Genomic DNA, 72089 nt, shown 5'->3' on the forward strand with positions numbered 1-72089 from the left:
CACACAGCTTTCTCAGATTACGCTCTCGTTGTGCGAATGGAACGGCTAAGAAACACAGCGAGTGGTTCGGAAGTTTCAGCGTGGCGAACGCTTTCGTTGCAATATTGTAGAAAACTCTATCGTCGGTGAAATGCGGCGTCCACGGTGATTCGATTCGTTGACGACGTAGTTACGCGATTCGACTTTCGCCCCAACGTGTAACACTTCCCCGCCAGCGTAGGACCGCTTCCAAATGGACTAACGGTGTTTTTCCGCCGCCTACTGCTTCGAGTGCACTAGCTGGCATCGACTGATGGCTGCGCACACCCTGCCATTTCTCTCCTCAAATGACGACACTACTAAAGAGTGCATGTCGAGTACTAGTGTTTATTATGTGCAATGTTTTGAAACCGTCTTTGCGCAGGATTCACCATATGCTGCGTCCAGGTGTATGTTAATTACTACGGCTATCACAAAGGCTTAAGCATGTTCATGGACGTTAGTCGTCGGGATGGAGATGTGCCACCAGGCGTCAACGTGGCTTTGTCCACATTAAGTGGTGCCAAAGCTGCCAAACACCAACACATATTGTGCAAGCTCTCATATATCAAAGTATAATAAGCATTGAACTACCTCTGCGAGGACACGTTTCCCTTTCCCTTTCGTGTTATACCGATTCCTGTGGCGGAGGGATCAACCACGTTTTTTTTTTGTTTCAGCAGGGTGCTGCAAGTGTGTAGCTGCTAGCCTTTCTGCGTATGACATTCCACTTTATTGCTATTGCATTCATTGCTTCGCCCTCGCGGAAAAACCGTGACTCTTTTATATCTCCAAGACTGTTTGACACGCTGCTTACATCACTGCTGATGAGCTGAAATGGACGAGATAATTGGGCGTGTTAAGTCACTGCGCATGCAAAGTGTGCAAAAGTGTCTAAATATATGCCATTAATATCCTCAAGACTATCAGCGTTTGAGAATCTGCCATGGTGAAATATGTGCATCACATATCTTCATGCGGCTCACGTCAGCCCCTAAGCAAGAATAAACATCTAGGCAGTAGCACTCAGCGTAAACGCTGTAGGAAGTGTGCAGCAGGGATTGGCGTGCCCTTCGGCGACGCTGGTGTTCACGGGCAGGCGCGCGCTGGCGTCGCAAACGTGCAACCTGTACGGCGTCCATGGGGGGAAAGATAAACTTCATTTGTGAGGCAGCGGCACCCTCTCCCCTCCTCCTTTCCCTCCTCCCCGCCCTCACGTTCCTCTCTCACCCTCTTGCTTACACAGCTCTGCAGTGATTTACCCTCACTCCCCTTTCCCGCCCCTTTGCTATACTATACATGGTGTTGGGTGCGTGATGCTAAGACATGACATGAGATGACAGCAGATGACACATGGCATGAGACATTAGACGACAGCCCGGGCGCCACATGTGCTCCACACTAAACACGTTTGCAGAAACACTTATGCAGACCAATCAGGATGCCATCCCTTTTCTTTATTGTTGGAGCAGGTCATTCGTCGCCTTAAGTTCACTGGCTCATTCTGCAGGCTATGCGTATTGGCTGTGTAACAACCTTCGCACGTCGGAAGCGCAATCTCTCATAGATAACACGATACTCTGTGGCCATTAGTCCTCCGACAAAAGCGCCTAAACTCGCCACACAAAACTGAAAGGGCAACGAGAAGAACTGCAGCATGATGCTGAATCAATATACAAGACGGTGTCGCTGCTATTTTAATTATGAACTTTTGGGGTAGATTTTGCAACACTGAAGTGCGACTTTTTTTTTTCGGGAAACGCCCACCGCCTCCACCTCGTCTAGATAATATCAGAGCTCTTTTTTTTTCGAAGTCGTAATTCACCGCATCGTTATGGGAAACTGCTCGAAAGTACTTACCTGGAATTGTCACCTTTTGTCACCTCGTAGAAGGAGACAGCTATGGTGAGACAATGCACAATGGTCATCCTCATCAGCATGTCGGTAACCTTACAAACTCTCGTAACTCCGTGCTCTGTTTCAGAAAGCCCTATAAAAAGCTGTGAAAAGTCTGGTAAGTATCTGCTTATTGGCACAAAAGAACTCTGCAAAGAAAGCTACAAAAAGTGAGAATAGTTGGCAACTTCAACAATGCATTATTTGATGGTCTGTGAATTTTATGGTACGAAATAAATAAATAAGCAACGTTCAGCTTCATGCAAGTTCTATTACTAGCTCTTAAGCCTATTTGGTGCACTACAGGAATCCATTTAGAACGCACATTTTCGTTACAAGTTCTATGCAGTTGAGTAGTGTTAATCTTTTTTTTCCTCCAAAAATGGGATCATGCGGCGAGGTTCTGCATCATTGCATCATGATGACTATTATGCGCATCACTTCGAAGTATATTTTCTTCGTGCACTAGACAGAGAATTGCGGCTAATGACCAAGGACATCATGCAGGAAGAGATAAATCACATACTAGAGATAAACACGCTTCTTCCTGAACATTTACCTTCGTTTGCATATTATGCTAGTTGAAACTAACATTGTTTTAACATTGTTTCGAATTCTGAATCTGAGCCTAAAACCTAGTGTGTCTTTCTCTAACGGGTATGTTGGAGCTCCAGCAGTCAGAAGCGCTCCTAATTACCGGCTATTGCAAGCAGTTGCTAAACGCCCATAGAGAATATTCTGAGACGGCTGTTACCTTCACGCGTTTCTTCGGCTGTGCTTCAATCCTTGAAAAATTAAGCAAGTTCGATTTATTCAAAAATTGTACTTTATTTTGCTGCACCCCCTTCATGTTTGTTTATCTACAGCTTGGGGCTTCGTATGACTATTTAAATGATTCCGCCATGAACAGCCGCAAAATAAATGTATCTGGGGTACACTAACAAAATATGCACTAACTCAGAAATACAACAAGCAATATGCTACACGCGTTTGAAGTTGAGCTTTTTCTTTCTTTTTCTTTTAATTTAGTTATGATTACGCAAGCTCAGGCGAAGTGAAGCTGTCTAAAAATTTTTTTTCAGAGAATCTAAAGCGGTCACTCACAAACCGGCACGCCTGGGTACATGTATGCGAAGATATAACATTTTGCATAAGTACACAAAGTTATGTGTACTCGTGAAACTCTTACGGTAGCACAATTACCTTAGAAAACCTGTTGGTGAAAAATTATTGATTCAGCGCCTAAGGCCAACTGACAAAAGCACTGATGTCTTGAGAGTCTCGGCACTACGTACGTGTTCTAAGGGTTTTTCTTTCTTTTTGAAAAGCGCCGCTTCCTAAAGAAGTTTGCAGTTGCAAAGTGAATGCCTTTTCTACCAACCTCAAAATCTTGCACAACAGTAGCAATTCTCTTTATTAAAACACATTTTTATCACCACCATAGTGACTAAGTCAGATCCTTACCTTTCTGGAAGGCTTCTTTCAATTCAAGTATATTCGTATGCTCGTTCAGAAGGGCTCGTACGTTACTTGAGTTCACCTTTGTGCGTATCGCCCAATGACGCGTTCTGTGTTCTCACCTCCTTAGATACAGTCAGCAGTGTTGCCTGGCAACTGATCTTGCTTGTCAAACATTTCATCTGCGTTTTGTTTATTCTTCCATATTATCGAGGTGCGACTCAATGTCCTCAGCAGGCAACATACGACGCTGAAAAATTGTAACTCGATTCTATTGGGTTGGATTCGTAAGGAGTACACCGGAAAATAATGCTGGATTGTGTTTGAGACAAATACTTTTGACACACGTGGAATACATCAACTCACAGTAGCTTTTGTGTCATGATGAAGACTTCTGCTTTCGTTCTTAGCCGATCAAATTTCACGCACAAGCGGCTATGATAGCTCGTTCGCGTGCGCGGCTGTTTCACTAAAGCGAAGACGAAGGCCGTGCGGAGAGTAGCTGGAGGAAATTATAAACAGCTCGAAATGAGAGTACGACTTCTCAGCAGATGTCATTTTAAGTCATTTGATTGCGCGTATGTTTCCTAATCAGCGATCCCATCAAAGTTTTGTTGGCTTATTTTTGCACTCCTACAAAACACACACACACACAGACAATTACCACAGTTACTTTCTAAAGGGAATCACTCTAGTGATGAATATATTTATCAAGGTTAACGTGCACCTTCTTCGAAAGAGAACTTTCGAAACTTACGCTTGAGAAACTGAAAGTTCACGTGCGACCCGGCGCTATTGAACAAGCCTGTTGCTTTGACTCCTTCAAGCGAAATTTAAAAAGAAGACTCCCTTTAGGAAATTGATAGTGAAAGTGAAGCCCCTGTTACATACCGAAGAACTAAAGGGTTCGGCCTTCCGCATATCCGAAGGCTGCTTGTGAGCCACCGGGGGTGTCCGTGGTCGGCACGGGTTGACATGAGCTCCGTGTAGACTTTAGTAGCTGCGCCAACACAAAACTATGCATACGATTATCGATTTATTTGTACGACCACGCTTCTCAGAAAGATGTCTTTCTACGCTTTTGTAGCTGTAGACAGTTTCTCATTAAAAAAGATATAAAACTAGCAGTGAAACTACGAACGCGGCCCCATGCATTAAGCTGTCACCTACCACTCTCGAAGGCGAACTCCAAGTTTTAGAGGCGAAGCACCTCAGGACCTAGCTTTGTCGTCGACTGTCACTGTCCGCTGTCACGATATATAGAAAACGGTTGCTATAGTCGAAACATATGTGTGTATGTTATGATTACGATTACGATTATAAAGCCTCAGATAAACGTCATATGCAGCACTCAAAACACACCTGAACTATCTTAATAAAAATGAAATCGAATAATAATTAAAAGAGCTATGTTCCCGAAATCAACAAATCTGGCTATCACAATTCTGAAGGATGTGCACAGTGGGATGTGGAAGGTGTCGTCCCTGACAGTTTGTCTTCAACGAGAAACCCGGAGGAAATGCTTTCGGAAGAGCTTGAGTCGGAGACAACTTCAGCAGTTCGCGGCATTTCCTCCTCAAAGGCGAAGCATATGTGTGTATGTTGCGATCACGATTACAAAACAAAGTACAAACACAAACCCTTTATACTAGTCGGCGACTTAAACGTAGACATTATGGACAGCGGCTGGATTATGTAGTATATGATGTATCGTTATGCTCTAAGATGCATTTCATATGACTGGAAACAAGCAACAGCCACCCGAGGAACATGCATAGACCTTGTCTTTTCCAACTTTAGATTAGATCCACTCGAAGAACCATTGGCTCTCTATTTCACAGACCACGAGGCACTAATAATGAAGGGAAAGCGGAATCCACAACTCAGGACGTTATACGAATTATAGCAAGAGGATTAAAACGGAAGAGCATTAAAGAGGAACCAAATAAATACATTTCTATATAGCGGGTGTTAAAAGTTAAGTTTTATGGTTTTGTTAAAGTTCAGCACTGGGAAGAACGTGAAAACCACCTTTGCAGATGAGTCATGTAACCAGGGGGACACAAAGTGAAGCAATATTTATCGCTGTCAGACGCCAATTTAACTATGATTGAGTATTAACTTTTTAATGAGCGCAGTAAGTGGGCATGTTTGCATTGAAAAGTTGGAGGCAGTCGCGTTTCTACAGAGTTGAACTTGGAAGAATTCTTCTAGCATGCCTGTGCCCCGAGATATCTCGCTGCAAAGTTTAATTGCGGTTTGCATGATTACGCATGCAAGATGCCGAGGATCGGCGCAGTGTTCCTCCCTGATGTGACGAGCAGTCATTGCTTGCTATCGCCAGCCGGTAGCAAAAAGGGTAAACGTTATCATCTTTGCCTATGCCTTCGACCCGTGGTCAGATTAAACGCCGCACGCAACTGCCGCTGCCCCTCAGGGAGGAGCTTTGCACCAGTGCTCACTGCCTTGCATGCGTAATCATGCAAACCGCAATTAAATTTCGCAGCGGGATATCTCAGGGCACAGACGTGCTAAAAGAATTCTTAAAAGAAGTGGAATTAAAACAAGTGGAACTGTGTAAAAACGCGACTGCCTCCAACTTTTCAATGCAAACATGCCCGCTTGCTGCACTCATTATTGAATCTTAGTTGAATGGTCGGCATACAGCGATAATTACTGTCTCATTTTGTGTCCCCCTGAATGAAAAACTTATCGGCAAAGGTGGTTTCCACGTTCTTCTCTGTGCTGAATTTTAACAAAATCAGAAAGCTTAACTTTGAACACCCGGTACATACGCCTTATGTCGCTCAGTTTACAATCGCAGTGGCAACGTGCGGGTGCCGTAAGGTGACATACCGGTACGATACCCAATGCTTCGCCACTCGTGCTGATTCCCATTAGTGGAGATGCGGTGACATTTTTAAGTGCGGAGAACTTTAGGGGCCCGGCCTGTTGTATGCTGTCATCGTATGCTGTCGTAACTTGACGTAACGCAGGCAAGACCACGAAAGCATAGCGATTTGTAGCATTAGTAGCTGTTGTTGTTGTTGTTGTTCCTCAGACACTTGGCGCAACCCACTTAGGGGGATAAGCCATGAATCGGACGGTGCCTTTATCAAAGATTGGATTCGCTTCTTGAAGGAAACGGTTTTAAAAATTAACATTTTATGCGTTACACATCACCAGTACAACTTCATAAAGCTTAAAGGGAAAAACGAAACGAAAGAAAAACGGCCAAAAATACCTATATATACAACTGTGATTAGAGAAAGAAACGCTCTAAAAATAAACTGAGCTATGTTACACTTAACATTCAAATCTTTTAGTCTCTCGTAGGAAATTGCATACAGCGTCGAAAACACTCCTGTGGCTAAAACCGAGTACGGTAGCACCAAATGAAAGAACCACCGGAAGTGACAAATTTAATCCCATCTTTCGAAGGGGATCTTCTAGTAGTCTTTTCCTTTGGATTTTAAACCTGCGGCACGTCAAAAAGAAGTGATCCAGAGATTCACTCTCCATGCAGTGAAGGCATAAAGGTGACTGAGCCAGACCAGACCTATGAAGGTAAAAGTTCAGTGGGGGGACTCGACATCGTAACCCTGTAACTGAGATTTCTTCCTTTCTAGAGGAACACCATCTGCTCTTCCAAGAAAACTTCAGTTGCGGGAAGTCTGATGAAATCAAAGGAGATTTGTCGAAGTGATTGGACCTTGTAAGCTTTTCAAATCTCGCTGCAGTGACATATGCCGACGTCGGCAAAATAGACATAACAGGGCCATCGAGGGATGATACTGCAAGTGAATCCGCATATTCATTGAGTATCAAACCTTTGTGGCCAGGTACCCACACTAAACGGATAAGCCGTAAGTGTCTTGGAATTAGCGAATAGAATGTCTCTAAGGTACTTAACAAATTTGGTGCTCTTAAGGAAGAACAGACAGAGAGGCAGTCAGTTAGAATAACCGCTTCCGACAGGCACTGAGGCAATTTACGCAATGCTAAGACTATAGCAAGCAATTCAGCCTGGAAAATAGGTGTATAGTCAGGTAACCGAATTGAGAAAGACCAATCTAGAGAGAATGATGCGATTCCCACCCCTGCCTTTTCTTCGCAAACGGAAGCATCAGTCGCTATCACAATGTTTGTTTCCAGATTGGCCAAATGATCTTCCAAAATGCCGTTTAGATATCGATATGGTAACTGTTTAGCATTCTGTGGATATATGTCGTCAAATTCAATCCTAATCATTTCTACAGTGCTGAGTATAAGTACTTCATAGAGGTGAACTTTTAATGGGTCCAAAAGTATTTGTGTAAAAATAACTTGGGGGCAGCGTAATCTAGACCATTGGCGGTTAAAGAATGAGGCCGACTGATTAATGAAAACATACTGTGACCTCCTCTGTGGAGACGCATAAATTTTTAAAAATGTTCGTACTGTTAGAATATGAAACCTTTTGATAAGAGAGGGCAGTCGTGATTCTTCGTATAAAATATTGTTTGCGACAAATTTAGGAAGGCCAAGGCATAATCGTAATGATTCACGTTCTAAAAGAACCAGTGGTCGAACTTTGTAGGCTGGAGCACCAGAAAACAAAACGCAGCCGAATTCTAATATCCGTCGAATGTACATACAATAAATCATAAGAAGCACATCTCTGCGTAAACCTGCGCGTTTGTTGCTGAGCCTGCGTAGCATACCTGCTGCGCGTGCTCCCTTAACAGCCATGTTTTCTATATGGGGACTCCAGTTAAGTTTTTCGGTGTAGGTTACCCCTAAATACCTAACTGCCTCTACCTGGGGTATGATGTCTTGTTGGTAAAGTAAAGAAATTTGCACTGGAGCACTTTGTGTGAACACTACTATGGCACTTTTATTGATATTAAGTGATAAGTTAATGGCCTCCAGCCATGTTTCCAGTCTGTTCATATATGTCTGCAGAATTTGGTATAGTGTGTGAATGTCTGCTGATGTAGCAAAAAATGCGATGTCATCGCCATACACGTACACCTGTACATCCTGTTGTATGGGAATGGTACATAGCAGAATATTAAACAATAACGGTAACAATACAGACCCTTGTGGGAGACCTCTCGTTTTTTTATATTTTGAAGAAGCCACACCGGATTGCGAGCAATAAAATTCTCTATCACTTATGAATGCATAGATCCACGCTACAAAGTATTGTGGCAGACCTAAGTTCTGGAGTGAATGTATAAGTTTCACATGCTCCACACTGTCGTAAGCTTTTGTTATATCTAATGTTACTAAAGCCCAATATTGTTTCTCATATCGAGCAAGTTGTATTCTACTTTCTAGGTCGACGTGCGCACACCAAATGGAGCAGCCACGCCTGAATCCAATTTGGCATGGGCTCAATATCATGTTGTCATTCAACCAATTGTCTATCCGAATGTGTAAGATTCTTTCGATGAGTTTTACTAGATTCGATGTGAGAGATATAGGCCTGATATTATCTAAGGTAAATCCAGTGCCTTGCTTTTTCAATAATGGAATTATTTTCGCAACTCTCCAATCCGGTGGAATCCATGAATTTCTGATTGAGTGATTAACAATTTCGAGTAGTCCAATGGGGTGAATTTTATGTAATTTTTTTATAACCGACGTGGTCATGCCATCTGGACCTGGCGCGGAATTAGGCAGCGTTCTTATTACGTTAGCTAGTTCTGCAACTGTGACCTCTTCAAAATCCTCTCCCCGATCAGGAGACTGGGAGGGGTATAATAAAACAGTCGTAAAGCGATTTTCTAATCCCTTAGCTATATCTTCGAGAAAATTATTCAGTTCACTTGGCGTTGATATAACAGATTCCATGTTTTTCAGTTCAGGAAGAACTTTCTTGGTTCTCAGGAAGCGAAATAATGTTTTTCTATCGGCAGTCTTTGAAAGAAACTCTAACCGTTCACTCTCATATCTGTCCTTCGCATTGGCTACTGTTCTCTTAAAAACAGCGGCCGCATATTTATAATCACTCCAGTTACGAGGGCACTGGTTGAAAAGTAATTTTTTCCATGCAGCTTTTCTCAACCTATAATCACGCGAACAATCCGCATTCCACCAAGGGTTAGTGGATCCACTTTTCGTGACCTGAATGGTAAATTTAGAATGATTTAACGAGTCTTTTAAGATGTCGCTTAATCTGATGGCATCTAGTTCCCTATCATCAGTTCGGTTAGATAAAGCCGCGCGTATTATTTTTTCAAATGTTCTGAAATTTACATGCGTAACCGATGGCCTTGTTACAGAAGTTACCGGGCATACAACCTCAAACAGTACAGGCATATGATCGCTACTTGTGCCTGAATTTATAGCAGACCACGTTGAGATGAACATAGTAAAACTAGAAAAAGTCAGATCAATCGCAGAATAAGACTGATTACACATAAAAGTGGGTGTTTTGGTGTTAATACACGCAAAGTTATTCTTAGCAGCCCAATCCCATAGACACTTCCCGTTCAAGTCAGTTCTGAAACCCCATGAAATATGATGAGAGTTGAAATCCCCCACTAATACTATATCTTTTCGGCAATATGAAATTACGGCATCTAGCACGGCAGAATTCTGTACACCCGCTGGAAAATATGCATATATAATGAAAATGGAAGGTATCCCGGGAGAGTGATGCCTAAAGCTAAAATTTCACTTTCTGAAGTCATAGACTGATATGTAACTTTAGCTCTATGAGCGATCTTAGCAGAAATAAATATTGCCAAACCGCCACCCCGAGTGGGGCGGTCTAAGCATACTGAGCACGCGCTCGCGCCAAAGAGAAGTCTTCTTCGTCTTATTCTTCGAACGCCTTGATGATCCAAAGTGCGGAGCACTTTAGGGGCTCGGGCTGTCGTATGCTGTCGTCGCTTGGCGCAACGCAGGCAAAACCACGTATAAAAATAGAGAAAAAGAGGAAGCAATTGAGAAATAGAAAGAGAGAGAAAGAAAGGGAAAAAATAGGAAGAAAATTACAAAGAGCAAGAAATAAAAAGAAATAGATAAAGAGAGAGGAAGAAGTAAATTGAAAAATTGAGAGAAAGAGGGAGAAAACATCGGGAAAAGAGAAAAGGAAAGAGGGAGAGGAAGAAAGAAAGAGAAAATCGAAAAGAAACAAAGACGCCTGCCCAGCTCCGCACTTCCTTCAGGCTTGGCCCCTCTAGTACGAAAGTGCCTTAACTTTTTTTTCCTGTTGCTGATCTTGTTGTGGCTGCAATTGTTCATTTATTTGTTATTTGTATGTGAAAAAATATGGCAGGGCAGGCTACATTAGAGCCGGTTACTCCATCATCATCATAGTAGTATTGAAGAAACACATAGACAAGAAAAATAAGGAAGAATAAAAGGATCAAGAATTAAAAAAAATAATCAGAAACACTATGTACATATATAATACGTGGCGTATAAATCATGACAAGAGTATGACCATAGCAATTACATCGACACTCTCGGCGGGTATTTGCCGTCGCCGTTGCCGTCGGCGTCATTTACCGGATATATATATATATATATATATATATATATATATATATATATATATATATATATAGATAATATCATCCTGATGAAGATCGGTCGCCGATCCAAACGTCGACAAATAAACAGTTTTTTAGAAGCGTATGCCTTTTCCTATATATATATGTCGCTTTTTGGCTTTATATATATATATATATATATATATATATATATATATATATATATATATATATATATATATATATATATATATATAGGCCAAAAAGCGAAATAAATAAGATAACACTTTTCGAAGCGCGCCACCGGGATTCGAACCTGCGACCCCTCGCTCCGCAGCACGTTAGACTGCTAAGCCACGCGCCATCTTTTTTTTATTATTGCATGTTCATAGACATGTACAGTCGCGGCCACTGTTAGAGGGAACACGGAGCGGGTGACCGCGCTCCGCGGAGCGCCACGACGGGCGCCGTGCGAACTATTGCGACGCAAGCGCAATCAGCGCCTCAGGGGGAGTTAGCTGTGCGTCGTCTGCTACGGTGCCTCCCGGGAGAGTATTTCGGCCGCGCGTTAAAAAAGTCACGTGGTACACAGAGCTGCTCCGCGCGCGGCGGTCGCGGTTGCCTAGGCGACGAAGACGCGGCCGCGGCGGCACCACTCCGACCGTCGTTGGGTTAGGCATGGATGGGTTAGGTCACTAAGTTGGGTTCTGCGGCAGTGCCATGTTTCCTTTTGTATTACAACGTATTCAGTGGGCATTGCGATGACGCAGTAACTGCATGAGCTGCACGTCACAGCGCACAAATGCAACATTCAAGGGTAAAATTTAGCACAGCTTCACTTGCTTGGCGTCGAGAAGACTGATGAAACTGCGGAGCTGGTGCCTTTTCCTTGGCTTTGGGGTGCCTTTTTTACTAAGTACTATTTTAGCTGTCGATACAGCCATGATAATTTGACGCCGCTAAACGGTCCGTGAGCTCCTGCTTTGGCCACTCGCAAGCCAGGATCGGATTCCCTTCGTTGCTGGGCGACCGACGTCTCTCTTCCCGATGAGTTTTGTCGTGCAGTTGGCGCGACACGTCTCTCTCACTCGAAACTCGGGGTCGGGCCGTCATCGTTGGGCCCATGCAAATTCCCATCATATTTCCCGCCGCGCCGCTTCTTCTGCCGAAGACAGAACCTTGTTCGTACTCGCCATACTCGTCGCCGAACGTCGTATGGCTGACGACGTTCGGCGACGAGAAGCTTAGATGATGGTCTCCTCCCTTTCGGAGACAATCGAGGCAGCAGGGTGCAATGTCCGAACCAATGACGAAGGCGAATTTTAGTACCTGGTTGCATCTCCCCCGGAGGCAATCGCGACAGCCATCCTACGTGGCACGGAACTGTATAACGAATCCACAAGGGTGGCATCCAGCTTAAGGCGTTCCCATTCAGCGTGGACTGCTCTCCAAAGGCTGTCCCTTGACATCCCAAGGAGGGGCTCGGATGCGAGTGCCGCTTTCATCATCATCATCATCATCAGCCTGTCTACGCCCACTGCAGGGCAAAGGCCTCTCCCATGTTCCGCCAATCAACTCGGTCCTGTGCCGCTTTCATTTGGCCCCAAATATTTTCAATAATATTGAAGTCTGGTGACTGGGGCGGCCACTCTAAAATGGCGATGTTGAGCTGGCGTAGTAGGTCTTCAACTTTCTTCGAAGTGTGCATAGGCGAACGGTCGTGTTGGAATACAGGACCAGCCCCGGAGAAGTGCACCTTTGCAAGTTCGCGATGGGCCACTGTGGTCAAAATTGCGCAGTACTTGTTCGCTGTGAACTTGCCGTCGATTCTCACAAGAGGTCCGAGACCGTCTTTTGTGATCATGCCCCAGACACTTACAGTTGACCTTCCGCTTTTCGAGACTCTTTGTAAGAACTTTGGCTGGTACCTTCATCAAGAAAAAAGATAAAAGAACATTTGGGTGTCTAGACTACCGATTGTGAACGCATAAAATAAGGAAACGTACAGATAGCTGAAGCCGTTACGAAGTTGTTCAAGCTATGTTTAAACGTGCAGTGTTTGAAATGCCTTTACGATTAACCGCAGTCTCATAAGTCGTCATTGCGTTCTTCTAAACGATTTCGGTGCACGTTAATGATTCCTAGGTGGTCAAAATTAATCCGGAGCCCCTCCGCCCCCCCTTACGACGCGTCGCATCGCCTGTGTAGCGTCGGCCGTTAAACCTCATAATCAATAATCGTCATGAAAACGAAAGCATCCGGGAGTCTCGAGATGTATGCATGCAAACGGAATGACACAACCATTTAAACGTATTCACAGTACAAAATTGGGAGCCCATGCTGGAAGCACATTTCTTTCTTACAAAAAGCACGTTTGCAAAAACACATTCTCGTGTAGCTTGCCGGGTGTTGTCAGGGCGCCAAATACGGGCTTGCTGATCGCACGATATAGTGAACGTGCACTCGTCTGTGAAGACGACTTGCTTCCACTCCTCAGTTGAACGTTGCGCATGCTGTAGAGGAAACTGCAGCCGTTTTTCTATGTTCTGAGCGCGAAGAAGAGGCTTTTGGGCTGCAATCCTGCTCTTCAGACCCGCTTCCCGGAGGCGTCGCTTGACCGTTGTCACGGATGCTCTCAAGTCGAGGGTATTTTTGATTTCCAGAGCAGAGAGACCTGGCTTCACGGCTGCCGCCGCAACGATCCAAGCATCCTCTTGTTCAGTCGTAACTCGAGACCTCGGCTTCCGCGGAGCATCCTTGATCCGGCGGCAAGATTTAAATGCTCTTACGATCCTGTTGGCTGTCTTGAGCGTTCTTCCCGTCGCTTCGGCGATTTTTCGCTTCGACCTACCCTTGAAATAGAGCTCGACGATTTCCCAGCGCTCATTTTCAGGAACTCTGGCCATGCCGGAAGGTATTGCTTTGACGAAATGCCGCACTAAGAATACATGCAGCCCCTTTTAAACTCATAACGAGCAAAGTTTTATCAAAAGTGGGCGTAACTTTGTCGCCTAAATGCGCTGTTTGACATGTGAAGCATCCAAGGCACACGCTGTTAATCTTATGCCACTTGCTCTATCTCTTTTTGTAACCAAGTGAAATTTGAGCGACCAACTTCATTTTGCGACGAAAACGAACGTCTGAAATTTGAAGCCGAATACTGGGTGTAGCATGAACGGCGCGCCCAGATAACCCAGTTCAAATACACTCTATCGAGCTCCATAACTACAGTATTTTGAACCAGAGCGCGTGCGGCGAAGTGGGAGGCACCGTAGCAGACGACGCGCAGCCAACTCCGCCTCTGGCGCTGATTGCGCTTGCGCCGCAATACTTCGCGCGGCGCCCGCTTGGTGGCCCGAAGAGAGCGGCCACGCTAGAGTTACTCTATATCACGGTGTAAGAAAAATAATTTAGGTGTGGACACTCCGCCCGACGGCGCGTCCACATAATGTTCGCCTCTTTCCTCCTCTCGGCCCCCATGTCGCAGCGCATCCCACGCAACCGCGGCCGGCGCATGTACTATAGAAGACGAGCTGCTTGCGTAGCGTCCGTAACGGCGTTGCGCACGTGAGAAGTCAGCGAGCAGAAAGACTGCTCACGCGCTGTAAGCAAGACACCGCGCTTTTACGTACGCAACGCTGTTAGGGACGCTATGTGCGTCGGGTGCGCCGTTTACACCGTGGCCGTATGAAAACTCGGCGTTCAGTTGCACTATCCTCCTCCGCGTGCACGGTTAAAAAAAATGCAATGAGGTGAAAAGAAAATGAAGAAAAACGCGCGTTCGCCTCTATGCAATAGGTTTCTTAAGCCCCCATGTCGCAGCGCCCCCCACGAAACTGCGGCCAGCGCATGTATTAAAGGCGAACATTATCTGGACGCGCTCTCCTTCGCGGCGGGCGGAGAGTGTCCACACCTAAATTATTTTTCTTACACCGTGCTCTATATATATGCTACCTTTAGATAGCAGAGTTGCGCATCTGTCTTCCAAACGCCGCTAGCAACTATGCATTGCGGAGAAGCTGACGCTCGGACCAATTTCTATATTTTTAGGTGCCGCCGCTCAGCGAACTGAATTTACACTAGTCATCGATAGTCAATGTTTATTGCCGGTATTCGATACACCAGACCTGTTAATCGGCGACACGGTAGGCATGTCGCCTGCAAAAACGAAGTGCGACTTCACCGCATAGCTGCGGTTGCTAGCCAGACCTATGCGCAACTCTGCTACCTAAAGGTAGCATATGCAGTAACTCTAGGCCACGCGTGCCGCGTTCCCTCTAACAGTGACCGCGACTGTGCATCAAACAAGCACGTGAGAGTAACGACAAGTTCTGTCAGTCCTACTGGACAGACACAAGCTTCAAGTTCCTTGAGCATTGTAGAGTTCTACCTTCGAAAACCACTCAGGTACAAACACCTGCGCTTTCTGCAGTTGCACGAACTTGGCCATGTACTCTCGAAAATACATTCGTGCGGGCCGTGCATCTGGATCGCAATGAAATCCGGCCATTCGAGCCCGCCATAAACAATGAAGGCCATTTAGCATAATCAAGTCAAAAGGCAATCCCGCTTCAGCATCTACTGGCAGAAATGTCATACCATGTGGATCTAACGGTAGATCCTTCTTTATCGTCCTTTGACGATACATCCCAGAAGTACATCCCAAAAATATATTCATTCCCAGCAATATAAGAAAACTTCCGGGATTTTTTTGCAGATAATGCAATCTGGCCCCCAAATAAGAAAAGGCCACAGTCTTCTTGAAATGCATTTACAGACAATGTATCGGTGTGAAGCTTAAAAAGGACTTTGCGGCAGGAGCATTCTCTTCACCCGCATAAGCACATCTTGCCCTTGGCATCCACTGTAGATGGCTCGGTACAGAGGTAGCGGTAGCACAGCATGACATACACCTTTGCACAGCTTTTCACGCGTCACTGAAAACAGGTACTTATTAGAAAACCTAGCAGATAGATAAAAAATTTGGCAGATCCCACGCCATGTGGGAATCGGTTTCATGCAAAGCATTCAGCGAGTAGTTGTCTATGCTGCATTTTTTGGCTTTGAGCCAAGCGTTACGAGGTGGATCTACGTGTTTTTATACGCGTAGTAGCTGTGCGCACATCCTGACCCTACCAGGGACGTCGACTACACTGGCGTTTAAAAGGCAACCTATTTTCTGTGATGCTGTGTGATGTGTGATGGCTTTCAAGATAGCGCGCGCGCCAGCGATCGCGACCGCGCCCTTAGATTCAAAGTTCAAAGTTGCTCCTCGCGCGACACTCGCCCCCCCCCCCCCTCCCCCTCGCGTCTTCGCGTCTTTTTTTTTAATACTCGTCAAAGATGGGTCGGCCATTTCCTGTCTGCTTCAACGGCAGGCCTCTCGAGTGGGCTGATGTTATCGGATGCACCCTTCAAGCGACTTAAACGGGATGGCTCGTTTGATCTCTGCTTCGGCCGCATTCATCGCCCACGCTCGCGCGCTTTTAGCCGCGGTAGAACATACGATGCGCGGGGGGGGGGGGGGGGGGCGTTATCGATTTGGACTTTATACCGCAAGGACATGACGGTGACGGCAACAGCAACGGCAAGAACTAGTCGAGGCTGTCGATATAATTGTTATCGCAATAAAACAACGCTGGCTTTTAAACGGCGTGCGGAACGAAAATTCACGTCCCTTCTAAACCTATGCTAATGATGATGATGACTTTTGCCTTATGGCCATCTTAGGCGAATGCGCAAGGAATCAGACCAAGCAAGCGTTGCACGTAACGGACTTATTTATTAGTCACAGTTACGCCACGCATATAGCAAATAAAGCTGTATGACGATGACGATATGTAGACTTTCAGAGAAGCAGGCTTTCGGTGATCGCTGTTTTTATTGCGATAGCAATTATATGGACACTCTCGGCTGGTTTTGACGTCACTGTCGCCGTCATGCCCATGATATGTATATGTATGTATAGATATAAAAATACACAAAGAAAAATGAAACAGAAGAACAAATTCCGCAGCACCCGACCGGGGATTCGAACCATCGACCCCTCGCTCCTCACCCTGCTGCATTAGACAACTCAACCATGTCCCATACAGGCGCCGGCGAAATAACAGCGAACTATTTCTATACACCATTTATCGCTGGTGGTAAACAAACCTCGGAGGAGCTTGAGCGTTTTGTCTATCGCGCAACGCTCCTAATTTTCTTCCAACTTGAAAACTGCCCTTGAGACGCGCACGACAAAGTGGCCGTTTTCTGTAATCACTTGTGATGTGGAAGAAGAAAAAAAACAAAGAACACCGGGAATACCTTGCATCGGACGCCCCCGTGTGGCCAGACACGCTGGGGGTCACTCCACACACCGCCGTTTAAACGAAAAAGAAATATCTAAGAGCATCTGATTCTCCATTGTCGACACATGCAGCGCGTTGCTCAAGCACAAGACGTAACAACTGTGACAGGCGCTGCAAGTATCTATTATTTATTTATTTATTTATTTTATTTATTTATTTATTTATTTATTCAAATCACCTCACAGGCTCCTACATCGGAGTATTGTGTGAGGGGGGGTTACATTACGAGCTTCTCGTTCTTCGTGTGATATTCCAATTTCTTACTGTCGCATTCATTGCATCGTCCTTGCGGCGAAACTGTGACTTTTTTGTCTGATCCACTTCTTTAGCTTCCTATCGCATCAGGGGTCCTCAATCACTTTTTCAAGTAATCATCGAATCACCTCTCTTTCGGAGTTTATTGCCTCCCGAATCAATCCCCACAAGAAATTTTCTAATATGTGAAGAAAGAGCAGAGTTATAGAAATATGCCGCACGCTCTAAATGCTCTGTCTCTTCTTTCCTCTCGACGAGCGCGCTGGAAGCTACACAGGGGGGGGGGGGGGGGTTACACAGGGCGAAAGGAGCTACGTCAGCGCACGGCATGACCTGGACCGTGCCTCAGAAAACGCGATCCTGGGTCCGCAGTGTGGAATGAATGAATGAATGAATGAATGAATGAATGAATGAATGAATGAATGAATGAATGAATGAATGAATGAATACAGTTGTCTCATCAGGTAAGCTGATTCAATGCTTTATTTCAACGCATAATCGGTCTGTCAACTGTAGCTGTACCCCGACAGGCCAGTTGGTTTTCAATGTTCTGATGGCTTATTCAGCAGGCTCTTCTTTCTGTGCTCTACCAGCGCTCCCGCAAAACATTGCTCTGGTTTGATCGGGGCCTAAAATCAACGCCGCTGAAAAAAAAGCACGGTAATGGTCATGTACGGTCTGACATGAACATTTAGACGTGAGAAATTATAGCTTGTTAGTAAAAGCTTCGCAATGGCGGAGCACCGGAGTTGTCTCACGAAAAAATACATTTTGACACCCATTGCATAACATCGTAAGTCCAAAAGCCCACTACACATTTTCAAATGCACACGCATCTAGGTACCGACTCAACGAGAAATTGTGTCGATCCCGCTGTTAGGTGAGAAGTAGTGCTATAAATAAATGTATGTATAATGTTAAACAAAATCATTTGACAGGGCTGTGTTTCGAAGCTACGACACACCCTCAGCAGGCAAGTGTCTCTTCCACGGGGCTAAACAGCGACGCTCAACTGGTGAGAATACATCAGAACCATGCAAATCCTCCGAATTGATTACTACACGCATTGCAGCGCTGAACAAAGTTGTCAAAGCGTCGCAGGGCCCCTTTAAGTCAGTCATTAACACGACACCTTTTATAATTCTAGCGAGCTATAGTTATATGAAAATTAGGGCAGCTTCGCTCTAAGGGTGCCAAGCCTGAAGAAAGTGCGGAGCTGGGCGGCCTTCTTTGTTTCTCTTTATCTTCCTCTTTCTTTCTTCCCCGCTTTTTTTTCCTCTTATCTCTATCATTTTTTTCTGTCTGTCTTGTCTATCGTTATTTCTATTTCTTTCGTTATTTCTTTTTTTCGCTCTTTATTTCTTTCTCTTTCTCGTTCTATCTATCTTTCTCTATTTTATTTCGGATATGAAATATTTCCTCAATTCCAGTCAAAGAGGCCATCCTAGCTGCAGAGATTTACTTGCCTGTTAATGCATGATAATATTCCTTATCCAGATGGTTGGTGAATAAACTAGGTTTGAATAATGTACTTATTACGCAGATCGCGCAAGAAATGTATATATATTCGCCGCTTGTTGCGGATTTAGTGGCAACATTGCGCCTGCTTCGGCTATTGCACCAGACCTCCAAGAACTTGTTCCGACTATTCTCCCAATAGAAAGACAAATCTAAAGCAAAATCACAGTTGCCTCATGCTAAGCTGTCCGTTATCTTTGTCATAAGCTAATTAGTAATGAGACACGCTGAGACGCTTTCAGCAAAATTCATCGTGGCGTTAAGCTATCCACGAACGAAAATATGTTCGGATCGAATACACAGAGACACGTATGTACGTCACATATCGCGACACTGTCGTTCATAAATTTTCACGGCTCTGCCGAAGAGTAGCCCACATCGCTGAGCCGCAAGTATCCGCGCACCCTTCCCCAGCAGTCCTCGTTGAGGTCACTGAGCTGCACTCTCTCGTCTTCTCGCCACTGGCACGAGACTCGCCGGCTGACGACCCCGGCGAGCCTCATGAATTCGTGCATGTCTTGCAGTGACTTCAGCGCATCTCTGATCATGACGATGGCGTCGCTTTCGTGCACCGAAGAAAGCTCGGCGACTTGTTCCGGCAGGGCTGGATGAAGGGGCATCCATTCCAGCGCTTCAGCGCACGCCCTGTCAAGGTCAGTTTCGTCAGATAAGGCGACGTTGCTTTACTTTTCGCAACGAGATACTGTGTGTATACTTAAGATACGAGCTATATTAGCTTCGCTGTAATGAGTAATGTAATCCAGGGAGCTTCACAGTATACATTTCCGGTTTTGAACAATAATATATTGTAGAATGATATCGCAGACCCAGTAGATTACATTTCGCGGTTCGCCCAGATATTTACTGCATAAAGCGGCTTCACACAGGTGGCGTACAGAAGAATATGCGGGCGGTATGGTAAACTTGATACGCGTACACGAATGAAATCTGCTACTGAATAGAGTGAGCACGGCCTCATTTCATTAAACCTACAAAGGTCGTTTCCAAGAAGACACGTAAACGGCATAGCGTTTTTTTTTTATGTTTCGCGCACAGTTCTTTGCGCTAGATTGCCTTCAGAACGATCACCTCGAAAAGGTCGTATACGATGCGGTATAGTGAGGTTGTGCAGAGGCTTAGTAAATTCAAACTTGTTGGCAAGCATGGGCAATCGCCGACCACTGGAACCGAAAATAAAATAGCTATCAGGAGACTTCGTTAGCGCGCGGGCATGAACGCTCCGAGTGCTCCTGTAAGACCGTTTACTTGTTAACTGTGAACTTAAAACGACGCAGACGTTTCAAGTCGATAGATGTAGGGAGTATTACACGAAGGTACGGACTGGGACTGGTTGTCGCATTACGATCTTTATCACATGTAACAAACTCAAGGTCGATCTGACAGTAAACTTTGTTTAGGCAGATTCGTGCGTTATCGTTTAGAAAATTGTAGTAATAATGAACTCCGTCGCGCCTACTCACCGGTCGCACCGATGTCCACTCACGAACAGGGCAGCGTGCCTGAGGCGTCCAGAATTGCGCCGCATCGCATCCCAAACAACGAACCAATCCCTTGCCACCTCCTCATCATCCAGGGACACGTCGACGACCACACTGAGTAGCGTGAGGTTTTCTCTGACGTCTTCAGCTAAAACCTTGAAGAAGGCGCTCGCGTCACGCGATCTTTCGGGCACAAGGTATACGCGCTGCATGTTTTTGTTCGACTTGACAGCGTGCGCGAGCCTCCCAGTGTCTTGGACTTCAATATTGGGCAACTTGACGTGCAACTCCTTGACGCTTCCATTCTGAGACAGCGATGTAACGATGTCTGCCCAACAGCTACTCCTCGGGACGTAGAGAGGATCGCAAAACAAGAATAGCTGCAGCTTCTTCAGGGTGGTCGAGTGTCTGATGTAGTCGGCAATCCGCGTAGACAGTGCTGCGTCTATAGTGTGCATCGAGATTTCAAGCTGGACCGACGTAATGTGACTTGCGGAAGGCAGCTTGTGCATTATACGTGAGAATTCGCTCCTCGTGTCGCTTCGCAGAGATGCGAATATTTCAGAAAATCCTTTGTAGTCCAGCATATCGGCGCTGTTTGGCGGAAAGTTTGTTTCGAAAAATACTTGCTGTTCTGCGACCGCTTCTCTCAGCACGCTGCAGACTCTAGGCAGAAGGTGGTAGTAAGTGACGTTCCATTCGATAGTGAGCTTTAGACTTGCTTTCGTCGGCAGCGCCTGGAATAGAGACTCCCACTGTTCCAACTTGAAGGCACAGAACGGCAGCCTGACTGCGTTCAAGGTTTGGTTACGTTTGAGCGCTTCCAGCCAGTCATCGTTGGTGGTGTGGTCGTGCGCTTCCCTGTCCTGTCTCGTCGAAATCATGTTGAAGCTGCTTATCGTTTTGTTTCTGGCGAAAATAAGCGGTATGAGCTCGGAACTCTGTCTACCGACGACGAAGTTTGTCAGGTTTACCTTTGTGATTGTGTGGTTTTCTAGCAAACCATTCAAAATCCACATCAGAGAATCTTGCATTTTGTTACAAGCCAACACGGTCAGAGTCTCGAGCGTTGTGTTCTTCCTCAAGTAATTCGCAAACCCAGCTCGATGGGAGAGCGACGCTTCACCTATGAACGACTCGTCGAGCGATAGCTCCTTGAGGGTGCTGTTCAGTGCGAGCGCTTCCAGTAACCCTTCCGCGCCATGGTTTTTGATGCACACCATAGGTATTCGTAACGCCTCCAGGCACGTGGTTGTTCGGAGGAGCTCCGACAAGATGTCCAGAAAAGCCACGGGACACTTCCAGGCCGTGGGACACTCGAGTTCTTCTAATGCGGGCAAGGAAGAAATGAGCCTGCATATGTCCTCTTGCGTCCTACCACTCGAGAATCGGGGATTGCGGAACCTTAGCACTTTCACAAAAGAGTTTCCTCGAAGCTTGTCGACGAGCAGAGCGAACTTCTTTGGTTCCATTGCTATTACACTGATGTCAAGAGTCGCCACGCACCGGTGGGTGTTTAGCAGTCCACAGGCCAGCGCCGTGCCTTCTCGCGTTATTCGCTCAGCTGGCGCCCAAGGCTTCTCGAAGCTGACCAGGGAGAGCTGCCCGCGTGTGCCCGATGATTCTCGTAGCTCGAGTCGAGACTGGCAGAGAAACTCATTCCAGACTGACAGCTTGCGGGCGATGCGACACGTACGGTCCTCGGCTGCCGTGCATGGCTCGCACGGCCGATGCTGGAACCGGTGAAGCAACCGCGGGCTCCTCGTACACTTTCCAGTTCCGTGTTGCCAAGATGCTTGGGAGGCTGACCATCCTCGGAAGCAAGCACATCGTACGCAGTGCTCCGATGCCCCGCCATACTGTCTACACAAAACGAAACATTTAAAATAGTCATCAATCGATCGGTTATAATAGATGCATAACAGAACATAACATTTAAATTATAACAGAAGATGTCTCAAGGTCAAACGCCTATAAATTATATCCTATAAAATGCATGACAGGTACACTAAACAACATCATACCCCTGTCAAACAAACATCAGTGAACACCTCTAAACTTCCAAATATAATTAAGCGAGTTCGACGGCGATGGAGTTGTGGCTATATCATAAGGAACTCTTGCAAACTTTGGAAAAAAACCACAAGGAGCCCGTTAGGAGTGGCTGCGCCTACGTCCGCATGCAAGGTGGCCGCACGTCCGCATGCAATGTCTAATCACGCTGAAAACATTCTAAATATTGCCACACGCGCACATTTCTTTCTATGTTTTGCGTTACCGCCTCCTTACATGTGTTACTACTGCCTTGCGCAAGCCGCGCCAGAATGTCTGGGAACGTTCCAGATTTTGGTAAATCGTTTCGTTAAGATTGCTCACATGGCGCGAAGACTCTAGAGTATTCCAGAGCTTGCGCGACCACCAGTAATAAGACTGGTAAGTTCGATGCGTGATGTATAAAAGACGGCGCGTCCCAGCCATGAGCGGTTGTTATCGACGGCCGACGCTTTGTTCGCCGCTATCAGGGTACAGTGTGTATTGCTGTCCTTTGACTTTTCGTTTTCCGGCCACAAGTTCGGCCAAATAAAAGGTTTCATCTTGGACACGCTGACTGCTACCTTCATCGACGTCACGACCACGTGACATCTGGTGGAGGTGCTTCCCGGTCCACGTACCGAACGACCCCTCTAGCCGTGAGCCAAGCCCACACCTTCAAGGCGGCATCGACGCCAACGCCTAGCAGCGAGCAGGCCACCAGCAACAAGTTCTACCGCCAGAGTACGGGCTTCTACCTGAAAAAACCCGGCAAACCAAAACCCTGACCTTGACCACAGCGACGATAACAACCACTGTGCCGCCAGCACCGATTCTGCTCCGGCAACCGAGGGAGCCGCCAACGTTCCGCGGTTCATCATTCGAGGACCCAGAAACCTGGATTGAAACATACGACCGCGTCGCCGCCTCTAACAATTGGAGCACCGAAGACAAGCTGCGTCACGCCTACTTCTACCTGGAAGATGCGGCAAGAACCTGGTTTGAGAATCGGGAGTCCTCGCTTCAAACTTGGGGCGTTCTCCGCAGCGCTTTCCTGCACATGTTCACAAGCGTCGTCCGCAAGGAAAGGGCCGCTTCTTTGCTGGAGACCCGGGTGCAGCCACCAAACGAAAACGTCACCATCTTCACGGAAGAGATGACTCGACTTTTCCGCCAAGCCGACGCTGCGATGCCCGAAGACAAGAAAGTTTGCCTGCTTATGCGGGGTGGTAAACAAGAACTGTTCGCGGGACTTGTCCGCCAGCCGCCCACGGCGGTCGCTGAATTCCTCACCGAAGCCACCACTATCGAGAAGACACTTGATATGCGGACGAAACAATACAACCGCTCTCCACTGTCTGCAGCCTATTCCTAAGTGCACTCGCTGGCCACCGACGACTTGCGCGAAACCATCAGAGCGATTGTACGGGAGGAGCTGCGGAAACTGTTACTTTCGCCACAGCATCAAGTGGATTCAATAGTCGACATTGTCCTCGAGGAAGTCCGGCAATCGCTTGGAATTCCCGAAGCACCGCAGGCTCAGCAAGAAGCTTTGAGTTATGCCAGTGCCGCACGCCGTGCCGTCGCCACGCCGCGCCCGCGTCAGGACCCCACGCCTCCGCAATTCCGTCGACAGCACCCGACCCCACCTCGCCCACCTGTCGGCTAGCGCTACCCACCGAGGAAGACGGACGTTTGGCGTGCCCCTGACAACCACCCGCTCTGCTACCACTGCGGGGAAGCCTGCCACACCTACCGCCGCTGCCAGTACCGACAGGTGGGGCTACGTGGTTTCGCCGTAGACGCGCCATGTCCACAGCGGGGGGAACGACCCCACGACATCGCCGACTACCTCGTAGGAGCGCAGTGGACCCCCCGAGTACCTTCGTGATCACCGTCGCCAGGCCGCTGCGTTTCTCCCCAACGCCGACCATACTCTGGCCCAACCCGGGCCCGGTCACCTAGCCCGTATCCGGAAAACTAAAGGCAGCAACCGATGGAGGTGCGGTTGCTGTACAACGAAACACCGAAGATCCTCCGCCGACGACGACGACGCCGCGACGAAAATTAAAGAACGCGCCGCAAGCCAGACGGAGCCCTGACGTCGAAGTTTCGCGGCCCGAAGAAGACCTGACGACGCAACGTCGAAGCAGCGCGACAAACCGACGTAGCCGTGACCCGATGCCGCAACCTAACCGCTACGCAAGACGACGAACCACCGAGCTTGACGTGCTTATTCATGGCCACAACGTCACCAAGCTGAAAAAAAGCCGCCAAGCTGAAAAAAAGTAAAGACCGCTTGGGAAGGACCCGAAATCCGGACAGCTGGAGGCCGCCTAACAACACCAACTGGAATCTGCACGGCAAGAATCACGATTGACGGCCAGACTTATCCGGTGAGCGTTGTAGCCCTGCAACGTTGCTCAAGAGACGTCATCCTGGGTATGGACTTCTTAAGCCTACACGGTGCAGTAATCGACCTGAGGTCCGAGTCGACAACACTATCCGCAGACAAAGCACTACCGCCGCACACGCCGCTAGGAAAGCACGCCTTAAATGTGCTGGAAGACCAGGTCAGTGTTTCCCTCGCTCCAGCGTCATCATTTCCGTCGGCACTGAGAAATCAGCAGACCTGGAAGGCGTCATTGAAGGCGATCAGCACCAGTTGATTAACCGCGCGATTTGCGTCGCAGGAGGAATAGCCGAGCTGTGGAGAGGGAAAGCAACAGTGATGCTCACAAATTTCAGCAACGAGTACAAACACGTGAACAAAGGCACGATGGTCGCCTACATCGAAGAAATTGTGCAGGCCACCAATTCTTTCGCCCTCGCCGATGCTTCCGACCCTACTAGACGAACCAAGCTCCTCAACCAGCTTCCGACGTCAATCCCGGCCTTCCGAAGCATAAGCAAGAACAGCTCAAAACCCTTCTCTTGCAATACAACGACTGCTTTTCAGCGTCGTCAAGAATTCGGCAGACACCTGTCGCAAAACATCGCATCATTAAAGAGGAAAGTGCCAGACCACTCTGTCAGAGCTCGTACAGAGTTTCGACGCGAGTACGCGAGGCCGTAAAGAAACAAGTCGACGAAATGTTACGCGACGACGTCATCCAGGCATCCAAGAGTCCGTGGGCGTCACCCGTGGTGTTACTGAAGAAGAAAGACGGAACCCTACGCTTCTGCGTCGATTTTCGCCGCCTGAACAAGATCACGAAAAATGACGTGTACCCTCTCCCACGAATAGACGACACCCTGGATCGACTCCACAGCGCGAAGTACTTTTCGTCGATGGACCTGAAGACTGGCTACTGGCAAATCGAAGTCGACGAGAAAGACCGAAAGAAGACTGCCTTTATAACACCAGACGGCCTCTTGGAGTTCAAGGTCATGCCCTTTGGACTTTGCTCGGCACCCGCAACTTTCCAACGTGTCATGGATACAGTGCTGGCTGGCTTGAAGTGGCAGACTTGCCTCGTGTACTTGGACGACGTCGTTGTGTTTGCCTCAAACTTCGACGAACACCTCCGTCGCCTTGACGCGGTACTTCAAGCAATCGAGACCTCTGGCCTGACCTTGAAGCCTGAAAAGTGCTCCTTTGCATACGAGGAGCTACTGTTCTTGCATCACGTGATCAGCAAGTCCGGAGTGCGCCCAGACCCGCGAAAAACAGCTGCCATCGCTGCCTTCCCGCGAACCACTGACAAAAAGGCCGTACGCCGATTTCTCGGCTTGTGCACCTATCACAGATGCTTTGTCAAGGACTTTTCACGGATCGCCGAGCCACTAACGCAACTCACGAACACCGACGTCGAAATCACGTGGGAAACGGCGCAAGAGGAAGCATTTCAAGAACTGAAACGACGCCTGCAGGTGCCCCATCGATACTTGCGCACTTTGACGAATACACCGATACGGAAATCCACACCGACGCAAGCGGCGTAGGACTCGGCGCCGTCCTCGTACAGAAGACTGACGGACTGGAAAGGGTCATCAGTTATGCTAGCCAGTCGTTATCCAAGGCAGAAGCTAACTATTCCACAACGGAAAAGGAGTGTCTTGCCATCATCTAGGCTATGTCAAAGTTTGGCCCCTACCTCTACGGCAGACCCTTCAAAGTTGTGAGCGACCACCCCGCTTTGTGTTGGCTAGCTAACTTGAAGGATCCTTCAGGTCGCCTCGCACGGTGCAGTCGGAGGCTTCAATAATTTGACATTACCGTCATTTACAAGTCCGGGAGAAAGCACTCTGACGCCGACTGCCTGTCTCGTGCCCCCGTCGACCCATCGCCGCAGGACGACCAGGATGACGACTATTTCTTGGGAATCATAAGTACCGACGACTTCGTAGAACGACAGCGAGCCGACCCGGAACTCAGCGACCTTATGGGATACCTCGAGGGTAGTACCGCTGTTGTTCCGAAGGTATTCACGCGAGGACTGGCGCCGTTTTTCCTGCGAAACGGCGTTCTCCTAAAGAACTTCTCGCCGCTTCGAGCCAACTACATTTTCGAGGTGCGCTCAGCATTCCGACCAGAAGTCCTCCAAGCTCTACACGACGACCCCACGGCTGGACACCTCGGTGTTACAGGAAAAGTACCACTGGCCGCGCCTTGCCGCCGACGTCACTCGCTACTTAAAGACCTGCCGAGACTGTGAGCGACGCAAGACACCACCGACTAGGCCAGCCGGACATTTGCAGCCTATCGAGCCACCTCGACGACCGTTCCAGCAAATCGGGATGGACTTACTGGGGCCGTTCCAGACGTCGAATTCTGGAAACAAATGCATCGTCGTAGCCACCGACTACCTTACCCGCTACGCAGAGACAAGGGCCCTGCCCAAAGGCGGTGCTGCTGAGATAGCCAATTTTTTTGTTGAGAACATCGTCTTGCGTCACGGCGCCCCAGAGGTCCTCCCTACTGACCGAGGTGCGGCCTTTACTGCGGAGCTAACCCAGGCAATCTTGAGCGGCTTCAGAAGACGTTGGCTTGTGGAGGCTAGGCATCCTCCTCTTGGGACTTTATCCGTACCCTTAGCGGCCGATGTCAGCAAACTTAGGATGCGCCACTGCGAGCAACGCAGCTTTCTCTCGCCACTGGCTATGCGTGCACAGATGGGAAATTTTGGCCGGCTCATTCCTCTATGTAGGCAAAAGTGATACAGGAAATATAGATAAAAGAATAGAAGCGGCGCCACTGGTGGAGCGCTTTTACGCGGCAGTGCTTCCTTGTGCAAGTCTGTTGCCCAAAGGAGAGCGCAACAACGACAATATGTGGTGTTACGTCATATGGCGTCACGCCAGAATATGTGACATGATGATAATGTCACATGTCCTTGGTATATGTGACGTCATGATGACGTCATATGGTTACGTCATCACATGATTTTGCACCACTCGTCCCCGACGCCGTAAGACGCGAGACGCCGCTGATGACGCGGGACGCCGACGTCGACAGTCAAATTTCGTTTTTAGTGAGGTATATAACACTTTCGCCTCAAGTGAAAAGACGCGCCTCGTGTCTCTACTCAAGCTCATTCGTGTGTGGCCTCCCCGATGAACTTCTGCAGCGAACCGGCTGCTCAACGTCGCACTGCCTGAGCTAATCACGGTGGCCACACTCCATGTCCCGTGATCATGCCTGTGAAGCTTCGGTGGCGCTGCTGCGCTACGATCAGTGCGAGAAACAGCAGAAGGCGAGACCACGGTTGGGCGCAGTGCGTTCACGCCGGAGAAAAAAGAATGTGTGCAGTTGCACTCAACGTGAAAGACGTAGGAGGTGAGGAAAAGTTATTCACCTGCCCTCCTCACCTGCCCAACGCTTGTATTCAAGGTCAAACAAGCGTTGGCGTTGCGAACGTGCAGCCTCTTCTGCTTCCATGGCGGAAAGTAAACCTTCATTTGTGGTGCGGTGTTGCCTTCTCCCTTCTTCATTTCCCTTTCCTCATTCCCCTCCTCCTCACCCTCACTTCCTTTTTCCACCCCCTTGCTATACTATACTATGCACGGCTATGCAATGCTTTACCCTCATCCCCTCCCTTCCCTTCTCCTCACCTTCACGTCTCTCCTACTCACCCCCACTTCCCTTTCCCATCCACTTGCTATAATATACTACACGTCTATACTACACTATACAATAATATACGTCCCCCTATGAATGTTGCGACCCCACGAAATTTTCAGAAACTTCCCAGTTGTCACAACCCTTCAATATGATTTATTCGCCGGGCAAATTCCAAGGACTCGCGTAACGCCCACTGTAAACGCCCACTGTAAACGCCCCACGAAACCGCAGAAAATTTAATAGTAGGTACTTAGGCGTACCAGCGAACGCCTGTTGTGGTCAAACAACGAGTCAGAGCCCAGAGTTCAAGTTGACGAACACAGATAAAAAAGCATATTTTGTGTTCAGTCTACCGTGTTTTACCAGAAATAAAGTCGCTCGATCTGAACAATGTACTTCTGCTGACTCATTTATGAACGATGGTTCAGGTGCAGGAACACTTCTGCCGAAGAAAAATATTTTTTTTCATTTGGGCTATTCATTCTAAGACAATTTCTCTGGCATTAGCTTCTAGCATTAGCACCGGCCCTATCCTACTTCGTTAGATAATATAATAATTACTATTGGGGCTTCACTTTCCAAAACCACGATATGATTATGAGAGACGCCGTATGGAGGGATCGGGAAATTTCGTCCACATGGGGTCATTTATTGTCCACATAAATCACGGGCCTCTAGCGTTTTGCATCCGCCTAAATGCGGCCGCCGCGGCAGGGCATCGATTCCGCGACCTTCGGGCCAGCAGTCGAGCGCCAAAACCACTAGACTACCCGGCGAGTGCCTCTTTAAATAACAAATGTAACATGCGCGTTTAAAAATACACGGCAGGAATTGTAACCATCATTGAGCTTTCCTTCAGCCTGCCGCCAATGTGTCATTCCAAAAAAATACAAGTAAGGAATTGGCCCTGCACGCATTTCTATATGTTTATTATGAAGTGGGCATTCTATGCCTAATGTGATTACAATGTGTCAGCAGTTTCTTTTCTTTTTTGCATTCTCAGGGCACAATTACCTTGGTTCAATTTTCTTATAAGAGTCATGCCATCAGAACAAAGCGAGAAAATATATCCGCACACCCAGAACCAAATGCACTTCGCATTCCCAGCTTAAAGGGCCCCTCACCAGGTTTAACAATTTTGAGCTGACGAGCGCAATGCATGCACTGGGCGTTCACGATTGCGTCTGCCAAAATTTGCAACGCTACGCGCAGCGTAAATGGGTCAAATTTCAAGCTGAACGCTGCTTGCCCTTCTTCTCGCGGCCGCGCGCCCAGAGAATGATGGGATGACGAACATGAGAGAATGGCCCTACGTAGATGGTAGTGCGGTGACGTCGCTCGTCTGCGTAGACGACCGTGCTCTGACGTCGCCAACAGTAGCACGTGACACTGCGATAATTATTTGACATGACGTGTAGTTTGTGTAATTTGTTGCTTGAATGGATGAATAAAACTTGAGAGCAATAATAAAACACACAAACCGAATGTGTGCGTTTTCTTTTTTAATTTTTACTGCGAATCGCAGCGAGATTCGAGACTAATGTACCTCCGTTTCGCACGCGTTCGTGTTCTCGCGCTTTGCGCATCGTGCAGACGCCACCCTTTACAACGAAACTAATTTTCTACCGCGTTCCAGCGCTCATTAGGCTCATTTATCCCCCCGCGTCTAACTAGATGTTCATGCGGCACACCGCTAGTCTCGCGTCCGTACAAATGTTGCAGCTTTCGTGCTCAGTAATACGTTAAAAGCCAAGTGATCTGCGAGGGCGCATTCGGCATAACTTGCAGAGACGAAGCGCAAAGAACGCCGCCACAACACCGCTCGCGTCTCGGGGGCTCGGGCTGGTTCGGGCACGTCATGCGCTCGTGACATTTTGTGCGCATGACGTGTTCATGCGTATGCGTTATGTGATCCTCCTGCTCGCGTGCCGAAGAGGGCAGGGAAGGGATTTGGCTTACGAAGGCTACACGGAGAGAGCGGCAAGGGTTTCCAGCTCGCCTCCTCGCATCATGGTTTCGCGCCGCTACAAATTATTGTTTTTCTCAGCTTCTAACCGACCGATTAGAAAAATTCTTGTGGCAAAATGCTCTTTATTGGGCTCGCAACAACTCACAATGTATAACTAAAATTCGTTAGGTCACCTGGTGAGGAGCCCTTTAAGCTGCGAATCCTCTTGCTCTGGTCATTGACAATCAAGTCCGACTGGCAAGTGAAGAAGAAGGACATAAATGGGTGAAGGGAAGCGATGCTTTAGGATTGAAATCTCGCGCTTTTCTGATTTTTGTTATTCTACCTTCCTCTGAATAGACATTCTATAGAATATATGCAAAAACATACTTATAAACGAAACTGTCCGATTGTTGCCCAGCTTCATACAGCGGATGTGTGCCACTGGACCCTAGGCCCAACTCTGATATACTCGGCTTAAATAATAGTGGCGCATGCTTTAAAATCCAGCGTAGTCTATAGTCTGTGAAACAGAAGGCGTCTACTGACCTCAGCTGTTTCGCCGTGTCTGGTTCGCAATAAAGTGTGACTGTTGTTGCCATCAACGTCTGCGCAAGTAGTAGTAGTGGTATCCTCTACCGTATGGCTCATACCCACTCAGGGATATTGACCAAGGATTCATCTTACGGAAATTTTTAAAGCATTTTCAGTATTGAATGTTCATGGCAATGAAAATGAATAAAAATAACTAAATAAATGAAAAAAAAAACATACGCAACAAAAAAAGAGTGCAATAATAGTTTTTCGAACATTCAGATCAGACTTTAATCGTTGTCCCGAATAGGAATTAGAATCAGAATAATAATAAGTAGAAGCACAATAATAATAAAAATAATATAAACTTTCTTTTTCTATGATAAGGATACTTATACAAGTGGGAATTTAAAGTCGTATTCGTTTTGTTTCGTGAAGGTATCTACACACGGCATCAAACGCATTCCTGTGGCTGAACCCCAGAGCTGAAGCACCGGAGGTAAGCACACTGTCAATTGTGAAGTTTAGCCCCAGGTTAGTGAATGGGATATCAAGAAGTCTTTTTCTTTGCAATCTGTATCTGCGACATGATAAAAAATAGTGCTCTACTGATTTCATTTCTAAACAAAAGTGGCGTAGGGGCGATATCGCCAGACCAGCCCTGTGTGAATATAGATTGTCGAACGTTCTCCTTTGTTTTCTCGAATTGCGTGCACCAAAGACATTGCCGAAGAAAAACAATCGACCGATATATTTTTTATTCACAGAGGACTCAATGTACCCTGAACGGTTCCCAAGCCCGGACTGCCCCCTGTATGGTGGTTATGCGGACTTCGAGCATGTCCTGTGGGGTTACGCCTCTGCCGGTCCCCCTTTCACTCAAGAGGAAATGAAGATGCTCATTAAAGACCAGGACCAGACCTCTCAAATCCTGGCCGTCCAGAGGGCCCGCGCGAGAGCCGTCAAGTTTAACCTGATGGTCCCCGAATGGGCCTAGCCAGGTGACGTTGAGTTTACTCGCGTCTGCTGGGGACCGAATGAAGTTATTTCACTCACTCACTCACTCACTCACTCACTCACTCACTCACTCACTCACTCACTCACTCACTCACTCACTCACTCACTCACTCACTCACTCACTCACTCACTCACTCACTCACTCACTAGAAGGTGCCCTAGGAAAGCTTCCTTGGAAAACTCACAGGTTCCCTAGCCCATTCACCTAAGATGAAAGCGAAAACCGTCTTTTTCTTGTCAAAGCTTTGTGCACCTAGCGTGGTTCCGCAGTGCCTCCAGGATCACAGGCACATCGCCTGGTTTTGCACTGCCTCCATGATCAGCCCAGCTTTGACCAAGCTACGATGCCATGTGATCATGGTTTAGGCTTATGCCGCAGGAGCGAGGGAACGAGACAGCTGAACGAAAATCGATGCCAGCAGGGAACACCAGTAATGCTTTCATTTGGGCCAGTTGGTGCAAACTTGTAACTTGATTCATGGCTGCGCTAAAAACACGGACAACAGAAGAGTCCTGTGTACGTCTCTTCTGTTGTCCGTGTTTTTAGCGCAGCCATGAATCAAGTTACAAGGGAACACCAGCCACGGCTTCACGTGCCACTGCAGAGTGCCGTCTTAATTTTCTTATCTTGAGGTCGCGCGCTCTCCGGTTTTCTTCACCGCCCACACGAGGGCCTTACGCCGGAATCACGTAGCGTTACCCCACATGTCGTCATGCCAGAATTTGTGACGTCATGATGACGTCACAAACTTTGGCCATCTGTGATGCCGTGATAACGTCATGTGGTGACGTCAGCACGTGATCTTAATTTTTTGCATCACTCGTCACCGACGCCGACGGTCAAGTTTCGTGTTTGATGAGGCATTTAATGCGTTCGCCTTAATAAACAACGTAGGGCAATCTTCATAAGTGTTCATTCCTAATATTCTTCTTCGTTTTCTCGAATTGCGTGCAAGAAACGACTTACCTATTTTAAGGCGAAAGCCTTAGATGTCTCATCAAACGCAAAAAATTGACGAAGCTTGCACTAAGTTGCGCAAGGATTGAAACAGCGAAGCTGGACGATTCTGAAGACTAGTCTGGTTGCTTCTAGGTTCTTTCTAGGCCTTGGCTAGGTGATGCAGGTTGTTTCTAGGTTTCTTCTAAGTCGTTGCTAGGCCAAGTGATGCTAGGTTGTTTCTACGTTGATTCTCAGTGCAGAGAGGTTCGAGATAAACCACAGACAGTCACAGACACAACACAGATGTCCAAACTGCAGAGACAGAAGTTCGAGCTGAAATCAAGCGTTCGCACCTCTCATAGATCTACGGGCACGTCGTCGTTGGTGTAGGCCTTCCATCGCTTGGGGGTCTTCTCGCAGCCGCTAGGCGATGCAGGTTGTTTCTAGGTTGCTTCTAGGTCGTTGCTAGGCGTTATATAGGTGATGCTAGGTTGTTTCTACGTTGATTCTCGGCGCAGAAATGTTCGAATTCAAACACAGACGGTCAGAGACGCGACACGGATGTCGAAACTGCAGAGTCAGAACCTCGCGCTGAAAGCAAGAGTTAGCACCTTGCATAGATCTACGGGCACCTTGTCGTTTACCCAATTTCTGTGGCAAATACTCGTTTAAGATGCTGATAGTATTTTGGTTCGCCGGACAAGGAACGATTTGCTAAACAGCTTCGCTGTTAAAACTGAATGGCGTCCCGCATCGACGTCCCACGTCGGCGGCGTCAACACGAGTGATGCAAGAAATCACAATCTCGTGATGACTACACAATATGACGCCATCATGACGATACAGATCGCCGAAATTTATGACGCAACTGTGACGTCGCATAACGTGACGTCACAGTGACGTCACGTGATGTAACATGACGTCACGTGATGACACCATTCCTTGGTCATAGGTGGGCCGATACTGGAGGCAGTGCAAAACACGGTTAGGTGCAGTAAGCTTACAATGCCTCCGACCCTGGCGGCATTGCAGGACCACGTTAGTTGCAGAAAGTTTTCAGAGTGGGGCGCGGCAGGTTCAATACATGAACTTGGACCAAAAATAAGAAGATGGCTTTCGCCTTCGAGTCGACTGAGGCAGACCCATAAGGAACCTTATGGGTGTTTTCCCACAGACAATTAGGAGGTTCCCTGAGAAAGCTTGCTTGAAAAAAAACTTACGTAGGACAATCCTAATAAGTGTCCATCCCTAATATTCTTTGAGTTCTGACATTGCGTGCACCAAAGGCATGGTCCAGGAACCTGAAGTAACATCAAACCTCTTTTTTTTTCATGGAGGATTCCAAAGCGGCCTAGGTAACCTTCCTTGAAATAAATCAACCTAGGCCAATCCTAATAAGTGTCTATTCCTAATACTTCTCTTTCTTTTCTCGCATTGCGTGACCAAAGACACTGTCGAAGATGAAGAAACGGCCAAGCTATTTTTTTCCACCGAGGATTCGAAGGTGCCCTAGGAAAGCTTCCTTCATATAAATCAACGTAGGACAATCGTAATAAGCGTCCATTCCTAATAATGTTCTTTGTTTTCTCGCATTGCGTGCACTAAAGACATTGTAGGAGACGAAGCGGCCAACCTGTTCTTTTTTTTTTCACAGAAGATTCGAAGGTACCCTAGGAAAGATTCCTTGACCTAAATCAACGCCGGGCAATCCTAATAACTGTCTATTCTCATATTTGTCTTCTTTGTTTTCTCGCATTGCGTACACCAAAGACATGACCAAAGAAGATGAAGAAACGGCCAACCTACTTTTTTTCCACAGAGGATTCAAAAGTGCCGCAGCTTTCTGTAACGGCGTTACCCTCCCTGGGGGGCGTCGGCACGGGGTCACTGCAAAAGGGACATATGTGATGCGGTATTTAACTATATAAAAGAATCAAAAAGACTGTGAGAAATATATCTAGAATAAAAGCCCACTGACCTGTACGGGATAACCAAATGGCGAAAGAAACAGACGAAAAAAAATCACGGCATATCCACGGGGTGAATGATGATGAGTGGGGCGAAGCTACGGAGGGAATCATCTGTAAACCGTGAAACTCTTCCGTGAAATGCGCCCAGTACATAATATAAAGAGTGTGAAACATCGTGTATATATTAAACATCAAACTTTTATTGTACTGTTGGTTTACGTGGTCCCTTCATTATCACTTGTGATCGGTGAAATGCAAGGAAGAAGTCCGCTCCCGAGCGAAAGAGCGCCAAGAGCGACCGCATTCCCCGCTCGCCCTGTGCGAATTAAAGGCAAGGCTAGAGGGAAGACAGGACGCGCGTTCCACGACGCGAGGTCGGTAGCATGCCCAACGAAAGCCAACGGAACGCGATCGTGCAAGTGCTCCGGCTTCGCATCGCCTCATGGTTCCATTTAGCGTCCCAAAACCAAATATATTGCTCAAGGTGTGCCTTGCGTTTTTCGTAGAAATAATTTCTTTATCATGTACATTAAGACGAAAAGTTGAAAGCTCACTAGAGTGTATCGCCCGCAAAGTATGTCTTTTAGTGTGATTTAACTCTCGTACGGCAGGGTCCTCGCGCCGTTGCCGGTCCACCTCGCCCGTTGACGATCGGGCGAGGTGGCTACATACAACTACTACTACTACACTTTAAGAAAAACATCTGGCGTTCTTTCGTTCTGCTTTTACAAAACATCTGGCGTCTTTCGTTGGTTTATTTCATCAATCAACGGCGTTTTGAACAAAATTTTTATTGTTTAATCACGCACAGGAGAAATCTCACCAGGCACTACCTTGGAGGTAAACAATGGCTGCTAATGGGAATGAGAGACAGAAGAAGTCGGCTTTTAGCTAACACTTACACTTCTACTTCTACTAACGTTTCCTACTGGAACATGCCAATGGCTGCTAATGGGGAATGAGAGACAGAAGAATTCGGCTTTTAGTTAACGCGCACGCTGCGAATTTTTTATTGTTCAACAACGCACAGGAGAAATCTCCCACCGGCACCACCTTGGAGGTCAAAGCGTAAGACTTGTTACGGACTACTACGATGACGACGATTACGACGGACGAACGGGTGCCGCCTTAAGGAGCTTCGCCCCTAAAACAGCCACATAGTGAACGCTGGACTTGTCGTCTGCCTTCCAAGTTTACTAGCCGTTCGTTACGTATTTCACTTCATAAAATTGTACTTTGGCGCAGAAGTTTACAAGTTAAATAAAACTTGTTTCTGTGCAGTGATAAAGAAGATATAGCTTACTAGGTACTCCTTCATTAAGAAATCAATCATGTTCACGAATGATTGATTAGAAGACGCGCCTGACGAAGCCAGGTGCGTCTTCGAAGTGCCCGGGCTCTTCGTGAACGATGCCAATACGAGCCAAGTCCGAATCTCGCATATCCCAGCATTACCATGCGTACGACAGCTCGCAGCGCCAGTTTTCTCTCTAGGTAAATAAGAAACTCTATGTCATTCCCAATAGTATTCTTCTTATTTGCTTTCTCGCACTGCGTACACCAAAGTTATCGTCAAAGATGAAGAAACGGCCAACCTTTTTTTTTGACAGAAAATGCGAAGGTGCCCTAGCAAAGCTGTCTTATAGTAAATCAACGTAGGGCAATGCTAATAAGTGTCCACTCCTGATATCTTTGCATATATAGCAGTACCTTCTTTTTCATTTACATCTTCACGTTAATACGTCACTTCGCATGTGCCACTTGCATCCGCATGCCTTCATATTTAGCCATTAGAAGCTATGGTATGTGCTGTGTTACTATATAGAGGTGACTTAAGGGTGTCGGGATGCGAGCTCGTTGGTAGAAATCCATCTAAAGAAACAGCGCTAATTTATACACGGACAAGAGAACACTCGAAGATTCGCGCTGTCCTCGTGTGTTCCTCGTACGTGACAAGGAAACACACCAGAACAGCGCCATCCTCGTGTGTTCCCTTTACCATATTAAAATTGGCGCTGTTTTTAAGAATATAATGAGTTTTTTTATAGTTTAATGGAGATAACTCCATTAAATGCTTCTTCGTGTCTGGAAATTTTTCACAGCCAAACACGCAAGCTAAGGATAGCTAAAGTGGTCCTAACGATGTGTGGCCTAGCCATGGAGTACTCTCAAAATAGGAATCGGTATAACACGAAAGTGGAACGTGTCCTCACAGAAGTAGATTGTTTATAGTGCACTGGTATATGAGACCTCATACACTGTCTACTGTTACTTGGCAGGTATAGCACCGCTTTATGTGGATGCACTCACGTTGATGCCTAGTGGCACATCTCCGTACCGACCACTACCGCCCATGATCATGATTTAACCTTAGCGGTAGCTGAAGTCCTTAACAAGTACGTGGACACCACCGCATATGGTGAATCCCGCGGAAATATGGCATCAACAAGCACATAATAAACACTGATACTCGATAAGCACTCCTTCAAAGCGTCGTGAAACGCGAAGAGAAACGCTACGCGCGTCGTGTTTTCCTTCTATACTCGCGGACAACTTTTCTTGGCAATGAAGGGAAAGCTACGGGGGCGGAGCGTCTGCACATGTACTGTTACGCGAAGTAGTCCGGTTTGGCGCGCGTCTCGTAACGCCGTGGAAAGTGATGGCTAGCGTTCCATTCCTACGCAAACGCTGCTTAGCCTCTAAGGTACGGGTAAAAGGCGCGACTTTTTCACACACGCAAAAACGCAAAGTGACAACGTATAAAGTAAAAGAAATGCAAATATCACGCTTGAGTGCGCTGCGTTCCGTCTCAAAAAGCTACATGTAGAAAATAAAGGAGTATTTTATATATCTCACGCAGAAAATACGGACGCAATTGTGGGACTACATTCATTAGCGGTAGGATACGTGCACTGTGGCTCTGTAGCTTTCGCTTCATTGCCAAGAAAAGTTGTCCGCGAGTATAGCCTGGCCGTTAATTTTCGTAGGGCGAGCGGGGAACGCGGTGTGACATCCAGACGAGCGTCGGAGAGCTATTTTTTTACATAAATGGATGCTATGAGCGCGGCTCGGGCTAAAGCCACCACCTCGCGTTGTGTTAAAGCATTGACAGAAATATACTTCTATTGGAAACGCGCCGAATGGGACGGCTGTAGCAACGGCGCGTATTTTAGGGGCGAAGATTGCGATTGCAGGAGCACGTGGTGTACCCCAAGAAACTTCCGGTCCGCCCGCTGCGCGCTGACGCGCGCCTTGCAGGACCCAAATAAAGTTTTTCAACCAACCAACCAACCTCATTTGTTATTCTGCAACACCGAAGCGTAAACCGTTTTGTTCAGTTTTGTCAGAGTAAGGGAATACTCTTTTTCCACTTTCACATAAAAGAAAGGCGCTTATAGTTAAGGAATAACTCTTTCAGTGTTGTGTGTATCTTAGAATAATATTTAATTCTATAAAGGCGTTTATTGACGGCACTAGTCGACGAATCACAACGGCGACAGTCAAGACAGAGCGCGGACTCTGAGCGCGAGGAGCGTGCTGTCAGAGAAGAGCCGTAAGGGACGACCCACTGGAAAGCGCTCGAAAGGGCGACCCATTACAAACTTCCAACGCTTCGCTACAATTACCCCGGGTACGAAAAGGGGAGCCGCCTGGCGACCTAACTGCTTGTCACTATGAGCGGGTCATGATAGGGCTTCAGGCGCTCCACGTTGACAATGTCGCGCCCTCGACGGCGCATGTCCGAAGATGGTTCAACGGGCTCGATCAGGTAGTTGACCGGGGATGTGCGTTCGACGACACGGTAGGGTCCGTCGTACTTGGGCAGCAGTTTGGAAGAGAGGCCAGGTGCAGTGGTAGGGACTGAGAGCCATACGAGTGCTCCAGGGCGGAACGTGGGCGCAGAAGTGGTGGTGTCACCGCGAATGCTCTTTTGCCGCTTTTGGTCATGCGTAGTAAACGTCTTGGCAAGCTCCCGACACTCCTCAGCAAGTCTGGCTGTGGCAGAAATAGGCGCACACTCAGACGGATCCGGCTTGTATGGAAGGATTGTGTCGAGTGTGTGCGACTGGTGTCTGCCGTACAATAAGAAAAAGGGGGAGAAACCAGTAGTTCTCTGAAGGGCGGTATTATAGGCGTAGGTGACGAAAGGCAGAATGGCATCCCAATTGGTGTGATCGGCGGCGACGTACATCGAGAGCATGTCACCGAGCGTGCGGTTAAAGCGTTCGGTGAGGCCATTCGTCTGTGGGTGGTAAGCAGTAGTTTTCCGGTGAACAACGTTGCACTCTTTCAGGATGGCTTCGACAACTTCCGACAAGAAGACACGACCTCGATCGCTGAGCAGCTCCTGGGGTGGACCGTGGCGCAGCATGAATCGGTGCAGCAGGAAGGAAGCAACATCGCGCGCTGTAGCCGCTGGGAGGGCGGCAGTTTCGGTGTATCGCGTAAGGTGGTCAACAGCGACGATGGCCCAGCGGTTACCAGCCGACGTTAGAGGAAGTGGTCCATACAAGTCGATGCCCACGCGCCCGAACGGACGGTTCGGGCAAGGTAATGGTTGTAGACCGGCGGGTGACACGTGCGTTGAAGGTTTTCGGCATTGGCAATCGAGGCAGGAGCGAACGAACTTCTGCACGTAGCGGTACATCCCTCGCCAGAAGTATCGTTGTCGAATGCGGTGGTAAGTTTTGGATACCCCAGAGTGCGCGCATTGTGGATCAGAGTGGAAAGACTCGCATATTTCAGAACGCAGACTGCGGGTATTACGAGTAGCCACTGGCGGCCGTCGCCGTAATTGCGTCGGTGGAGGAGGTCGTCGCGAACGGCGAAATGGTGGGCTTGACGACGCAATGCGCGAGTGGATGGTGTTGCCGATGAATCAGTCAGCAAGTCTATCAATGAGGCGATTCAGTGATCCTTGCGCTGTTCAGTAGCGATGGTGTGAATGTCGATAGAAGAAACGGCATTGTGAGACACTGAGCTATTGGTATTGTCGTCAGGCAAGGGGAAGCGCGAGAGTGCGTCGGCGTCAGCATGCTGGCGTCCATTGCGGTACAGCACGCGGATATCGTAGTCCTGTAGGCGAAGTGCCCAGCGGGCGAGGCGACCTGAGGGATCCTTCAGTGACGACAACCAGCATAGTGCATGATGGTCGGTGATCACATCAAATGGGCGACCATACAAATAAGGTCGGAATTTCGTAAGGGCCCAGATGATCGCCAGGCATTCCTTTTCGGTGACGGTGTAATTGGTCTCGGCTTTAGTAAGCGTACGACTTGCATATGCCACGACATATTCTGGGAACCCTGGTTTGCGCTGCGCAAGGACAGCGCCAAGGCCAACACCGCTAGCGTCTGTGTGTACCTCTGTAGGAGCCGTAGGGTCGTAGTGGCGTAGTATGGGAGGCGACGTCAACAAACGGCGGAGCTTTTCGAAAGCGTCGTCGCACTCGGACGACCATGAATGGAGGGGCCCGTTACTTCCGAGGAGCTTCGTCAGTGGCGATATGATAGTCGCGAAATTTCGAATGAAGCGCCGAAAGTAGGAACACAGTCCTACGAAACTGCGCAGTTCTTTGACGGACGTAGGTTTCGGGAACTCGGTCACGGCGCGAAGTTTGGCTGGAGCGGGGAGAATTGCGTCCTTGGACACGACGTAGCCGAGGATTGTCAGCTGCCGTGCTGCAAATCGGCACTTCTTTAGATTCAGTTGCAGACCGGCGTCGCTCAAACGCATCAAAACATGCCGTAGGCGTTGAAGATGGGTGGAAAAGTCCGAAGCAAAAACGATGACGTCGTCGAGGTAGCACAAGCACGTGTGCCATTTCAGGTTGCGCAGAACGGTATCTATCATGCGCTCAAAGGTGGCGGGCGCATTACACAGCCCAAACGGCATGACGTTGAATTCGTACAGGCCGTCGGGCGTGACAAAGGCGGTCTTCGGTCGAGCGTCGTCAGCCATAGGTACTTGCCAGTACCCTGAGCGCAAATCGAGGGATGAAAAGAATTCGGCGCCTTGCAGGCTGTCAATCGCATCATCTATTCGCGGCAGTGGATACACGTCCTTACGAGTGATCTTGTTGAGTCGTCTGTAGTCGACACAGAACCGCACAGAACCGTCCTTCTTCGCAACAAGAACGACAGGAGACGCCCAGGGGCTGTTGGAGGGTCGAATAACATCGCGTCGAAGCATGTCGTCGACTTGCTCGGTGATTACACGGCGTTCTGTGGGAGATACGCGATATGGACGTTGCCGCAGTGGCAGGTGGGCGCCAGTATCGATGCCGTGCGTAACGGCCGACGTGCGGCCGAGAGACGTTTGAGCGACATCGAAAGAAGAGCGAAATTCTTCCAAATGATCCAGAAGCTGGGAACGCTGGACCTGCGTAAGGTTGTCCGCTATGGTGGAACCAAACACGTCAGCGGGTGATGAACCAGACATCGAAACAGCACTGAGCGTACTTGAACTGCGGCCGTGCGTGTCATCGGGTTCGTCCATAACTTGTGCGTCTTCGAGGGGTTCCACGCTGCCGAGACATTCCGCTCGCACCAACGTAACACTGTACGGGGAGGGGTTGATTACAAAAAATCACAGCATATCCACGGGGTGAATGATGATGAGTGGGGCGAAGCTACGGAGGGAATCATCTGTAAACCGTGAAACTCTTCCGTGAAATGCGCCCAGTACATAATATAAAGAGTGTGAAACATCGTGTATATATTAAACATCAAACTTTTATTGTACTGTTGGTTTACGTGGTCCCTTCATTATCACTTGTGATCGGTGAAATGCAAGGAAGAAGTCCGCTCCCGAGCGAAAGAGCGCCAAGAGCGACCGCATTCCCCGCTCGCCCTGTGCGAATTAAAGGCAAGGCTAGAGGGAAGACAGGACGCGCGTTCCACGACGCGAGGTCGGTAGCATGCCCAACGAAAGCCAACGGAACGCGATCGTGCAAGTGCTCCGGCTTCGCATCGCCTCATGGTTCCATTTAGCGTCCCAAAACCAAATATATTGCTCAAGGTGTGCCTTGCGCTTTTCGTAGAAATAATTTCTTTATCATGTACATTAAGACGAAAAGTTGAAAGCTCACTAGAGTGTATCGCCCGCAAAGTATGTCTTTTAGTGTGATTTAACTCTCGTACGGCAGGGTCCTCGCGCCGTTGCCGGTCCACCTCGCCTGTTGACGATCGGGCGAGGTGGCTACATACAACTACTACTACTACACTTTAAGAAAAACATCTGGCGTTCTTTCGTTCTGCTTTTACAAAACATCTGGCGTCTTTCGTTGGTTTATTTCATCAATCAACGGCGTTTTGAACAAAATTTTTATTGTTTAATCACGCAGAGGAGAAATCTCACCAGGCACTACCTTGGAGGTAAACAATGGCTGCTAATGGGAATGAGAGACAGAAGAAGTCGGCTTTTAGCTAACACTTACACTTCTACTTCTACTAACGTTTCCTACTGGAACATGCCAATGGCTGCTAATGGGGAATGAGAGACAGAAGAATTCGGCTTTTAGTTAACGCGCACGCTGCGAATTTTTTATTGTTCAACAACGCACAGGAGAAATCTCCCACCGGCACCACCTTGGAGGTCAAAGCGTAAGACTTGTTACGGACTACTACGATGACGACGATTACGAGGGACGAACGGGTGCCGCCTTAAGGAGCTTCGCCCCTAAAAAAATCACAGCATATCCACGGAGTGAATGATGATGAGTGGGCGAAGCTGCGGAGGTTCATCGGTAAACCGTGAATCTTCCGTGAATTCTGCCCAGTACATCGTCACCGACGTGAGATCGGGCGCGTTTATACTAAAGCTTCGATGAGTTATGACGACTTGCAGCGCACTTTAATTTTACATGTACGCTGTGAATTTTCATTGTTTAGAAAACCATTGCTTAGAAAACGTCTGGCGTCTTTCGTTAAGCAGCTGGCGTCTTTTCGTTTTGCTTTAGAAACATCTGGCGTTCTTTCGTTTTGCTTTTACAAAACATCTGGCGTCTTTTGTTGGTTTATTTCATCAATCAACGGCGTTTTGAACAAAATTTTTATTGTTTAATCACGCACAGGAGAAATCTCACCAGGCACTACCTTGGAGGTAAAGAATGGCTGCTAATGGGAATGAGAGACAGAAGAAGTCGGCTTTTAGCTAACGCTGCGAATTTTTTATTGTTCAACAACGCACAGGAAAAATCTCCCACCGGCACCACCTTGCAGGTCAAAGCGTAAGACTGGTTACATACTACGCTACGAGGGACGAACGGGTGCCGCTATAAGGAGCTTGACCCCTAAAATAGAGGTGCTTCCCTGAGTGATTTGAACGGTCGCGAAAGGCACCAGCAAGCCTTTCCTCGTGCAAATACGGTCATATGGCGAGAGGAGTGCAACGGTGTCGGATAGACTGGCGCAGTAGACGGACACCGCCGTTGACTGAGCGCGAGGAGCGTGCTGTCAGAGAAGAGCCGAAGGGGACGACCCACTAGAAAGCGCTCGAGAGGGCGACCCATTACAGACTTCCAACGCTTCGCTACAATTCAACTATTTTGCTAGACACAGGGAGAAAAGTGTTGAAGCTCTACGGGCTACTCGCCAAGGCTTTTTTGTTCCCCGCCAATTTTGCTATCCAACGCCAGTGCACGAAACCGGAAGCGGTCCAGGGCCTGTGTTAGTAAACAGCGAAACCGTCAATAGCGGCACCCGTTCGTCCCCGTCGTAGTAGTGTGTAACCAGTCTTAAAAACGGAGGGGGCGTGCACACATGAAGGCTCCCTAAAGACAATGCGCTGCCACAGTACGTGATATGTATCGCCCTCTCCTCTCCTACGCTTCCCCCTCTTTCTCCTCTCCTACGGTCCCCCCCCCCCCCTATCTTGCCTCGCGGCGCAGCGGCGCCGACGCAGGCAGCGTCGCGGCAGCGTCTTGATTGAAAAAAACCGACCGCTCGCTCTGCACAACCGTTCACTGATCACCCCGTATATATAGGTACTGGATTTTGACCTCCAAGGTAGTGCGTGTGTGCGATTTCTCCTGTGCGTGATTAAACAATGAAAATCCACAGCGTACATGTAAAATTAAAGTAAGCTGCAAGTCGCCATGACTCTCATCGAACCTTTAGTATAAACGCGCCCGATCTCACGTCGGTGATGATGTACTGGGCAGAATTCACGGAAGATTCACGGTTTACCGATGAACCTCCGCAGCTTCGCCCACTCATCATCATTCACTCCGTGGATATGCTGTGATTTTTTTTTCGATCTTGATGGCACACATGTCAACGCACCGTTATAAAGGGAACGCTCACAGCATCCATCCATCCAAGAACACTCTCAGAGGAAAGTGTGAAAGATAAAAGGCGCGTTCATGTAGCCTCTCATGTGTTCGGCGGTGCCTCAGTGGGCTAAACGCCCGCCAGCCATCGTAGCGGACCGAGAAGTCACGAGTTGGACTCCTGTGAACAGAACTTTTTCTTATTGTTCTTTTTTTCTTTGCCATCTGATGACGTTCATTTTGCTGACGTATTTCCGTGACGGAAATGCATCATGAAAGTCTTGGTGGACCCCGGCATAAAACACTTTCGTGTTAAAAACTGAGCGAAAGGCGCACCGTTTCCAAAGCCGCACGCGCGCACGTGGCCGCGCCGCGAGGAGGCAGTGCGACATCACCAGTCACAGCCATAGAGAAGGGTATCACGTGTTCGCTTGTGATTCACCGGTGTTGATGACTGATGTATTGTGACGTCAATGCACGTTTTCCGCCGGCCGATGCGAACTTTTGCTGGAATCTTAGACACAGACAGCTTCGCTATAATAATGCTGGTTCAATGTGGTAAAAATTCAATGTGCTGTGCAAAGTTTCACTTGTACGGTGTACAATCGGTGTCTAGGACGCCGTGTAGTTTATGGCTATAGACGTATACTACGCACGTTTAATATGAGATCTCGAGAAATCAGGTGAAGATATCATAATTGTTCACAAGCACTTCTCATGTTCACTCTTCGCATTATCTACAATTTCCTCCATGTCTAGCCCTGCTATATATATATATATTTTTGCTGTTTGGCGGTGTTGGCAAAACTCGTTGACTTATAGTATACCGAATTTACAGATTCCCTCAGCTGAAATTCTAGCTTTCTTAAACGCCGCTAGGGGGCTCACGAAGAAGAAGAAAAGGGTGCAGTCTTATTCAGTGTGATAACCCGCTGAACATAAACAACAAATTTCCAGCAGATCTCGGTTCCTGTGTCGAAGGCTTGGCCTGCCGCAAGAAAGATGCTCGTGGTGAGTTATCAGATCCCCTTCAGTGACAACGTGCAAATTTTACACATCAAGTGTCGAGCCTAGTCACTGATCGCGTGCTCATTCAGCCGGCTCGAAACACGGAGGGCATATTTCTACTCGGCTGATCAGTGGAAAACTAGCACATATTTACCTGAAGTATCAGAAAGTAATTAGGCTGTCCAACTACATAAGTAGAATGTTAGGAAACTATACTCAAATTTTACAAAGGTGGTTTTCTTTCCCCTGTAGTAACGATTAACTTTACGGCTGTAATAATTGATTATTGATAGCAATGAACTCTTATTATACAAGGTGTCCCAACTACCGAGCACAGAGGTTTTGAAAAGAAAGTGAACGGCGTTACGCGAAGCAAATGTAGCACATATTGTTCCTAGTACATTGAAGTAGCCCCTACTATTTTTTCGCTGATAAGGTTCAATTAATTTGTTATAATTAAGCTTCTAACGCGAAAGTGCTCACCAACAAATAAAAATGTCCATGGGGCATATGTAGGGATTAAGTGACAGATAACTGCACCCTTTTCAGAAACCTACTAATTGTGTATATTTTATGGCTGACAAGGATATTATTTGAGGGTGTCGCTGACACCTTACGCATGTATGTGCGTGTGTTTGTCAGTGTACATGTAGTGCACATATATAACACAACTCTAACTATATCGCTGGTGATAGCTATTACTGCCTACACATTGCGTGAATCGGGTCATCTGTTGAAATTATCAGCGCTACTTGTCGCAAAAGCTTGGCAAATCAGAAAGCAATATACTTCGACCCACGAACCATTACATTTCTTTTACTGAACGTGGCAGTTCTGTTCATTGAACATCGAAGTACTTTTTAAACATTCTTAAAGGTTGCTCCATATTCATTTTGCATGAGACGAGTGGCTACTACATCGTAAAAGAGTTTACATAACTTCGTTGCTTAGAAAGGGCGTTGCTTGTTTTCTTAACCCCCACCACTTATTATCTTACAGGTTCCAATTTGCTGCACCAACCTGCCTATCAAGTGGCTGCGTACCATTGCGGCATTTTGCATAGTAAGAAGCGCACTTCCCATAAATACTGCGACAGCGTCACAAGCAAGGCTTTTCTGACACAACTAATTAAAGGGGCCCTGCAGCACTTTTGCAGCATGTTCAGAAAACGCTGCCGATCGGCAGACGACGCTTCTCAGAACACGCGAGTCAAACATTACAGTAGGGTACGGATTTGGGCTGGTTGGTGCATGACTTCAAGTAGAAAACAGCGCTACGAGACGGGACAAAGAAAGGGCACAGCGCCGTGTTTGTGCCCTTTCTTTGTCCCGTCTCGTAGCGCTGTTTTCTACTTGAAGTCAAACATTACAGCGCAACACGCGGCCTGGAATTAACAATTGATTTTCAAAGTCCGCTAGAAATCGTTGTCTGATCTCCACAAATGAGGCCATATACCCAAATTCACGGTCATTGGCTGATTTGAGCATTGTGAGCTGCATAGTTACCGAGGCCGCCGCGGAAGGCTGCCACGTGCCCGCGCTCGCCATCACACTGAAAGTAGAGTATACTAGAACAGGGGTAGAGCGTACAAAAGTAAGGCGCGCGTCAAAAAAAAAAGTGCTCAAGGGCATGACGTGCGCGTGACGTAACTTCTTTCCCCCTTGCCATTCGTCATTGCTAAGCTTCCAGTACTCTCGTCGGGACGATAGTAGAAGAGACAAAGCAATTGAAGCGTGCGACAAATCTCCGTAACTCCACTCGTACTTCACGGATTCCACAAATTTTTGCGTTGGTCGATTTGTGAGGCAATTAACTCCTTTAATGAAGCCATGCCATTCGATGCTTACTTGGAAAAGTGTTGCAGGGCGCCTTTAACGGAACGGGACTTCTCGAGAAGCAGCAGTACCTGCGCGTTGAGATCACTTTTATTTGACAGGTATGCGCAGTGATATTTCGTACGCGCTAACATGTTTCGTACGCGCTAACACAAACATTTTTTTTGCGGAGGAATTCATTACTCATAAAACACGGAGGTTGGTTATGCTCTGGCTGCCCGGCTGATTGACATGCGCTCTTCGGTGGGCACCACGGGTCAAGGTAACGTGCTGGTTGGCTGTCATTTTGGCTTTGAGCTGGACTGGCAAGTGATTTCTGCAACACTTAGCTACACTTAAATATAAACTCCACCTTGCTATTGCTGCACCTTGTTATGAACAAACCCATAGGCACCCGCTAAGTGCGAGGGCACAGCGTTTAAGTTTCCACAACGATAATAGGTTTTAATGCAATAGCGCTGAAGAGCCCGTTTCGCAGAAATTCCAGTGTCGGTGTCGGCATCGGTGTCGTTGGTTGCGAGCGAAAACTCGGCGCTGTCCTTGAGCGAAAATTCGAGATAGACGCAAATAAAGAAATAAAAAATATTCCTTTGGAGTGGAAATCGGACCAGAACTTATGCGTGGCAAGCAGATGTTCTACGACGGAGCCACGCTGTGCTCGAAATTGTGTCGAAAAAAAAACACTAAATGAATGTATGTAGTGTGAGGAGTGTCATTAACACATGCAATACTGCATGGCAGAAGCGTAGAATCACCCCAAGCGGCAAAACACGACAACTGGTTGGTTTCAAGTCCCATCTATTACAAAGCACACAGGTATAATTAATTATCATTATCAACAACAGCATCAACGATGTGTGCAGCTGCGCTAGTGTGCGTGTTGCCCTACGGCGAAACGCATACTTGTCGCAGTGCACTTGCAGTAGGCATTCTAGGATAGTTTGGAAGGGCCGATTTGCAGGCGCATGGACCTTGCGGCACGATTTAGGTGTCTACCGAGAAGTGAAACCACGCTAGCGATTGAGAAGGCGATGCGAACAGGGTAGGATTACGCTATCGCATTCTCCTCTTGAAGGCGAAGCTCAAGTATCCTTCGAGGTTGTTAAAACCTAAATGCAAAAACGTCATTGCATTTAGACCTAGATGCGCGTTAAGATACACTACACTCTAAGAAATAATCGGGAATTTGGGAAGTATTTCTACCACACCATTCTATAATCGTCACCTACCTCGCGTACTTTCCTCGCGTTATCACCGCGGTCCCGGCACTTCCCGGTCACCGACGGCGTGCGTGCTACCAGCGTGACATAGCATTCCTGATATGAAAGTGGCGAGAGCCGGTTTTATGAGAAAGGAAACGCGAGCAAGCCAGATGACGATTATAGTTGTGCGGCAGAAGTTCTCTCCCAATGCTCGATTTTTTCTTAGAGTGCCTAAAATTAGCCTGGAATCTACCTATGCCGTTATTTTGTACGTAAATGCCTAGAATGGAAGTTAATTTAGATCCATTGGTAGAAGAAATGTAGTCTGTTATAAGCGAGAATTTTCAAAACCTTGACAAGCAATCTGCAAACTACTGTGAAGCTGCACGCTCGGAAAATCCCGAAGGTGTCGGACCGTTTCATTGTGGACTTGTGAAACACGAACTATAAATTATTTCGCTTGGATGAGAAGCAATAATGGGATATCCGCATTACGTCAGCTATACGCACAAAGCATGAGCTCGTCGCCATTCCCAGTGACAGGATAGCAGAGCTATGAAATCGCATTCGGGCTGCAACTAGTGACATTTTCCTAGGCAGCTAAGCCTGACACCATCAGTACTAAACATTTAAGGTGGGGTGATAAGCAACAAAACACGATAGATACCAGCCACCAGATATCAGTTCCCATCTTTTCATAGGTACTGGAAGGACAATGGAGTTCGCCTTGAGCTTCTTCTAACATTACGCATAATGTCAGCAGCATTTCCATTCTATCTGCGCTGTGCCTGCGCAATTTCAACACCATGCGGTCAATTCGCAGCTGTTCAACGGTGCAACGATTGGCGAGTGCGTGTACAACCTGGTCCAGGAGCGCGACCTTCCCGTCACCCTGAAACCTTTCCCAACGTACTCCAAGGCCGTAGGTAAGAAGGTGACTTTCAAGGGCTCGTTTTTCTTTGTTAGACACAATATTAATGAGGTCTTAGGTAATTAAAGGCCGTAGGTAAGCACATCCATGCCTTCGCATGTCTCTGACACAATTACTAGCAGCGTTGGGCCAGTGCTTCGCCCAAACATCACGAATTCTGTCACCCTAAGAAATTGGCAGCTAATCCATTCATTGGAGTTTATGGACGACTGTAGCGCAATTCGCAATATTTGTAGTTATAAAGGCGGAACCCTTAGATGCCCCATAAAACGCGAAAACTGACCACCGGCGCCCCGCGGCGTCGGCGTCAACACGAGTGAAGCAAAACATCATCATCACGGTATGACGTCGCCATATAACGCCACCATGACGTCAGAGATAGCCAAAATTTGTAACGTCCATGTGACGTCATTATGACGCCACATTACTTGATGTCAACACACGATATCGTTGCTTGATCAAGGGTAGTCCGATCACGGGGGCAGTGCAAAACCAGATGGTGTGCAGAAAGCTTGCAAGGCCTTCATTCCATGAAGCAGTGCAAAACCACGTTAGGTGCAGGAAGCTTTCGGAAGCGGGCGAGGGAGGGTAAATACATCGACTGAGAAGAAAGAGAAGTCTTCTCTTGCCTTCGATTAGTCTAGGCGAATGCATAAGGGACCCTGTGAGTTTCTTTTATGCGTAATTGGAAATCTTGCTTTATTGTATATATTTGGGATGATTGTTGTAATGGTCACTGTGTTTATTATGAAGGTAGCCGCAGTAAATCAAGCAGGGTAGGCAGGTTGATTTACTTGGGATATTAGAAAGCCTATAGTAATTGTAAGCATTCTCTTCTCTAAAATCATCACGCCGACGCTATATATTCTAATATATGGTTTTGCAGATACCAACACCACAAGGGTTTTTACCATCGCCTATATCGTGATTTCTGCAATGGCTGTTTGCGCAGACATCGTTCTTCTTGCGGGAATTAAGAAGGTACGCTGCTTGTTGCCTTCGCTTATAAGACCCGTAAGAACTCCGCACAACTTGTAACGTCGCCGTTACGAGCGGCAGTTTAACCCCACACTGACACACATCCAACGTGGCAGAAACAGAGAAACGTTGCTACAGGGGAAAAACAATAGTTGTCACTGATCAAAAGGTCGGAGCTTCAAGGTGCAATGAAGGGAACGAATATTAGCAGAAAGCTTCAGGATGGTTCAATTATGCCACATAATATAGCAGCTGCGACCAATGTTTTCCTCAGGCGCGCATAGTAAAATAGCCTGAAAACCCATTTCATCACGATAAGGACAACGCTTCTTGGCTGAGACATCTTCCATTTTAGAACAGAAAGCTTACAGGACCCAGTCCAACTATATTCATAAATTGACATGTAACGCCGTAGTTATCATCAAATACTTTTTTTATAAAGCGGCGCCAGAGGTTGTCATGGATCCTGGTGGCGCTTAGGTTGTGCGCCCCTGTAAGAACAATATGGAGCTCTTTTAGATTGGATTCGTTAAAGTATGCAAGGGCGAAGACAATGTGAGGAAAGTCGTGATGGATGTCACGTCGGCGCGAAACTTCATTCTAAAGGACGTATCTGCTTAAAGGGGAGCCATTAGCAACTAATAATAGATAACCAATAAGTATGCACAAGAATGCCTCAGACTTTTTTTCAATACGGATGTGAAACAACTGGGAGAGCAGCATGCAAGAAGTTCTGGTGTCATGGACTACAGCATCAGGTTTATCTACTACTTATCCACGCAAGTAGCCAGAGTGGCAATGCAATATTGCTTTCTCGTGGACAAGTCTGTTCGAGTGTGAATACTCTTGGTGCAAGTCGCAGTCACTAAGTCGTCGCGTTTTGTCTTTGAGAAGGCAAGTCTGGAGGAGGAATACATGGTATCATTGGAATGCATGACAGTGGAAGGCATGGCAACAATGCTGCGATTATACGCAGCACATGTTAGAAGCTACATGGACACAAGCGTAAGTCACACGGTTAGCTAAGGTGGAAGGCCTCCTATATTGGTATACACGAAATTGCGCCAGTATACAATCAGGCAAACTGAGCTAGCTTTGTAATCCTGTAGCTACGCTCCAATTCGATAGAATCTTCCAGCGGTCATCTTATTTGCATCTACTTTTCTGACATCACATGTACTTTTTGAACACCACCGACACCACATTGATTCTTCGAAACTCCTGCCCTTCCTGTTTCACTCACCCCTTCTTTCTCCCCTAAAATATATACATGTCCTGTGCGATGCTCCTAGTCACAAGAAGCAGTAATCAAGGAAACATATCGTGTGTTTCGCTAGCACTAACACCTTTCGATACAGCTTTCCTTCCTCCACGACTGCTAAACACTGGAACAACCTGCCTTTCACGACCCTTTGCTGGACAGAAAAGGAATTTGTTATGGCTATTGAATGGTCCCTTAAAGTATGTTTTATGAAGGTTAAAGACGAAAGCGTTAAATGTCTGTGTTCCTAAGCAGTGCGATGTACAAAACAAATGGTCCACAAAAAGTATTGAGCGCGCCATCTACTTGTGCACTTCGCCCGCTTCCTTTCTGCCGCATTCGCGCCCGCAATAAACAAAAAAAAACGCGTGAGCGCTTCTGCTGCGCGTCTGCTTTGTCAGGTTCGTCCTTGCGGAGTTCCTGTGAGGGCAAAAATAAAAATTCGGTGGGTGCTTATAACTTTGCAAGAATGTAAGTGAAAGCCTACTTGGACCGTCGGTTTATCTCATAATAATATCTGGGGTTTAACGTCCCAAAACCACGATATGATTATGAGAGACGCCGCAGTGGAGGGCTCCGGAAATTTCGACCACCTGGGGTTCTTTAACGTGCACCTAAATCTAAGTACACGGGCCTCAAACATTTTCGCCTCCATCGAAAATGCAGCCGCCGCGGCCGGGATTCGATCCCGCGACCTTCGGGTCAACAGTCGAGTGCCATAACCACTAGACCACCGTGGCGGGGCCTGCTGTTTATCGGTTTATCTCCTGCTGAACTTTCTGCTGATGCGCAAAATTTTATTATGAACGGCAACTGCTAATAGAGGCACGTGTGTTGATTTGCCATGTCAAGACCGGGAATATTTTGTAAAAGTTATGCAGTATGGCTTAACGCTACTTTACAGATATCGTGAGGTAAAGCTTGTGAGTGTTGATACCGAGAGCCCGCTTAGAGTTGCTGGGAATGGTGTGTGGATTTGTGCTCTGAATCGTGTGGGCAATGACATGTCGTTGGAATTGGGTGAGGAAGATGCGTGCTGTGGTGATTGAAGTGTGGCGATTGAAGTAATAACGAGAAAGCTATTTTACAGATAAAGTAAATGGTGCAGTTTGCGTGCCCTCAGTTCGTTGCAACAAAATAGTGGTTTGAAAGCTTACATACACACTTTAATGTGCGTGATCGTAGTACAAAATCAGCTCGATAATACTCTAGCAGAAGTTAAAGTAAACGATACTTGAAAGTTCTACACAAGTCAATATAACATCCCATAAAGGTTAGCAAATTCTATATAATCGTTAATGGAAAGTCCTTTGGAAGCTGAACAGAAAGGTTAATCAAATTTCATTATAAAGTCTGTCAGAAATACTGCCACAAAGTTCTACAGGGCATCAGCACCAAGTTGAACACACATTTCAGAGCATGAGCAGAGCGTTCATCATAAACGTCAGCTCATCAGAAGAAAGTTCAACAGTAGCTCAACAGAATGCCCATGCATGCTTTCGCCTTCACATTCTCAGAAAGTGCAAAGCATCCTTTGATTTTTCTTATATATTTATGTTCTGTATATGACATATATATGGGGATCCCCCACTTCTTCAATAGCCCTGCAGTCTGCAGTACCTCTAAATAAATAAACAAATGAACCATTAAATAAGCAACAAATAATTTATTAATAAATGTATTTGCTACAAATATTTCGAACGCTTCACCCATATATATACTTCTGACACGAGACCTCACAAAACGTGAGTTGAATACAAACGAAAGAAAATTTGCCGTGTCTTCAAGGACTAATTACCCTGTTTAAGAAAGATTTAGACAGCGCAAAAATACGGAACGCACAGAAAGGCACACAGGTCAGCGATGTTTGTGCATGCGTTTCCGTGTGTTCCATCTTTTTTGCGCTGTTTAAATCTTTGAAGCAACTCGCCCACGCATCCGTTTAACTAATTATCGTGTCGTTTCCATTTGCACTTTATATCAGTCATATTGCGGGTGTTCTGAAACCCACAGCCAAAGCGCCAAGGCAGACATTTACATGACCGACAAAGCAGCAGCGTTGCTCTTTAACATAATCATTATTTTATTTCTCGTACAGCGGCCGGCCAAGGCACTGGGCATATTTTTGTACTGGAACGCATTCCACTTTCTAGCCGATATCTTCATAATAACGGCCTTCTTCATTGCCATCCTCAAGAAGGTACGCTGCATGATGGCATTTTAACATCAGTTAACGCAGGTACTCTAAAAAGAACTAGCACAGAAGTGTTACCAGTTACATAAGGCTGATAACTGCTGGAGTTTTATCTGACAAAGCTACAACACGATAACGAGGCACGCCTTAGTGGGGAACTTAACGAATTAATTTGGGCCTCCTGGTTTTTTTTTAACGTGCACATAAATCTAACCACACGGGTGTTCATTGAATTTCGCCCCCATCGAAATGCGCCCGCTGTGACCGGCAATCGAACCCACGCTTTCGAGCTTAGCTGCGCCACGCCTTACGTGCTAATACTAAGCTACCGCGGCAGCTCTTACATAACGCTAGTACCAAGACAGTTGTACGTATAGCATGTTATTTCGGTTCCTGCCTGCATTTTCATAGAGCCTGCAAGCTGATTTACTGCTGTATTCGGTTACCGTATCAATCTTCAGAAAAATTCCGTATCAAACACATTTTAATTGACTGTTCTATGGATGTTCGGGCAACTGCGCTTTTCATCGTTTCGGTTTACGTTTCACCAGAATATTTGATCAGTTTTATCACTCCGGAAAAGTCACCAGTGGCTGCTTTTCGGAAATCTTAAAGCGGCAATGGGTTCTTCGCAGGAAAGACTTCAATTCTCCTTTTGGGGCCCAGCGCATGTATCCTGTCCATAAAAAGTTAATCTAATTGTCACAATTACCATCGTAATTAGTTTTTCAGTCACTGAAGGTGTCTGCCGCCACCGCAAAAGTAATGCCGAAAGCAGCGAGCAATAATCACAGTTTACTTCTTTCAGGATTTTCGGACACATTTCTTCAGACACACGGTATATTTACTATAACAGGATCGGGATTGTCGAAATTCTACGACAGAATTCTTTCAGCGGTATTATACAGGAGCAGTATATACCTTTAGTAAAGAAAACAAATATCTCGCAATATGGCAAATATGATAACATGAGAACATAGGTGCGTGGAAGTACAAGAAAAAGCTGCCACAGCAAATAAAAATAGGAATCCTGCAATAATGAAACGGGGTTATGCGGTTAAAATAACCACGGTGTGGTCCTAGGTGCGTGGCAAAGTGTAACGGTTCCAGGACCTACATTTGAAAGCTCAATGGTGTGCTTGAATGCAGAGGTGCAATCGGAATTGGCTGTGCATGAAAGGTCGGACGCCATGCATTGGGTGCAAAGTACTCGCGGGAGGACGACAAATGAGGTTGTATGCAAGACGATAAGGGCTGGGCAGACTTTGAGGTGAGCGAAGCTCAGAACAAAGTTCGCTTCGAAAACAGGCTAAAAAATGCGAAGGTAGATAGGCAGATAAAGTGATGAGATATTTATATAGAAATATCGGTGACTCACAGAAGGGAAAAATGTCCCACGAAGGTTTATTAAGAAACTACCATTGCTATTGCGCATGATAGGCCTTTAAAAATGCATTTTACAAGCGGGAATCATATGTTTCCGGTTGCGCGTGAAACGGTCAGAAATTTTCAGATGACACAGCGAAAGTGAGCTGCTGCAATTCCTTAATAAAATAATGCGTTGTTCCAAAACTGGCTTCTGTACCCGTCATAAATTTTTGGGAATAATGCTCATTTATGTAATTGCGCTGGCAACTCACTTGGCAAGTTTGTTGTAGTATTTCAAACGAACCCGCAACATAAAGTTTTAATGGAAAATATATTTTATTTACATCAAACTAATTGAAAGTACTGTTATAGGAGAGAATTTGCATGTTTTCATCGTCCTCTAATCAAGATAAATAATAATACAGTTGGCGCTGAGATAAAATTGATGGTATAAGCTCTAGAGACATCTTTCATATTGGTATTTAACGACATAATGCCTGCATTAGCTTCCATTTTCATTTTCTTATTTTATTTTACAGTACAACGCCAATGAAGCCTTGAATGCGTCACCAGCATTAGTCTTCATTGCGACGGCTCTTCGAGTAAGCACATGCTGTTCGCCCATACTTCTACACGTTTGCAGAAAAGATTTATTTATTTATTTATTTTACATAAATTTGAAGCATCTATAGGCACCAGAGAAACAACAGATTTCCATGACAAATATTGTTTCAAATATTCACGGTAGAATGAAACATTGCAGCCGTGACTAAAAAAAAGTCACAGTTTCACCGCACGGGCGAAGCAATGAATGCGATAGCAACAAATTGTAGTGGTACACGAAGTGAGGCTGGCAGCTAACTGTTTTTTATCCGATCTCGCGTAACTACAAAACGCTGGTGTAAGAGAATACGGCCGCTCCAGGGAGCGATTCTCTCCGCATAGTCACTTCGCGTTGAGAGCGCAGCACGTAGAAGGGTATACGAGCCGCCGGCTGTGATGGCTTTCGAGATAGCGCGCGCGCCCGCGATCGCGACCACGCCCTTAGATTCAAAGTTCAAAGTTGCTCCTCGCGAGACACCCCCCCCCCCCTCGCGTCTTTCTTCATGCTCATTAAAGATGGGTGGGGCGTTTCCTGTCTGCTTCGACGGCAGGCCTCACGAGAGGGGTGATGTTATCGCATGCACCCTTCTAGCGACGGAAAGGGGACGGCTCGTTTGATCTCTGCAAAAACCCGTCGAGATTTTCCATACAATTGCTATCGGAAGAAAAGCGCCATGAATGTTATCATTAGAAAAACAAAGGTAGTTCCAGTCGAGACGCGCGCGCCGTAAAATCTTACGCAACCAGTTCATTCGGTGACCTTAAGAAAGCTTTCGATAGCCTAAACCACGAAATACTTCTCGCCAAGCTTCACATTTATGGAATTAGAGTGCATGCTCTTGAAGTAATCACATCTTATTTGTCTCATACACGCCAGTATGTTAAAGGGGTACTGACACAAATATTTGGGCCTCGCGTTTTTTTTGCTGCAATGTGTTGCTGGGGGCCTGTTAGTCATAACACGGCACATCGTTTGCTGCAGCGCGCGACAAATAATTAATTACAGGCTCCTCATTACCGACCAGTGTCAGTTTCGGTTTAAAAAACGACAAGCTTCCGGGTGCAACTATCACCACCTAGCGGCTGCAGCGCTCGATCACGTCAGCACACAGAAGTGTGACGCACTTCCGCGCTGTTCGCGTCGTCTCCTCGCATTCGCACGCTTGCCGCACGTGCTACGCGATGTCGTCGCCTTCATCGTCCTCGTTATCGTCGTCCTCCTCATCGTCGTCTGTTGGCGACGATTTCCTTGAGACACCAACAGCGCTGCGGCGAGCGCGTAAAAACAGAAATGGCGGCTACGACGTCATCATAGCTTGCTGCACCGGCTACAACGGTTACATAGGGGAAGTAGGGGGGTCACCTCGGGTCACCTCCGAGGGTGTCAACGCAATAGGTGCGGCCTATAATGCTGGATCGCGCATGCGAACTTCAAAATTCATATAAAATACCTTCCAAGCTTTATTCGCTGTCGATATTTTGCAGATGGTACACGCACGTACACGGAAATCGATCCAGCAGGCTATCTCGGCCGCGAAATTTTGTGTCAGTACCCCTTTAATGTGAATGGGCACGTCTAACAAACACTGCGCCTTGCGTCAGGTGTACCACAGGGAAGTATCCTGGGACCATTTTTTTTAATTTATATATTAATGATATTGTCCAGATTCACTCCGAGGCATTTAAATGCCAAGCATCTTATAGCGGCTCCATGTCCCGCGGCGTTGGCGTCCGCACTCACACTACGCATGCACAACTCTCCTCCTTCCCTCTCTCCAACAGCTGCGCGTTACTCTCACCACTTCTCTCCTACCACCTGCTTGCGCTTCTCCTGTGTTCTTGATTCTGCTCTCGCGACGCATGCGCTACTCTCCTCCTCTAGTCTCCTCTCCTTCAAGTGTGAATATAAAGCGGGTAGAGCGCTGCACGCGTTCAGTGCAGCGCTTGCTTCGGCTGACTCCGCTTGGCTCCGTTGATGCTTCCGATGAAGTGTGATAATGGCAACAGTCCCGTCAGTTAGTGGGTTGGCGCAAGCAAGCGTCAGCATCAGCCCACAAACTAACAGCAATTTCGTGTGCTTTCTCGTGTCTTTCTTGTGTGTGACCGCGTGTGTGGGCAGCTTGCCTCATGTTTCATGCGCCTGAGTACGGTTTTTAGATGCGAAGCGTCTTATGGCCGAGTTCAATTCGGTGGTGGTGTGCGGCGTGACCACCCTTACTGCGCATGCGCATCCTCCTCCCCCTCCGCTCCTCTCCTACGCTCCCCCCCTCGCGCACCTGTCGACCGCGGTCCCCGCTCGCCCTGTGAGAATTAACGGCCAGGCTAGAGGAAAAGAGAGAGAATAAACGCGTATTAATTATTCCTATTAGCAACTAAAGTGGGTGGGGCCCTTCGTCCAGTGCTCCACTGGCTATTTCAGCTCGCAGACACGACGCGCGTAGCGTTCCTCTTCGCGTTCCACGACTCGAGGTCGATAGCATGCCCAACTAACGCCAACGGAACGTGATCGAGCAAGTGCTCCGGCTTCGCATCACCTCCTGGTCCCCTTTAGCGGGAGGTGGTGTAATTTTTTTTGTTATATACGCTGATGACACCAGTGTTCTCTTTAGCGGTAAAGATGCAAACGAATTACTGAGGAATGCTAACGAAATGCTCGCCATTCTCGAGCGTTGGTCAAGCTTGAATGCTTTACAAATGATGCGGACAAAACAAAAGCAATGATTTTTCGTCATAAAGGTAAAACTGTACTGTGCTTTCAATCTTTAAGTTATGGATCCGAGAACATAGAAATTGTGCCAGCTTTCAAAACTCTGGGTGTTTGGTTTAATGAAAAGTTGCTGTGGCATGTACATGTCAATCACGTATGCTTAGCTGCCTCACGCTTTGTTGGTCTTTTATACCGTAATAATTATGCCCTCCCGACTAAAACCAAGCTGATGCCTTTCAAATCTCTGTTTTTGTCACAGGTGAATTATTGCCAGCTTGTATGGGGCACTACCACGCTCACAATTTTAGAAAAGGTCTATCTTTTGCAAAAGAAAGCTTTACGCCTGATTTACGACTTACCCAGAGATCATCCTTCTGCACAGCTCTTCCAAGCTGCTGCTATTCCAAAGGTCTTTAGTTTGTAAAAATTACGCATAGTTCTCCAATATAACTATGAAATAAAAATAATATATTAATGCTTAACGAAATAGCAGAACTAGCCGAATCCGTTCCCGTGTTGCCTTTTCGGCTTATGAAAAAATTCAAAGTAAAATCCTCATGCAAAATTACGGTGCCCAAATGTTAAGAATTACTCTACCCTCTGTTTTAAATGTTTTAGAACGAAATGGTGTTGATATTGATGTACGGTCTAGGCCTGAGGTTCAAGCGTTTATCTCATGAGGCTCATATCTGTAAATGTGGAGTGGCCTTGATAAAGTAACATGAGTCCTTATTTCGTTTCATATGTTGATGACTATGCACATATAATGAATGTCTTCATTTTGGTGGTGTTGTTTTTGTTTGCACAAAGTGTGCGTACTGCCACTGCGTGACGCAAAAATATTGTAAATTTCGAAGACGAGCTTACACTAACACACTCATAATTTCAATGTGCAGTGATACAGCAAGGCCTCCGCACTCGCAATAAACAATGAACGATAAGAGCAACAAAATTCACAAGTAAAATAACTTGAAAAAAGCAAGAGCGATAAAAACTAATGTAAACATATGTGTAATTCAGTCCAGTTATTGCAAAATGTGAAGCTCAAGGTCATCATTTATTAATTCTATCGCCAGACACCACTATTCCTACATAGTCAAAGCTAATCACCTACCAACAACAAGCGCATTCGACCTTTCAAATGTGTTGCTATAAAAGATTTATACTGTACAGTTTAGTTCCATAGGTCACATAAACATAGCGCAGCAAACGAGAGCGTGAAATAAATTCTAATGAATGGCTGGAAATCACCTTCGAAAGCTACATTCCTGGGTTCTTTTAAACTATTTTCAAGAAACACTCGTTCGTGATAAAATAGGTTATATGAATATCCGAATTGAGTCGGCCGTTGGCGTCAAGTAGTAGCGTGGTTTATTGATGACATACATGCCCCGCATACGTACATTCAGCGGGATTTTCAGCTGTAAATATCCCGTGACGAGGAAATGCAGTGAAAAGCAATTCTATAAGTTGTGTTTGTTATAGAAAATAGCTAGTCAATGTCTTGCTTCAGACATGCAAACTGTATACCTTCTATCTTATGTTTTCTTGTTATTTACAGCTTTCTATCCTGGGTAGCGTGTACCAGACATACAAGGAGTATGCGACGCATCCCAGCAACCGGGTCTCCTAATGAGGCGCCTCCCATTTCCATCATTTTTACGATGCTTTAGACGCAAAATAAGTGTTATTTCTGAAATAAATAAATGTGAAAATGTTATATCTAATCGTATTGATTTGCTGTTCTCAGCGAAATAATTTCCCTCGTGTCCTATGGGCTGGTGTGTAATGTTCCACACGCATTTTGCAGTTCTCATGATCGAAAATGAAGCTCTCCATCGAAAATGAAGCCGCCGCGGCCTGGATTCGATCCTACGACCTTCGGGTAAGCAGTCGGAGGAGTCTCTAACCGCATGTAATACAGCGTAGCAGAATCGTAGAATCGCGCCAGTCGTCCGAACATGTGAATTGCACAACGAATGGGCGTTTTAAAGGCCTACCCATTAAAAAGCTCTCACAAATATTTATTCATCATCAGCAGCAGCAAAAGCATCAACAAAATCAGCAGCTTCGTAGGTTCGCATGTTGTCTTATGGACATGTAGTGGGCCCTTCGCTGATTCGCAAAAGGAAGGCTTAGGGCGTAGTCAGCAATTCGCAACTTTACTTGCAGTAGGCATTCCAGGATAGTTTGAAACGGCCAATGTTACGCGCACAGACGTTCGTTTCCTTGTCACATGGTTCGACCGTGAATCGAAACTAGGATAGCAATTGAGAAGGCGATTTACGCTATCGCGTTCTACTCTTGAAGACGGAGTTTGGCGAAGCTCGGAATCTTTCCAAGCTCTGGCGACACCCTCTTTTGAACGAGCTAACAGTACGAAAAGATCAAATCCATCCCTCGATGTGCGCTACGTTCCATTGGTTACGATGGAACGCGGCGTCACGTCAAGGGCGGTCGAAAAAAGTTGGGTGGTTTCTTCAAACCAGAGGCATCTTCTTTCATTTGTTTGTCGTTCCAGTGAGTGCAGAAGTGCACCCCTGCAAGAAAAGTGTCCACAAACTTTTACTAACAATATTTTTTAGAGGTACGGGCTGTTTAAATTCCTTTTCAAGCATTTAATGTCTTCACGCAATATCATTTAGAATAATCATCACTGTGGCCTCTGAGATTAGCTCAGGCCGAGCGCCTTACGACACCGCGGCCGGAGCTAATCGCCGTGGCCACGTTATAGCCACGTTTGTAATCATCATGGTCGGCCTGTACATTCTAGCGCGCTGCGCGGCCGGCGCGCGCCGTCGTCGTACTCTTATTCATAATCTGCTCGCTCCCCGCTCCCCGAGCACATGCGCCCGGCTGATTAGCTAACTGGCTTGGCGGTATGCTTAGCTAATTAGGTCAGGACGTGCTATGGCCAAGCTAATTAAGCCAGGTCATGCTAAGACCGGGCAAATTAATGTACGTCTTACTGAAGCCATGCTAATGAAGCCATGTAAAGCGACGAACGAGCTGATTAGGACCTTTATAATTACCACAACGCGAATTAGGGGCGTTCTAAATAAAATCAGGTTAATTAAGACCTTTCTAACAAAAGTTACGCCGATTAGGATCGTGCTAATAAACTGCGCTTAGTTTCGATAATACTGACATATGTACTCTAGCGTGAGGGCTCATGTTAGGTAGCCCCATAACTCACCCATTAAACGCCAGTGTTGTCGACGTGCCTGGTAAGCCCACGATGTGCACACAGCTACTACACTTACAAAAACACGTCGATCTACCTCGTAACGCTGGGCTCAAAGCCATAAAATACAGCATAGAAGTACTCGCTAGCTCCTTCGCATGAAACCGATTCCCACAACGCGTGGGATCTGCCGAACTTTTTGTAGCTTTAGCTACACTGACCTAGCCGAGCCAGTTTCGCGTGGCTCCTCAAGAGCCGTGCTGTGCATGCGCGAGGATCAGTGATGTCACACAGCTGGCGCATCGGAGCCGCACCTCCCGCGCACTCCGCCGCTGCCGCGCCCGACTCGCTGCCGCCGGTCTGCGCTTTCCAGAGGATTGACGTCGCAGCCGAGGTAGACGTACTGGCGCCGGCGCGCGCGCAGCTATTCGCCTTCGCTGTGCAGTCGCCGTCTGACACTGTGCTGGAGCCGCTTGATAGCGCCTCTGACTGGCGTTTGTCAGTGTGGTTTAGCCATGGAGAAGGAGAGCGCGAATGCTGCTCAACGGCGCAGAAGAGCGGAGAAGCTTAACTCATTGGATCCCGAAGTAGTTGCCTGGCAAAATAAACATACATGTGCCGCATAATATGTATACCATGTGTGTGTCATTGGAGCAGCAGTAAACATGATAATCAAGCTATACCTAGACAATCAGGAAAGCTAACAACAATCAGCTGAACCTTTGCTAACGCTACGTTATCCTGGCATAGCCGAGCTAAGCCACTGCAACATTTGTTTTTCTTGTAAGTCTTGGACCTTTCATTATTATTATTATTATTATTATTATTATTATTATTATTATTATTATTATTATTATTATTATTATTATTATTACTATTAGTACACCAGTGGCGCCCACTCTGAGTTTATCGGTCTCCTCAACGAGCAGTTTCCTACCGTTTCTTTTTTTTAAGACGAAAGTGTTTTATGCCGGGGTCCATCACGGCTCCACTGACGTATTTTCGTCACGGATATGACGTTGTAAAATATAAAGGCTAAGAGATGGCAAAGAAAAAACTAGAAGAAAAAGTTCTGTCACCGACCGAGGGGTTGAACTTACGACCACTCGCACCGCAGCGCGAGACGATTCGGCCACAGACGGCACGTTCTGGGGCATGATAACGGCGAGCTATTTATATACACCATTTGCCGGTTGCAGTACTCAAAGATGGGTGGCACATCAGCGTGTTTTCGTTATCACTAGCGAGATGGCGCGAAGGGCTCGAAGAGTGCGCTTTAAAGGTCGTCGCCCCACGCGTTGCGTGAGCGCGCGCCTCTACAGGACGTGGTCGCTCGTGTGCGCGCTTATCTCGTCATAAGGGTGGTTTGTACGTCTTGTGCTCCCACCGCAAGTTTGCTTTGAGAGCACGAAGGTTACTTCGCTCACTGCAGCGGCAGCTTTTGCGGAAGGAGCGCACTGCTCAGACAGAAATAAGTTACAACTGTGCCATTCGTTCCGTGCGTCCTTTCTGCTTGAGCAGCGCGTTGCAAGTTTCGAGCTGCTTGCCGCTTTTCGCGTGACATTACAATTTGTTGCTATAGCACTCATTCCTTCGCGCTTGGGGCGAAACAATGCACAACAAACGCTCAACTACGTCTGTGAAGACACGTTCCACTTTCGTGTTATGCCGATTCATGACAGAGGGATCAACCATTTTTTTTATCCAGTACATTAATTGGTGGAGGCTACGACAAACATGAGCATGCCGTTCCTTCTTTTTTAACATGGTTCCTACCACTCCCTTTCCATTACACTGAACTTTTCATTAGCTATAACATCAAAACGTGCGACCAAAGTCAGCACCATAGGGTTAGCGACTACTGTTAGAAGGAGAAGCACTCTACTACACGAATCATGTGTCATCGTTCAACGCGAAGGCGAACGAATATTACAACGACGCGCGCTGGACTAGTTCTCGAAACGACGCCAGTTAACAAGGAACCGAATTAGCTAGGAATAACAGTGAAAAACAGCAAAACTATTGCAGCAAGCATCTGCAAAGCGGGATAAAAAACAAGGCGCCGAGATGACAGTGGAAAGTTTTAATGCGCAACATTCTGTGGTAAATCTTTCAGCAATTTTGGGGACAAAATCTTGTCTATAAGGCGAAAGCTGTGTCATTTTTTTGACAATAATACATACAGCTCAGTAGAAAACAAATAGTGTTGGGATGGGCCAACTTGAATTTGGGAGTGAATCAACATAAATTTAGGGTCGACATGAAGGTGTGTAACTTGTATGGACCAGCTTGCGGGAGTAGGGAGTCATTAGCCGGCCAGCGTGCACGAGCGAGCGTCTCTGTGAGCGCTTTCTGATACTAACCGAACATTTCATCCCCAGGCCGAGGCAGAAATCTTCCTTGCGGATGTGCTGGCTGCACGCGCGTGTTGTAGTCGATGGCTGTTTACCATTTCTAAGTTTCCCAATCAAAGCTTCACGCAGCTGTGACCCTGGGATTCGTGTAAAGGGTGACACCGGGTATCGTTGCGTACGTCCTGCACTGCGGCACCGAGCACTGGCCTACCATATGAGACGCCTTAAAGGGACACTAAAGAGAAACAATGAATTGGTTAAGATTGATAAAGTGTGCTCGAAGAACTCTTGTGTAGTTTATTTCACCACCATAGGTTTATTATTAGAGGAGAAAACCAAGTTCAAAGTTTCATTTTTAAATTTCGCGCCGAACTTTGAAATTCGTGACGGAAAAGGTTTCAAAGAGCATTTAACGTATTTTGGCACCACTGGCTCGGTGAAATTTCCACTAACTCGCTATGTCAAGTCTCTGGCCCCCTCAGAGGACAATGTACTTCGATTTAACCGATTAGGAATTACGTAGGCCCAAGCAGGCGCCGTCAAAAATATGTGACGTCACGGCAAATGGTGCGGGAATTCCAAGGTGGCGTCGACACCTGTATTTTCTTTTTGCGCATTTTCTCGCTTATTAAGCGTCTTCTTGCAGCAAGTGCGGTGTTTTTGGTATCGTGGAAGACTACTTTACTAATAGGAGAAAAATCGTTTCGCTCTTTAGTGTCTCTTTAAAGAACAGCGACTGCGTATCGCAATGGTTTCAAGTACTGTGAAGCGCACAACCGAAGCGAAAAAACCTCCCCATTTAATGAGAATTACAGAGCAGGTGGCATTGTAAAATTTCTTTTTCAGAGCGCGTGAGTGATCCTGAGGCAGACGACTTCACCGCTAATCCTGCCTAGCACGTCACGGCAACCGTGGCGCCAGCTTTTCCGTTGGTGGGCCTAGCGTTCAATACACTGCAACTTCACCGTGACGGCCCCTGCACTATTTGCGAGTCTTGAACGCCGAGTTCCGTTGGTGTGGACCATTATGGATGTTTAAATTTGCTCTTGGAATACCGAGCACCGTTGCAGAAGACAGAAGACAAGCGAATACTTTCTACATTTCACGACACCGATGTGGGGGACGATGAGCGGCTCTGTTTGCATCAAGATTCAGCTGCCGGTAGCCGAGGAAGAATATGAAGAAGCCTTTTTGCCAAGTGGAGCAGTAGCGAACGCATATACTTAACTACTTCACGGAGTGAGAATAGTTGGTATTAGGTTAGATATCTGAAGGTCATTTTCTCGAACTTTAGTGTGTGATTCGATTAAAGCATTGAATTAGTCGAGCAGCCCTGCACGTTCCCACCTCCATTCCTCTTATCCTATTTGCTCAGGGCTGTACGACTGTTGTTAGTAAGTTTTACAGTCTGCATAAACTGCAGTTTTTCATTAGAGATTTATAGATAGTCTAATGCAACGTGAGTTGCTAAATTAGTGAGTTGTTTGTCGAGCTGTTTCGGCATCTTTTGAAGAGGAGTGCGAATGCGGCTCTGAAGAAAGTAAGACAGGACGGGAAAGAGCGTCTTTCCTTTCATGTCTTACTTTCTTAACTGCTTTTGCGCTCATGCGCACCAGATCGCGAGGTTGCCGTTGAATCATTGTCGCCGTCACCAGGATCCATTTGAACAGCTCCTGGCTCTGCCAGGATCTGAGCAGATTAAGGTCTTGTTTAGCTCGCCAAAACAGAACAATAGAAACAGTGGAGGCGTACAGTGCGACATCAGGAGAATTCGGCGTATGCATACGCACCCCAACTTCATGGTTCAATAAGGTTGAAACCTCCGGCCCTTGTGCCAGCGTATACAATAAGGAATGCTACATGACATTATTATGCGCACCATTCTCGCTACGCAGTTCGATTTTCAGCTTTGCAATTTTCTTTTTTCTGTTCATGCTTTCACCCCTTTCCCTTGCACCCCTCCCCTCCTTTCGACCGCGACTTCGGGTGGCGCCTCACGAAAGAATAAATATTTGATAGTTTACGCACGCCCATACCCGATGTGTCTTCTTGCCTCCCGGAAGTGTTTGGTACATCCAATGCAGCGCAAGAGTTTCCCAACCTATTCTCAATATATATCAGCTAGCCAAAAGGAGTGCTTTACCGTCAGAGCCGCCATCATTACCGCCTGTTCCTTTTGCTGCAGGTCTATAGATGATGATGATGATGATGATGATGATGAGGTCTATAGAGCGAATGCTGAACACCTAACGTCATCCACCTCAATAAATAATAATCACAATAATACTTTCTGGGGTTTTACGTGCCAAAACCACGAAGTCATGGCGCACCGTAGTGGGGGACTCTGGATAAATTTTCTACTACCAGGGTTTCTTTAACTTGCGCCTAACAATCACCTTAAACTTAATTAAGCCGCACTGCTATGTTACTTCAGCCTTTCCTGTAGTGGGTAAGCGTCATTACTACAGGACCAAAGGAAGAAGGTCATAGCAATGCAGTCGCCCAAGCGCAAGGATTCGGTGCCACCTCGGTCCAGCATCTCTGCTCCCGCGTTCGCTTCGTCGCTTCCTAAGAGGCCGCCCTGGGTTTCTAACACGCAAGTGCCAGAGGATCCGCCGAGCGCCCACTATTCTGTGACGCCATCGCCAGCGGCATCTCTCATCTTCAACCCCTGGAAGAGGTTGCAGTACGGCGATCCCTGCACGCCGTCCTCAGGATCCGATCACCGCGCTGAACTCCGGGACGCTACGCCTGGATCTGGTGGAAGACAGCGAGCTGTCCCAGACGCGTCCATAGTTCGCCATGCCACGGTCTTTGTCTCGGCACTGGCCATCACTGCCTGCGTCCTGGGATTCCTGGTCACCGCCGGGAAGCTGGCCGTAAAGGATAGGGATCTCGAGGACAATGCCGCGACGATCATGAAGCACGCGACCGATGAGACCACTTTCCTTCGTCGTGGAACCTCGAAGAACGTCAGGAACGGTGACATAGGAGAACGAGCCAGGATCGGCGATCCGCAGGAAACTGCCGAATACTTTAGTCGAAGCATTGCGGAAGCCACCGGGGAAATAAGAAACGGTGTCACCGTCGATGAACGCAAGACGGATTCATCGAGTAGCGAACACGCCCAGAGCATCTCGGTTTCAGCTACTTCTGCCACCGACGAGACAACGGCTTCTAAGTCGGGGACCTCTGCGACTGGTGCACAGTTCACCGGTGTGCAGAGTTTCAATATAACTCGTTCGTCTTTGTCAATATGACCGAAACGATTGAGCTGAGACACGTCTGTTGTCTTCTTCTGTTTGTACACGGGACCCGCAGGGCGCGGGATTGAATCCCACCCGCGGCGGCCGCATTTTCGACGGAGGCGAAAATGTTTGAGGCCAATGTACTTAGATTTAGACGCAGGTAAAATAGCCCTAGCTGGTCGTAATTTCCGCAGCCCTCCACTAAGGCGTACCTTATAATCATATCATAATTTTGGGGCGTTAAACCCCAACAATTATTATATTATCTTTATACACGATTCTCTGCAAATTACAACCATGGTGTCTTGCTGAAAGCATGCATAGTCCATGTATGCTGACTTTCAAAGGGAATGCGTTGCGTAAGTGCCAAGCGAGACTTTAGACACACTAACGTGTACATAAAGGTATACGTGAGCACACCGGCCTGATGCCAGCGATATTTTAAAATGGATCATTCCAGATCAGTTTGATCGACAGGGCACGCAAGGCGGCAACTGCCTGTGGCGTCCTGGGCTGAGGGCAGCCAGCACTGCTAGATGGTACTTGCGGACCAAGCATCACAAACCCCTTTCCGTTAATAAATGTTTTTCCTCCTCCACGGGTAGTAAACTGGTATATCAGAAGCAGTCTCCGAGTCAATAAAGAACTCGCATTTTCAGCTACGATTAGGGGAGAATATGCAGTGATGTGATGTAAGACGCAATATATTAAGATCTATAAATAAGACGAGCCATGCAATTGAACAATAATTCTGTGGAATAGTGTATACATTCATTGATTCATTCGTTCATTTTAAGGCTACAGAAATGTGTGAAAGCTGACATCTTGAGGCACAGGGTCAGGCACGGATTATACACACAGAGCATATTCGACAAGAACTGTATCTATTGTTAAGGTTCCAGCGTAAATGAAACTCGCAGAAGCAGTTCTTTTGCGTGTTCTGTTTGCGCTGTAGTCTTAATCATGTCGAAGTAGCTAGTAATCTTTAACCTTACTCACTCGTGTGTGGTTCCATTGGCGTTGACACGCGCTTGAGGGGATAACGTCACGCCACATGATGACGTCATCACATGACATTGTCGGTTTGGATTGCCTCCGTGATCAGTGGGTCGATAACGGAGGCAATGCAAAGCCACGCGATGTGTAAAAAGCCTGCAATGCCTCTCATCCTGGAGGCAGTGCAAAACCACGTTACGTCCAATAAGCATTCGGAAGGAGGCGGGGAACAATGACTGAACATCAACTAACAAAAATAAGATGGATTTCACATTACAGTCTTCTTAGGCAAATGCGTAAGGGACCCTGCGAGTCTTTTTAGTACAGTGACCGCATCACGCCCTATCAGGAGTCCACCGCTGAGAGTGATTTACACTATTTTATTGCAAATACGTCTTACTATGAATTTTGATGCGAAAGCTTTGTATTTATGTACGTTAGTATGATTACACTAATTCTGTTCAGCATACTTTCAAAGGACCGGGAACGAGTCAGCAAACTTTGATTTATTAACGTATGGGTTAAAATATGCTGCAAAAAAAAAGACAACTCCGTACAACCTAAGAGTTATTTCATATCACCGTCGTGCATCCCCTTTTGACACGTGCTCTCAACATTTTTATTTATTGTTTGAACATCAAGTACTTAGTACACGCTTACACGGCAGCTGCTGAAAACTTGGATTTAATTAAAGGTTGTTACCTGTAACGACCATTTAATTTATTTGAATGACATCACACGTCGAATTGTCATGCGCTTAAAACTCCGAACAAAGGAATTAAATTAGAGGAGCAGGCTTGGCAACCGAAGACGCGCAGCACACGGTATACGTATATTGCGCTTCAACGCAGACATGGTAGCCGAAGCCGGAACGCTGAAATCAGTGATCGAAAATGGGCCGGAAAGTCATTTTGAGTGCGCCATAGCCACAGGACAGTCGCGATGAGAAATCGTAGCCATACATGTAGATGTACACATTTCATGGCTAGCAGACGACACCAGGAGCAATTGACACTGAATGTACGTGCTCCTGACGGCAACTCCGCTCGATTTCGCTGGGCATTTTGCTTGAACATTCCGTACAAATTGCTTTATGAACTTGCCCACTAATGCTTCAATAACTCGAGCAGGAGAGACTGGCCGGTAGCGTACAGCAGCCTTCACGTAGCGAACGCGCGCTCAAAGAGCGGCACCCGAGTCCCCTCTCTGACGTCACACGCGAGAGGGCGCCACTCAAAGAGCTCGAGGCGAATAGGGTGCTTCTACGCTAGCGCCTCCGCTTCCAGTGTGCAGAGAGCTTTTGACCCACTACGCGCAGCCGTTTCATCACGGGGAGCCATATTGGTTCTAATGTGTGAGGAGGAGTGCAGTGGCTAGCGCGGGGACGGTGCTCCAAACGCGTTGCTGCTTAAGTTATTAAATCAGTTGTTTGGCCGCTATGACACGCTACTGTGTGCCAATGTGTAGAGTTTTACATGCGAAACACCAACGGATGTTTCGCTTCCCTCGTAACAAGGAACGAAGAAAAAAATGGGAGGCACAAGTGAAGCGCGACCGTTGGCATCCCACAGACAGTACCAAGATATCCGAGATCGGTTGTTGACTCGTCTCAGCGTGTGACCGTGCATTTTGATCACTGTCCGTGAACGTGCTGTTGGACAAATTCATGTATGAACTAAATGCTTCTCTCGCTATAGCTGCACGGCATAATTATTGTGTGAAGCTTCTATTACAGATGAGCTGTTACGCTTTTCATTAGGCTGTGAGGAGTCAACGGAAATTCGGCCCATATTGCCTATGCCTACTTAAGCCAACTGAAACTTAGATATGCCAAGTTAAAATAAGTTGATCATAGCTAAGGCTAATTAAGCTTACTCAAGCCAATCACTACTAATCGATCCCAATCAATACTGATCGATACTAATCGATACCAATAAAGCTACCAGATTAAGCCAAGTTAAGCTTTAAAAAACCAAGTTAGGCCAGTATATCGCGGCACAATTAAGCTTGGACCAACACTAGTCGATGCCAATCAATATTTACCGGTACCGATTAAGCCAGATTACGCAGGATTAGTATGAATTTTGTAGGGTTACGCTAAACGCAGGACCTCATGCGCAGGACCAAATAAAGTGGTGTTCAATCCAATTCAATTACGTTAATCACGCCATGGGGTAGATTACACCTGTCTGGATTCAGTTAATCCGGATTAACCTAAACCTGAAAAAGTAATTTAAGTAAGTAGAGATTGCCTAGCCAGTTGGATGACTGAGTATGGCCAGATTCAGCCCAACTGAATTAGCCCGGATTAAGCGAATCCGGATTAAGCTAATCTTGAACTGGTTAATTTTGAGTAAGTTGAGAGTGTCCAGCCAGTTCGATGATTGAGTATGGCCACAATAAACTGATCTGGTATAAGCTGGATTAAGCTAATCCGGACTAATCTAATCCTGAAAAGCCAATTTTTAGAAAGTTGAGATTGCTTAGCCAGATTTATCACTGAGTACAGCCAGACTAGGCTAATCCGGATTAGCGCGGATTAAGCTCATCCGGATTGACCCAACCAAAGCATCACTGACAAACCCGTGTGAAGTTATACACCCGTTCCTTCCAAAACAACGCGAATCTCAGACATGCCATCACGATGCGGATTACGCGACCACGACACCAGGTGCCGCCAAAACTGCCCGCCAAAACTCTTCGACGCCTAGAGCACCATTACCAGGTCATGTACGTCGTGGTGTACGTGACATGCATGACATGATTTTCATATTATGACCAGTGAGCTATGTTTCTTATACGTCTTGCCATGTCATGGCAGTTTTGGTTACATCAAGTTAATAAAACGGCCCCTACAGCCTCATGACAGCGTCATGTATGCCATGACACATGACATGCATGACATTATTTTCGTGTTATGACCAGTCATTTATGTTCGTCATACTCTTTGGTCATGCCATGCTAATTTTGGTATACGTCAAGTTAATCAAACGACCGCGAGAGCATGAAGACCTAGGTGGCCAGTTATATAGACAGATACGCTCAAAATGCCTTTAGTTTAAAATGCTTCGCGTTTATTAATAAATGCCAAACCTATTGATTACTAACAACATATGAGCGAGCCCTACTGTCAGAACGGATAAACTGAACCAAATTTCCAGGCATTTTACTGAAAGCGCTGCATCGCTGTATGCCAGGCAGTGCCAGCGAACGGGAACGTTTCAACCAATATGGCGCCTATAAAAGCAGTGTATCCACCCTGTAGCGGAGGAAACTTACACAGGCACTCTAACGGTCAAGTGGGAGAGGTTCTTTGCAGTACGTTCCACATGGGTCTCCTTTGAGCATGCGTGGTCACGCCTGGCAACCATGGGCAGCGCACGCTGGAACCTAAAGTCCCTAGATTTTTTCCTGTTCTTTCGACTTTACTGGCACCCGCCTCACGCAAACGCCTGTCTTGGAAAATATGGGCAGCGCGCGCTAGCAGACGCCGCACGCCGACAGCTATGAGGACCCAACTAAAAATGTCGCTCTACGACAGCCGAAATCAAGCTTAGAAGAATAGCAAAAAGGGACGAAGGCTCCCATGCGGGCACATTTGGAAGAAGTATTGGGCGTGCAGCTGTTACGATGGGCGATTATATGCGCTGCATGCAGGCATCCGCAGCGGCCCGCGACCCATGCATCTAGCTTCATGAAAATATTAAGGGTCTGTGCTTGTGCTAATTCATTCCATCCGATACAGATGTTACTTCAATACATTTTGAATTTCAGCGCTAATAGGACGGAACATGCGCACTGCGCCAGGGATCGTCTCATCTCTTTGTGATTCATCCTCGTTTGTGCTGAAGTTCTTACCTGCAAAGTTATGCAGCAACTAGGCCTATTAACGTGAGCGTTTAAACGGGTTGGTAATTCATCTAGAACATCATCTTGATGGCTTTCACCTTCCAGTCGTCTC

The 72089-nt window shown here is 47.0% G+C and overlaps 1 protein-coding gene across 1 annotated transcript; it reads right to left on the minus strand.

Annotated features, from left to right (window-relative positions):
• Positions 1-18888: 18888 nt before the first annotated feature.
• On the minus strand, positions 18889-22330 carry LOC119386745 (uncharacterized). Its single transcript, XM_037654026.2, has 2 exons — positions 20467-22330; positions 18889-19630 (listed from the first exon to the last, which is right to left on the minus strand). The coding sequence occupies exons 1-2, from the start codon at positions 21954-21956 to the stop codon at positions 19336-19338; spliced, it is 1785 nt and encodes a 594-aa protein (XP_037509954.1). The 5' UTR covers positions 21957-22330; the 3' UTR covers positions 18889-19335.
• Positions 22331-72089: the final 49759 nt, after the last annotated feature.

The sequence above is a fragment of the Rhipicephalus sanguineus genome, chromosome 3 (assembly GCF_013339695.2).
Source record: "Rhipicephalus sanguineus isolate Rsan-2018 chromosome 3, BIME_Rsan_1.4, whole genome shotgun sequence".
NCBI lineage: Eukaryota > Metazoa > Arthropoda > Arachnida > Ixodida > Ixodidae > Rhipicephalus > Rhipicephalus sanguineus.

Bases quoted from the DNA above. Each gene is read 5' to 3' on its own strand.
- LOC119386745 (XM_037654026.2), bottom strand. From the start codon at position 21,956: ATGGAACCAAAGAAGTTCGCTCTGCTCGTCGACAAGCTTCGAGGAAAC. The intron at 19,631-20,466 runs GTGAGTAGGCGC...TGACCTTGACAG, and splicing joins AGTGGACATCGGTGCGACCG to GGCGTGCGCTGAAGCGCTGG.